General features: G+C 41.2%; 1 protein-coding gene across 2 annotated transcripts; it reads left to right on the forward strand.

Moving 5' to 3' along the window:
* The first annotated feature begins 6,795 nt into the window (after positions 1-6,795).
* Positions 6,796-42,445, forward strand: PGM (phosphoglucomutase). Of its 2 annotated transcripts, none has more exons than XM_087685130.1 (22): positions 6,796-7,164; positions 7,439-7,504; positions 7,601-7,645; positions 7,744-7,836; positions 7,943-7,995; positions 8,172-8,223; positions 8,309-8,377; positions 20,716-20,784; positions 20,882-21,004; positions 21,098-21,150; positions 39,727-39,805; positions 39,913-39,977; positions 40,061-40,128; positions 40,215-40,333; positions 40,577-40,651; positions 40,829-40,944; positions 41,045-41,186; positions 41,314-41,395; positions 41,489-41,535; positions 41,619-41,696; positions 41,837-41,942; positions 42,049-42,445. In XM_087685130.1, the coding sequence occupies exons 1-22, from the start codon at positions 6,919-6,921 to the stop codon at positions 42,114-42,116; spliced, it is 1,914 nt and encodes a 637-aa protein (XP_087541256.1). In that variant the 5' UTR covers positions 6,796-6,918; the 3' UTR covers positions 42,117-42,445. The 2 variants fall into 2 exon arrangements, with proteins under 2 accessions (XP_087541256.1, XP_087541257.1); XM_087685131.1 differs by having other exon boundaries at positions 7,025-7,164; positions 7,321-7,504.
* Positions 42,446-72,089: the final 29,644 nt, after the last annotated feature.

A 72,089-nucleotide genomic window follows, 5' to 3' on the forward strand; every position in this document is an offset into this window, starting at 1 on the left:
ACCTAGGCCTTACACATGAGAGAGAGGGGGGAGGGGGAAGGAATTTAACTAAAAAGGGAATGGGGTTTTAATTAAAAAAAGGGAGGTGAGGAGGAGAGGCTTTAATGAAAAAAGGGAAGGAGAAGAGAAAATGAGTTATTGCACGTGAGAAAGAGAGGAGGGGAGGGGGTTTTGATTAAAGAAAGGAGATTTGGAAAAGGGAGTAGGTTCGAGAAGCCCTCTAGAGGTTCGGGCTTTCCGAACCTATAGCTAAAATAATATAGTAGTAAGATAATGGATGCATTAGTTTTATTGTAGGGATTCAATTATATGGATACTGTTGAGATATCGAGCTCCACTCGTGATATGCCAGGGTGACCGTTGTGCATTTATGTCACCGACTTGTCAGTTGCAGATGCGGTTGGTACACCGCCCATGAATAATAGCTAAATGACAGCTATCCTTATCTACTCTAATTCGTGGCTCAGTTAGTATGTCACCTTAGTTAGTTGAATTTGGTTTGAGACCCATATATAGGGTTCTTCTATTTCTATGTACTTGAGTTCATTTGGCTTACACAACTAAGAAGAGGAAAACTGTTTTCAACCTCCACTTGTATGTGTATTCCCCCATTGTGCAAGCAAGAAAGCTACAAGTGAGACTCCTTCCTTCTCTCCCACAATCTTGACATGGTATCAGAGCCTTGTTCATGGTAAGGAGCTCAAGAAAGCAAGCCTTCGCGGTGTTCTGGTAAGAGGACCAGTGTTGCTTTCATTCTTCTGTTTTGGGAGCAAGTCTCTACAGGTAGCACATCCGAAAAGTGCAAGAGTACATTATCTCAGGTTGAGACGCCCTTCGCGGTGAAGCAAGAGGGCAGTATATGCTGCGGGTAAGGGCTTTAGCCCTTGGTGACCCTGTTTTTTTTATTTGAGGCCATTTCGGGGCCTGTTTTGGAGGCGGAAGTTTTCTGTACGCACTCAGGTAAAGGCCCAGTTTTATGCTGTGCGACCACTGTTCTACAGGTCGGTGAAAAGTTATTGTAGAAATTATATCGTATGCCTGTGCGTAGAGACATTGGGAGTTACAGAATCATCCTTGTTGCTTGTTGATGCAAAATCGTCACTAGGAAGTGACTGTGTGGTCAAATACCACTTTCGTCAGTTTTGTAGATTTGCCCTTGTGAGGCTGAAGCTGTGTTCTTTGCAGTGACAGAATTTTTTGCAGTGTTCTGTAATGGCGTCTGATTCTCTTTCACAGATTGTCACTAAAAAGCTTGACAAGAACAATTTCCAAGCATGGAAGTTTAGAATGACAAATTTCCTTATGGGAAAAGGATATTGGGAATTTGTTGCAAGAAATGAAGAAGAACCAGTTCTTCCTGATGTTCCCAATCAACCAGTAAATGCAAGCATTTAAAGCATGGCATGAGAGAGCCAGGAAAGTTATGTACTGGCTGTCTATCAGCATTTCAGACGCTATGATTGTGCATATTCAAGATGCAAGTACGCCAAAGGAGGCATGGGATACTTTGTCAAAAATGTATAGCACAAATACACAAGCCAGGAAAATGCGGCTCAAGCAAGTGTTGCATAATGTGCAAAGAGAAAATATGAGCATCCATGACTACCACGTGAAGGTGAAGAAGATTACAGATGCACTTGCTTTCATTGGGTCGCCAATGGAAGATGATGATTTAGTTTCTGTGACCTTGAATGGTCTAGAAAAGGATTATGCACAGTTCCGAACATCCATTTCCGTCCATGAAAGATTTCCTGATTTTGAGAAGTTGATTGCTCTTCTAATTTCTGAGGAGCAGAGAAATGGTGGTGCATCTTCTTCAGGAGGAACCTCAAAAGAAGCTATCTTCTACTCAAATGCTGGAAGAGGTAAAGGCAGAGGTAGAGGAGGCCGATCTGGAGGCCGTGGTAGAAATCAGAATATGCAGCAAACTCAAGAAAACCAGTCCTATGGAGGAGGACGTGGTAACTCTAAAGGCAAGGGGAGCCAAAGAGGTCGTGGTGGATGGCAAAGAGGCCAAAATGCAAACAGCAATATTGAATGCTACTACTGTGGTAAAATGGGTCAGATGGCTAAGGACTGCTATAAAAAGCAGAATGACATCATGAATGGAAAATTGCAACAAGAGAATTATGCATCTTCTAGTAGACAGGGTGATTGACAGAAATGAGCATTTGTTTATGGTGCAGCACATGACCAAGAACCTAGTTTCTGTTGGTCAAATGGTTGAGCAGGGCTTACAGGTCAGATCTAACTCTCATGGATGCTTTGTTGAGGATATGAAAAATAAAGGTCGCTTGATAGCAAAAGGAAAGAAGAAGGGCAGAATGTTTACGTTGGATGCAGACATGTCTGAGTTGAGTGCAGCAATGTTTGCACATGGAACCGGTGTAGTTGCAGATATTGATATCTGGCATAAACGCATTGGTCATGTTAATATACAACGACTTAAATCAATGCAGACCCAAAATATTGTTGCAGGATTGCCTAAATTCAAGGTTGCAGAAATGTATAAGGTATATGAAGCCTGCCAATTTGGAAAACAGGCAAGGAAACCATTTCCTAGACATGTTCAAGAGAGTAAGAAGCCATTGGAATTAATCCACTCTGATGTATGGACTACTAAAGCTGCATCTCTTGGAGACTGTCATTATTTTGTCACTTTTATTGATGACTATAGCAAAAAAATTTGGGAGTATTTTATGAAAAAGAAAAGTGAAGTTTTTGGGCATTTCGAAATTCTTAAAGCTATGGTTGAAAAAGAAACAGGCCTGCAAATAAAATGCCTAAGGTCAGATGGAGAGGGAGAGTACCTCTCAAATGAGTTTGTAAGGTTCTTGCAGGAGCATGGCATAAAGCAGCAATATTCATGTAGTCATACCCCACAAAAAAATGGAATTGCAGAAAGAAAAAAGAGGCATATTGGAGAGGTATCTCGTGCCATGCTCAATGAAAAAGACCTATCAAAATTTTTTTGGGCTGAGGCAGTTGCTACAGCAGTCTACATAATGAATAGGACTCCCACTACAGCAATATATGGGATGACTCCAAAGGAGAGGTATACTGGTAGAAAACCAGATATTTCTCATTTGAATTTTTTTGGTTGCATTGCCTATGTTCATGTGCCAGATGAGTTGAGATCCAAGTTGGATCCAAAAGCTGAGAAGTGCATCTTTATTAGTTACTCTCTACAGCAGAAAGGGTATAGATGCTATAACCCTTCTACTCGTAAGTTTACAGTGAGCAGAGATGTTATTTTTTATGAGATGAGTAGCTGGTATAAACTAGTAAATGTGATTGATGATGTAGATGTACAGAATGGTAATGTTGCACAGAATTCACAGCAGCAGTCACAAAATATTAGTGAACCTGGAGTGTCCTCTAGCAGTGGTTCACATTCTTTGCCATGGACATGCAGATTGAGATCAGGAGAATCTTCTCAAAGCAATGCAGATAGTGATATTCAGGTATCACGAAAAGGAAAAGAGAAGGTAGATTAGCCTATGTTTGATGTGAATGCAGGTCACTCTTATGTGGATGGTGAATCCAGTGGCTCAGAACAGAGCATTGATGATGAGTTGGGTATTCCTTCTATTGTTATACCTGGAGTAAGGAAGACCAGGGATGTTTTGAGAGCATCTGGGAGTGAACCTACTTTGCGCAGGTCTACCAGAGCTAGGTATCCTGTGGATAGGCTGAAATATGATGGATTTACAGCCATTCACTATGCCTATATGGTCAAAGTGATACAGGAACCAGAACCCACTTCTTTTGAGCAAGCCATGGGAAAAGAAAAATGGGAGAAAGCCATGGATGAAGAAATGGATGCCTTGGAAGTAAATGCTACATGGGAATTGGTACCTTTGCCTAAAGGTAAGAATGCAATTGGCTGTAAGTGGGTTTATAAGGTGAAGCACAATGCAGATGGTTCTGTGAACAGATACAATGCAAGATTAGTAGTCAAGGGGTATGCACAAAGATATGGCATTGATTATGAAGAAACATTCAGTCCGGTTGCAAGGATGGCAACCGTAAGAGCAGTCATTGCTATGGTTGCATCAAAGGAATGGTCTTTACATCAGATGGATGTAAAGAATGCCTTCTTGCATGGTGATTTGCAAGAAGAGGTATATATGGAGCAACCACCAGGTTATGTGCATGCTGTTCATCCTGAGTTTGTTTGTAGGTTGAAGAAAGCCTTGTATGGCTTGAAGCAAGCACCTAGAGCATGGTCTGACAAGATATGACAATATCTTGTCACTATTGGCTTTCAGATTTCCAAGGCAGATTTCTCACTTTATGTGAGAAAAATAGAGAAATGTATTATGCTACTTGTCATTTATGTTGATGATTTGATTATGACAGGTGACAGTGATGAAGATATCCTTCATGTGAAAATGCTATTGAAGCACAAGTTTGAGATGAAGGATTTGGGAGAGCTGCGTTATTTCTTGGGCATTGAGGTGATTAGATCACCAAGTGGGATACGGCTCTTGCAGAGGCAATATGGATTGGACATGCTGTCCAATATATGGGATGACAGGCTGTAAGCCTATTTCAGTTCCTTTGGAGCATAATGTGAAGCTGAGCGCAGATGCATGTGAGCTTCTGGAAGACCCTACTATGTACAGACACATAGTAGGAAGTTTGATTTATATGACTATTACCAGGCCAGATTTGAGCTATGCTGTTGGATTGGTAAGTCAGTTTATGCAGGCTCCAAGGAAACTGCATTTAGATGCGGCTAGACGCATTCTTAGGTATGTGAAGTCCACATTGCAGTATGGACTACTTTATGAGACTGGGGTTCAGATACAGTTGTATGGATACACTGATGCTGATTGGGCTGGTAGTATTTCTGATAGACGATCTACCAGTGGATATGTGTTCTCTTTTGGGAGTGCTGCAGTCACTTGGAGCAGCAAGAAACAGCCTACAGTTGCCTTGTCAAGCACAGAGGCTGAGTACAGGGGCGCAGCAATGGCTGCATGTGAGGTAGCTTGGTTGCATAAGCTACTTTATGATATGCATTAGCCTACAGATGGGCCAGTTGTCATTTATTGTGACAACATGAGCAGTATACACTTGGCAAATAACCCAGTCTATCATGCTAGAACAAAGCACATTGAGGTGCATTATCACTATGTGCGAGAGAGGGTTTTACTAGGTCTTATTGATCTAGTTTATGTCAGCACAGAGGATCAGGTAGCTGACATATTTACGAAGGCATTGGGCGCAGAGAAGTTGCGCAAGTTCAGAGACTTGCTTGGTGTGCAGGAATTGGGATTGAGCTCGAGGGGGAGTGTTGAGATATCGAGCTCCACTCGTGATATGCCAGGGTGACCGTTGTGCATTTATATCACCGACTTGTCAGTTGCAGATGCGGTTGGTACACCGCCCATGAATAATAGCTAGATGACAGCTATTCTTATCTACTCTAGTTCGTGCTCAGTTAGTATGCCGCCTTGGTTAGTTGAATTTGGTTTTAGACCCATACATAGGGTTCTTCTATTTCTATGTACTTGAGTTCTTTTGGCTTACACAACTAAGAAGAGGAAAACTATTTTCAGCCTCCACCTGTGTGTGTATCCCCCCATTGTGCAAGCAAGAAAGCTACAAGTGAGACTCCTTCATTCTCTCCCACAATCTTGACAGATACATGCAATGTTTAGCCAATATACTTGAAGAAAATCTCCCCAAGTTAGGTTACAAAATTTAACAAGGAAATGATGTTGGGTTTATAAGTGATGAAGCGGTCTTAATGAAAAATCTTAATTGTGGATGCATTTTTGGATTGGTTTTTGATAGAAATTAATGCAAGTACATATTGAACCATCATTGCACATATTGTTTTGTTCTTTGAGAGAGAGAGAGAGAGAGAGAGAGAGAGAGAGAGAGAGAGAGAGAGAGAGAGAGAGTTTTGTGTAGTACGAATAATCTAAAGATGCCTTAAGGCATATCCCACATTCCAAGTTTTGAATTTGGCATATACCTTATCTCACATCCAAGCTTGGAAGTTAGAAACATTTGTATTAACCATTCCACCACCATATGACATAAAGGAGTCAAAATAGTTGGTGCATGGTGTTCTTATAATGATATCATATCTTCTATTTTTTTTGTTTTGTCATGGAGGTGGTTCCACATACACACATATGCAATCCATTTTTTTCGTAAATAGCTAATCACAAGATGCCTTAAGGCATTACCATATTTCAAGTTCTTAACCTTTGTAGATGAGAGAGAGAGAGAGAGAGAGAGAGAGAGAGAGAGAGAGTGTGTGTGTGTGTGTGTGTAGTATAGTTGGTTAAGTTGAAAGCGTGGTAACTAGAAGGTCTCGGGTTCAACTCCTACATTTGGCACAATCAAAGGGTTAATAAAATAAGTGGCTTACCACTAGAGTGGAGAGAGAGAGAGGGTGTGTGTGTGAGAACAAACTGCAAAGGCAGGGAACACATGCTTTTGGGTGAAGATCAGCAAAGGTCACGTGAATAGCCTCTAAGGAGATCTTGATAAGAGGGTATCTGTATAATGTGATTCCCAAAAAGCAGCCCCCAGTGACGTGTCTACACGTGATTGGAAAGCACTTTATCCACGTGGAAGCGTTCAAACCGCAAACCCAGGGATGTCACGTGAAACAAGGAAATGTGACGTGGATGTGGACGCAGGCGAAAAAAAAGAAATGAAAAATCCACGTGGCAACGGAACACGAAGGGGGACGTCCTGTTGCATATACAAAATAATAAAATATTGCTAATATCTCCCTCCTGTTTCTTCTGCTTCCTCGTGGCCCCCCCCTCTCTCTCTCTCTCTCTCCACACACACACACACTCTCTCTCTCTCTCTCTCTCTCTGTGGTTTTGAACTGCAGACATACGCACTTGCCTATCTTATCCAGTATTGCAAGTGCTGCAAGCTTCCATGGCGCTTCTGTCTCGAGCTTCGTTGTTTTCTCCTCTCTCGTCTTCTTCTTCTTCTTCTTCTTCTTCTTCTTCTTCTCGATCGATTGCCCGCCCCATCCCCTCCCTGTCCTGGCAAAATGCCGCTCACCTCGGCCTCCAATTGGTCCTATCTTCCTCGCCAGATGCCTCCGCTCCTCGACGATCGCAGTTGTCCATCACACGGGCCAGCTCCCCGGCTGCCATTGCCGAATCAGAAGGCTTTCAGGTAAGCAACCTGCCTCCCTGTGGCATTGCACAGTTTTCGCCGTCCTAAGAAAGCTGATCGTATTGGGGGAATTCAATGTTCTTCATTGAATTTTCATGTAAAGTTTGTTTGATGTGGTTTTTCGTTCTTATTATCTCCATTTTAACTTAATGCCAGTGCGAAAATCGAGAGAGATGCATAAGAATGGAAGGATCACATCTCTTCTCATTTCGTTTCTACAAAGTGGTATTTGGAATCACAAGGAGAGTATATATACATGCCTTTCCTTTGGCAGGTTACAGCATTACCTACAAAGCCGATTGAAGGCCAGAAGACTGGTACAAGTGGACTCCGTAAGAAGGTAAACCTTTGTGTCAGTATAAATTGGTAGGCTATCACAAATCAGGCGCTTGATTTAAATTAAAGGTCTGAAGATTAAGAACTTGGTACAATGCAGGTCAAAGTATTTATGGAGCCCAATTATCTTGCAAACTGGATACAGGTTTGCAGGCTCTCCCTGGAGTCAATATGTGACACGTGGATATACTCCAAAATGGAGATTTCACAATTTATGTAAAACAACATTTTTCTTTTGAACAGGCACTGTTTGATTCTTTGCCTCTGGAAGATTACAAAGGAGGTACATTGGTTCTCGGAGGTGATGGCAGATATTTCAACAAAGAGGCTTCACAGGTCCATTTCTGAGCTTGTAACAAGCAGTTTCATAGGTCGTTTGATGCTACTGGCTCTATGGCTTTGATTTGCAATCTCAAACTGTTCTTGATATGTCCTGTACCAGATCATTATAAAGATTGCTGCTGGAAATGGTGTTGGAAAAATACTTGTGGGCAGGTGTGGTCCTATCTGTAATTAGATTGACATGGGTGACTATAAGAATCCTTCAAACTAAGACTGAATACTGTGGTGTGATGACAGATTTATATGTCATCACAGTCAATATGTGGGAAACAGCATATTTTTCGAGGGTTAAAGCGTCAAGCATGTGACTCTTTTTGACATGTTTGCAGGGATGGAATGATTTCAACACCAGCAGTTTCAGCAATAATACGGAAGAGAATGGTCCCTCTATTACTACTTTCTTGCAAAGCATCAATCACATCATTATGGAGCAAGGGCTTATTCATACCAATTTATCTCTATGCAGGCAAATGGAGGGTTTATCATGAGTGCAAGTCACAATCCTGGGGGTCCAAAATATGACTGGGGTATCAAGGTACATGTCAAATACACATTCTTTTTTAACTGGTCAACTAGTTTAAATCAATTTCCTAACAGTCAAGTTGTACTGGATTTGCTATAAGTATTTTTAATCCCATGATATTAGGGGTAACATTACATGTTTAGGGGTCATTAGGGAGAAATTAAGCACTAGTTGTGGAAGTGATAACCATAGAGGACAGACCATAGATTCAGCAATATAGTCTATTTCTATGCTGCCGAAAGCATATATGGGGTAAATCAGACCTTTTGCCGTGTGTTTTGACATATGTCGAGTGAAATTTAAATAGTGGCTTCATCAACAGAATTTCTAGACAACAGAGATAGAGAAGCAAGGCACTAAGGTGAGAAGGGCCCATGCCCATCAAAAGAAACAGACAACCATCTTCTCCTTGGATCTCTCAATTTTAATGTTGGAGCTGCTCTACCAAAATTCTCAATAATGCAAATGATCTCAGAGAGACAAGCCTAATGAAAAAGATCCTCCATGGATTAGCTCTGCCTTTCACAATAGAGGTCTTCTGTAGAAGCCTTGAATCCCTGACAGGCTGAAAACTCTTCAAAGACAGAATATAAAATACACCTTACAGCTGATTAGCATCTTTAAACAGCCCCAAAACACGCTTAATTAATGTAAAACACAAAATTGGTGTGCGGTTTGAGAAACTTTTAGTGGTCCCCCAAAACCTAATTTTTTGGGGCACCCTTCAACCTCTATAAATAGACAAGCTGCCTACCATTCAGCCTCATCCTTTTGTGCAGGTTTCTCACTCTACCGTGCAAATTTTAGGCATTAGCCACCTACCATCTGCTGTTCGGCCATCAGTGACTGCAGTCCATCACTACCTAGCCCTAGGTGGCGGCCTGTTTTCAGCCATCATCTTGTTGTTTGGAGGTCTCCATCTGCTGTGTCATCATAGCACATGATCAGCCTGCGTTTTAAGCTTCTGGTGCTAGTGGACAGGTTACTACCATCTATCCCATTGGGCGATTGTTGTAGTATTTGTGTTTTTACTATCAAGCAGGCTGCCTACATCAACACACACCTCTCTTGTTGTCACCTAACAGTTCTTTGCCCCGGATGATCAGTTTTCAGCCTTCTTTGGTGGTTCACTACTGCGTTTATATGAGATTTTAGCCTCTGACTGCTGTGTTTTGGTGACCATCCTATTGCCCTTCATTATTCAGCACTCTCTCATCTTTGATTGGTAGTTACAACACTTGGGATTTGTCTTCGGTGGACGTCACACTCCGACACTCCATTGCTCTACCCTTGGGCATTCTATACACTCTTACATTCATTCACTTTAGAGCTTTTTCACTTTGTGTTTGTCTCTGTGCTTGAGTTTTGAGTTTTGCATTTGTGTTTTGTGTTTTGCGTTTAGGGTTTGAGTTTTACTTGTCACTGTTTGAGTCTGTGTGTTTCAGTCTTGGTTGTATATGCTCTGTTTTTTGAGTGCAAACCCTGGCATATCTTCATATGGCATGAGAGCCGGTGCTCTTCTAAAGAGTATCTTGCGGTGATGATAGAGGCTAGTTTTTGCGCTAGACTCACACGTGACTCAATTTTGACTCGTAATGTCTTAGGTATCTGTTTCTACGGATCCTATGATGCCCTACTAGGCTTCTCTACTTGAGAGTGACCTCCAAGCTATTTATATAGTCTCACTGTGGGCTAGGGTTAGGGTTTCCCTTTCCCTTTAGTTAATTCACACCTCACATTTCCTTATGCACCCTTGTTTACTTAGGGTTCCCATGCTATACTTTCAACACCCCCCCTCAAAGCCAAGGTGGCATTGGATTACATAGTATGTAAATGGTTTCCTCTCTCAATGAATCAGTTTTTATAAAATAGGCTATAAGGATGTTTATAAAAAGATGATACAATAGATACTAGAAAAGTCGGTCCATTAAGTGCTTTGAAAACATAATTGACCTCCGATTCTTTGGGTACTTCAGGAGAGATTGGACATTTACTAGTGATATGCCCGGTTTGTTTACATTTTGTGAGAGAGGACAGGATCGAAGCTCAACATAGAAAAACAGTAGACAGTAGAGAGTGAAGCACGACACCTAATGCAATTGACTGAAAGAGTGTAAACTCAAAGTACAAGGTACAACCCTTAAGCCTTAGGGTTGTAGAGGGGTGTTCACACTTGAAACATGGTAAGTGCCCGTAAGTGTGTGTCATAAGCACATACGAAATAATACCATAAGTCGGGGGGAAAAAACCTCTCCTATCGAGAGTAAAAAGTGCCCCAGTGTCCTATTGATCACCGACACTTCTATGTGAGCGCAGGTGTAAGTGAGGCGTGAGTGAAATATCTAACAAACCCCCCCTGGAGTGAAGAGTGATCAAGAGTACAAGGATCATCCATCACCAAAGGAGATAAAATTTAAAGCATGGCGAAACGCTTCAAATTTTTCATGAGGAAGAGCTTTGGTGAAGATGTTTGCCACATTACTGGTGGTAGGACAATAGACAAGGCTGATATCACCTGCATGTAGCCTCTCTCTGACAAAGTGGATAATGTATCTCAATGTGTTTCGTGTGTGCATGAAACACTGGGTTCCATGCCACTACAATGGCACTCTGAGTGTCAGTGAACAAAGGAGTAGACTTAATTGATACATCCAGATCAGCTAGCAAGTGTCTAATCCATACGCATTCAACTGTGGTAGTGAAAGCTGCCTTGTATTCAGCTTCACATGACGATGTGGCAACAATGGACTGCTTCTTGCTAAGCCAAGATATGCAAGACGAGCCAAGATAGAAACAATTGCCACTAGTGGAGTGACGTGAATCATAATCACCAGCCCAATCAGAATCACTGTAAGAATGTAACTGCAATGGTCCCCCCTTGGCATAAAGCAATTCAAGAGATCTAGTATCCTGCAAGTAACGGAAGACACGCTTAACAGCTTGCCAATGTGACATGCATGGCTGATGCTTATATCTGCTCAGGGCTGAAACTGCAAACTATATGTCTGGCCTAGTGTTGCATAAGTAAATAAGACATCCAACTGTTGGAGCATGTGTGTATATCAAACAAATCATTGTCATCATGTAATGATAATTTAAGTCCAGGTTTCATTGGTATACAAATTGGCTTGCAATCTTGTAAGCCAAACTTCTCAAGAAGTTTACCAATGTATTTTGACTGTGATAACCCAATACCTCTAGCATCATGTATAAACTGAATGCCCAAGTAATAATGCAAAGACCCCAAGTCTGACATGTCAAAAGTTTGCTGCAAATTTTGTTTAAATGTTGAAATTTGTAAGCAAGAGATCATAAATATAAAGACAAATGATCAGCATGGATTCCCCCCTCTTTACATATGTAAAGGGTAGACTCAGATGAGTTGTTTAAGAACCCTTGGCTAAGCAAGAAAGTATCTATCTTTGCATACCAAGCTCTAGGAGCTTATTTCAAACCATGCAAAGCTTTTTTTAGCTTGCAGACCAAGTGTTCCAAGCCCTCAGCTGCAAAACCAATGGGCTGCTGTACATATACTTTCTCATGAAGTTCCCCATGTAAAAATGCAGTTTTAATATCCGATTGATGCACAATCCATCAATAATGAGCAGCCAAAGCAACCATAGACCTGATGGTCATCTTACGGGAAGTAGGAGCAAATGTCTCCTCATAGTTAATGCCTTTTTTCTGTGCATAGCCTTTAGCTACAAGCCTTGCCTTGTATTTGTCAATGGATCCATTTGCATTCCGTTTCAGCTTGTAGATCCATTTTGTTCCAATGGCTTTCTTCCCAAATGGCAAAGACACCAAATCCCATGTTTGATTCTTAGTGATAGAATCCAATTCAGCTTTCATTGTTGCCATCCAATGCACACTTGGTTGTGCATCCTCAAAACATTCAGGCTCTTCTTCATCAAGGGTGCTTACTGCTATAACAAACTCCATGGTATGTGTAGTATCATGCATACGAGCTTGCCTTCTAGTACGACCAGCCATGGGTGCATCCAGATGACTATCTTTCATAGTCTGTAAATACCATCTAGGCATTTGTCTTGCCTCCTGGCTGTGCATAAGCTCTTGCTGAATTTCAGTTTCAGCACTTTGCTGAATATTCAGATCAGCCAATGGCTGATTTTTTGCATTTTCCAAAGGAGTAGCTGGCTGAACATTGAGTTCACTTGCTGAAACTCCAGTTGAATCACCAAATGTAATGGGCTGCAGCCCTTCAAATACATCACGGGCAGCCTGATGTGTGTCTAAACTAGCCAGGGACAATTCTGATTTTTCATCAAATAGTACATCCCTACTGTCAAACACCTTTTTCGAAATAGGATCATAGAGTTTGTAGCCTTTGCTCTCACTCCTATATCCCATAAAAATGCATTTAACAGCCTTGTTATCCAACTTTTTCCTGAGTACCTTTGGAATATGTGCGTATGCAAGGCACCCAAAGGTACGAAAGTGTCCAACAAAAGGTTTCCGAGTATTCCAAGCCCCAAAAGGTGTAATTTTCTTCAAAGCTTTGGTGGGAAACTCAACAAAAGCTTGTATGGGTTGAAATAGGTACCACATGAATGGTATTATAAGTTTGATACATTCATGCAATCTCAAGGATTTAAGAGAAGTCAAGTGGATCACTGCTTCTTGTATACCAAGAAGGCAGTAAATTGCAACCTTATTGTATTGATTGTGTATGTGGATGACATGTTGATTGGTGGTAGGAATGTTCATGTGTTAAATACCTTGAAACAAAACCTACATAGTAGCTTTGATATATAGGATCTTGGTGAAGCAAATCATACTCTTGGCATGTGTATACTCAAGGACAGATCAAAAGGTCTTCTTTATTTGTCACAACAGGAGTATGTATCCAAGATCCTGCAGTGTTTCAATATGGAGGGAGGGAAAACAATTGGTGTATCATTGCCTCCATATGTGAAACTCAGTGCAGAGGGCAGCCCTACATTTGATGATAAAAAGGCTAAAATGGCCAAGATCCCATATGCTTCAACGGTGGGCAGCTTGATGTATGCTATGGTTGTTACACATCCTGACATAGCATTTGTGGTGGGAGTGGTTAGCAGGTACATGGCACATCCTAGTAGAAAGCATTGGGAAGCAGTGGAAGGTATCATGAGATATCTTAAGGATTTGTGCATCTACTTTGGAAAGCAAAAGGCATTTGTCATCCACTTTATAGATGCATACTATATTGGTCATAGTGATTGCAGGAGGTCTGCTTTAGGGTATATCTATTCAAAACATGACAAGCACATATGATGGCTTCCATCCAGAAACTGCGAGGCAAGCTCTTTGCCTTCAGCATACATTTGGCCATCTCTACGAGTGACTGATTCTTTCTCTCTGCAACCCCATTCTGCTGTGGAGTATAAGTAGTAGTGTGCTGATGGACAGTGCCCTTTTGCTTCAAAAAGGAATTCAGCATAAAGGACCTGTATTCCCCTCCTCGGTCCGAACGGAGAGTCTTAATTTTACAACCAGACTGGTTTTCAACAAGTGCAATAAAAGCCAAGAATGCATCATACGCTTCTGACTTTTCAATCAAAAGAGTAGACCCAGCAAAATCGAGTAAAGTCATCAATAAAAGTCACAAAATAGTAACATCCTCCCAATGACTTTGTCTGCATAGGTCCACATGCATTTAAATGCACTAACTGCAACATGGTTGTTACTCGAAAAGCAACATCACGGGGAAACGAAAAACGATGCATTTTTCCCAAAATACATCCTTCACACAAGTGCTCAGGAGGTCTCTCCAGTAGAGGTAATCTATCTAGCATCTGCGTACGTTGTAAGAGCATCAAGCTGCCAAAGTTTACATGCCCCATCCTAGCATGCCATAACTCTGCCTGTATCATTGCAAGAGTAAGAGTGGATGTCAAATACGTTGACTGATCAACATCAAACTCGTATAACCCATGACATAAAGTGCCTGTCAAGACCAAAGTCATGTTTTCTTTTTCTCTCACCATGCATTGGTCATCATCAAATGTGACCTGCAATCCACAACGTGCCAAAGAAGAGATAGAGAATAATTTTTTTTAATGCATGGTACAAATAAAGTATATTGTAGGCGGAGAATAGAGCCATTAATGTCTGTGAGCACAATCTCCCCAATACCTCTAACAGGGTATGATGCATTGTTTGCACACTGTATAGACTCGCCAACTGGAGCTGCATGAGCAGATACAAATAAATCTCTGTGAGATGTAATATGCCTAGAAGCACCATTGTAAAAAAACCAAGTGCCTGCATCCTTAGTTAGAGCTGAATGCTCGATCTGCCCAAGAGGTGTCATAACTGCATGTGTAAAAACAATAGTCCCTATCTGCAACAAAGGACGTGGACTCAGTAGCAGTGGAAGGAGCATTAGAAACATACATTCTTGACTCCTTTTTCTTCTCTTTGGCAATGCGTTTTTTTCACTCAGTGATGTAGTGGCCTGGCTTCTTGCAATAATGGCATTTGTCCTTTTTGGCTTGCGTGCCCCCTTGTTTTTTGTTTACCTGTGATGTGCCAAAAGTCCCAGAACTCTGCGGAGCATTCTTCACTTGGCTACCTTTGCCCTTTTGTCTAGCCATAAAAGCCTGCTTAGAGGCTATAGCATCCATACCGCTATTCCTCCGTGTTTGCTCCTCCTCTAGAAGCAAATTGACTAACTGAAGAAAAGTGATTGGCTGCACGGAAATCCTCATGGTGAGGTTTAAGGCCGTATGAAAAGCCAAATACGAAGGAGGTAATGAGTCCAAAGTGGTAGATATCATTTGTGCATCCGAATAGTACTTATCAACATTCATGAGTTGCTCTCGCAAGTCCTGAATTTTGTTCAAGTGATCCTGAATAGAATGACCTTCATCCATTTTCAATATCTCTAGCTCTTTCCTTAAGAAAGAGATGCGAGTCTCATTCTTGCTTGCAAACATCTGCTCCAAAGTTAGCCAAGCTTCTCGTGAAGAAGCTATTGAACGAATGTGGGGGATGATTGATGGCTGAACTGCCAATGCAATTAGCGACGAAGCTTGTGCATCCCATGTATCCCATGTATCCCATGCTTTTTGAGGTGCTGTTCTTTGGGGAAGTGGTTGAAGTGGAGTAGGCTGAGGTGTCCATGGTATACGTCCTCCTGGAGGAGTAGTTGGAGCCACAACTCCAGGTCGAGCTTCTTCTCCACTGACATAATCCCAAAGATTTTTGGCCACAAGCACATTCTTCATCATGAAGGACCAAAGTGAATAGTTATTTCCATCCAATCTGTCCTCCTTGGATACATAGGTGAAAACATCTCCTTGATTTGCCATGATTTTCAATTACCAAAAAATGCAAAAGAGCAATGTCGAAGCAGGACTACACTGGAAATTTGAAAATTTTCAGAAATTGCAGGAAATAACTTTCTGCAATTAGTGTACAGAGGTACAATCTTTCAAAACTGTCTGTTATGCAGGCAGTCCAATGTGCAATCAGTGTTCAGCAACATTGTACCAGCGAAATCCCCAAAATTTCTTGCCTTGGGTTTGTCAAAACAGTCTGTCTGTGACTGTGACTGCAGTGCGTATGCCAATGTTCCCAAAAAACATAAAAGCCCCAAAATTTGTGATGAATGTGCCTAGAAATTTGCATCAACCGTGTCCTTGACATATATCCTGAATTTTGTGCTTGTGGCATTGGAACCCCTGCTTCCAGGAATTGCAAGAAATTAAAAAAAAAAACCAAAAAATTACGGGTTTGAGCTGGTGGTGATTGGGCGAGCTAGAGCTGGCGACACTTTTCACATGTTGTGGGCGGCAGATATCAGACAGGCGGTTCTCAGGCGTGGAGTTGTAGAGTCAATGCTGCACATAGATGGGTGGCGTTGGCCACAGGCAGGCGGCGCAGTAGGCAGAAGTGGCGCAACACCATAGGGGCATTTGGAGACTGGTGAGCAGGTGCACAAGGCTGGAGCGGCGTGGTCAAACAGGAATGGCTGAGCAGGCAAGGGCCTAGGCAAAGTCTTGGCGAGAGGGAGAAGACTGGCGCTATTCTAGGCGGGCGTAGGTCACATGGTAGGAAGCTGTAGGGGCGAGGTTAGACAGCTCCAGGAAGTAGGTCGAGCTGCTGCGGGTTGTGGTGAATCTGACGGGGGGGGCAAAGTTGGATTGAGCCAGAAGCTCCCAAAGGCTGAGCAGAGCTGAGCTGAATGGAACCTCAGCTGAACAGAGCTGATGCTTTGATACCAAATGTGAGGGAGGACAGGATCGAAGCTCATCACAGAAAAATAGTAGACAGTAGAGAGTGAAGCACGACACCCAATGCAATTGATTGAAAGAGTGTAAACTCAAAGTACAAGGTACAACCCTTAAACCTTAGGGTTGTAGGGGGGTATTCACACCCGAACACGGTAAGTGCCCGTAAGTGTGTGTCATAAGCACATACAAAATAACACCATTAGTTTAGGGGAAAAAACCTCTCCTACCGAGAGTTAAAAGTGCCCCAGTTTCCTACTGATCTGACACTCCTATGTGAGCGTAGGCATAAGTGATGCGTGAGTGAAATACCCAACACATTTGTTGCACTTCATCTTATTGGTTTATTTTTTCTAGCAGCTGCTTACAATGTCATTTTTTATTGCAAAAGGAACATTATTAGTCACAGTATGAACTAAGAGTTGGTTTGTTGAGGTATATGCTGAGCCAGTGCTGCCTTCCTTTTGATTTCTTTTCTCCTCATCCAAACAAGATTGAATGATACCTTTAAGTGTAGGGTTTGGTACATTTGTTAGGGTAGTGATAAGAGTTGAAAAGACTTTTCTTACGGCTTTCAAAAGTATTGCAACGGCATCTTCATCAGCCATCGAAGCTTGGACTGAAGCTAATTGAGCCATCAGATCCTTCATCTGGGAAATGAAATTTCGTAGGCCTTCTCCTTGCTTGTATTCCAAGCTGAAGAACTCGATTTTGAGGAAGATTTTGGTTTCCTCTTGAACCATACAATTTCTCGAGTTCACTCCACTTCTCCTTTGCAGTTGCAAGCTGGTCAATGTGGTGAATCAAGGATTCATCTAGGTACAACATTATTATGGCTTGGGCTCTTTCATCATCTTCTACATCCATAGGGTCGGATGGATCGATGGCTTTGGTCCCTTTGATGAAGGGCTAGTAACCCCTCTCCATCATTTTATATTTCACTAACACTTGCCATAGATGGAAGTCTCTCCCATCAAACTTGCAGATTTGAAGCTTTATATCAACATAGGCCATGATAGGAAGGTCTTACCGATTGCACAAGGCAATGGCAATGCCTAATTCTTTGTAATGTGGGCAATTAGAGTGGAATCAATTGAAATGATATTTTAATCCAAGTGAGTAGTAGTCTTAAAGTAATTGATGTGTACACACAGACAAATAAGATTAGATGAAGAGAAGGAAATGGTCTATTATATTTGACACATAGCCTTACAATGATCAAGAGTGAAATAATGAGAGTTAAGTATTTAGGGAATATGCTTAAGATGAAAAAACCTAATCTCTTGAAGACATAAAATATCTTCCAAAGCTGATTTAAAGTAAGATTATGACTGAGGAATGGAGCATTAGTGCTTACAAGCACTCATCTCGAATCTATGCCTCACTTGAAATGTGAAATTTCAGTCTTTTGATGGACTTCTTGATGTCCATTAGGTGTGTCTAACCTGAAGAGAGAGCCTTCCAGGTTTGCAATAAAATCTAGAGAAGATTAATTAGTGATTAGAATCACTATTAGTGACTTCCAGGATGATTAAGGTTGGGATGAGAAAGCTTGAAGCTTGTTGGCTATGGCTGCCAACTTGGGGGGCTAAAATGCGCTATGAAACCCCCTTCAATGGGGTTTACCAAAGAGAGTATTTACAGGTTGCCTCTGTAACTGCAAAAACTACGCTAGATTTGGGTATTTCTTCAATGCCGGTTTGCCTAGCCATCTACATTTACTTATATACAAACCCACACACGTGGACACTACAAATGGCAGGTACCTATCACTTCCTGCGTGTTCAATGTCGGGCTTTGTTGTGCCAAGCTACTGTGGCATGTGGGGAGAAAGTTCCTAGAAGAAACCTTGTTGAGATATTGCCTCATTTCCCCTCCCCAAGTCCTCCACTGGTTGGTGGTTAGAACTGGCTATGGTGGAGAAGAATATAAAAAGAGTAGAATGAGGTCTTCTTGTGCACTTAGGTTAGGATGGAGTTAGGAGAAGTGTGTTTGATCAGAGATGGCTCTGATAGCATTTTGGAAGATCAGAGTGAGAGCATAAAGCTGTGTGCACAAGAGGGAGAAGAGAGCTCAAGTATAAGAAGGAAATCTTGCTTAGTAAGTTGCTCAAGTACAACTAAGGTGCTCTACACTTGAGAGTGACCTCGAGGCTGCTTATATAGCCTCACTGTGGGCTAGGGTTAGGGTTTTCCTTGCCCTTTAGTTCATTCACACCTTACCTTCCCTCATGCACCATTACTTACTCAGGGCTCCCATGCTATATTTCTAATAGAGGTTGATTAGTACTTGTGCATCACGTACAGTCAAGTTTACATCCCTCCAACGAGTGCTACTACTTTGTTAGGATCGATTGTTGAGATTTGCCATCTCCTTGGTCTTGGAGGGACCATGACATTCGGCACACTTGGCGATCCATCTCCTTCATCATAGCCAGGTCTTATGTCAAACACATTACATTTGCTCTTCTTAGCAAAGAGTCGATGCTCTCTCAATATGTCAAATACCCTCCGAACGTGTGTCAAGTGCTCCATAGATGACTTGCTGTAAATGAGGATGTCATCAAAGAAAACAAGCACGAACTTGAACAAAAAGGGCTGTAGGATTTTGTTCATGAGGCTTTGAAAGGTGGCAGGGGCGTTAGTCAACCCAAAAGGCATCACAAGAAAATGGTAAAGTCCACGATCAGTCCTGAAGGCCGTTTTGACCTCATCTCCTGCCCACATATGAATCTGATGGTAGCCAGAGCGCAAGTCAATCTTAGTGAAAAAGCATGCCCCTTTTAACTCATCCAATAAATCATCAATCAGTGGGATGGGCATTAGGAGAGTTTTGAGGTCTCGAAAATGCCCTGTAAGAGATCCTAGAGAGAGAAAATAATTTAAGAAATAAAATTATTTTATAGAATTTTTAAAAGGTTTATATTTTGGTAAGTTAAAATATCAAAATTCGTTAATAAGTCATTGTCGTGATATTCTCCTGGTCACATCAAACCTTTCTCGACACCACATGAAGACATCCTCAGGCCCCTCTTCTTTCTTTGGTATTGACATCCAGATTGAGAGGGGTTTCGTACCCTTCTTAGAATTCTATAGGTTTTGGCACTTGTCTTCAACATTGGCCTTCCTCCCGCTGTTGTACCTTTCCCTATGCATTACATGATTTCTACAACCTTTCCCTATGCATTGCATGATTTCATAGTCTTTGTCCTAGGGTGCTTGGGAAAGCGAACTATTTTCCCATGAGAGACATTGTCCAAGTGGCTCTTGCTACATCAAAATTCTTCATTATGTAGCATACTATGCATTTCATTGTGTAGAGCACCACTGGACAGATCCTTAGCTGTTTCCACTGGTGAATTACACCACTATCCTTCTTCACACGATACTTCATCACCTTTCCCTCATCATCGAAATCACGAGTGGATGGGCAAGCTTGTATTGTTTTGTGATGTGTTGGGTATACCATCCCTACTCTCATCTTTTGGGTCATTGTTACTTAATCGACTGCCATCCATAACACTCAAAAAAGAAGAAGAAAACAAAACAACAACAACAGCAACAACAACAAAAAACAAAGTCACTAGACTAGGCCCCCTAAAATACTAACAAAGTGTTTAGTACAATTATTTTGGTTTCTACATGTGCAAATATAGCTACAGCAAGTGTAGGTGACCTTTATAGGCTGGCCCAACTGCATTTAACAGCTGACTGATAATTATAGCAGGATGATGGTAATTGTTCACTGCAGTTAGGACTTCCTTTGGTTCTCTTCTGTTGTTTTATGGCAATTCGTTCTTTTGAGGCATTGGAGTGTGGAGGTGCTGTCTTCAGCACAGATGCTTGTGGGCACCTTTTCACTTTTGTAATTCCACATAGTTTTTCTTCTTGCCTTCGGGAACATTTCATGCAGGATCCAGAATCAGAAAGTAAGAAGTCTAGTAGCCATTGTGACACATTCTTTGCATATTGTGCAATAATGACAAGTATACTGTTTGCCATAATTCAATGTGGAGTGTAGAGTATCTCTAGACTGGATCAACAGTACTAAAAGCTTTGTAGTTGGTCTGCAATTTCCTACTTATTCAATGACTTTTGGTTTCACTTAATGCAGTTCAATTATAGCAGTGGCCAACCTGCACCTGAATCCATCACTGACAAAATTTATGGTAACACTCTTTCTGTAAGTAAAGTGGTTCATTCATGTCAATGAATATGCCATTGGGCTTTGTGGTGATATTTATAGTTTTCTGTTACAGTAACAAATTCTTCTTGTGCAGATCTCAGATATTAAAATGGCTCAAATTTCTGACGTTGATCTTGCAAAGCTTGGTGTAACAAAGTTTGGAAACTTCAGTGTGGAGGTCATAGATCCTGTCTCTGACTACCTGGAGCTGCTAGAGGTAATCAAATTGAAAATTTAAGCTGTTCAACTTTATGCAACTGGTAATTATTATTATAGCTGATAAAAAACTTTTACTTGTTGGTGGATATAGAATGTGTTTGATTTCGGCTTGCTCAGTGAATTTCTCAAACGTCCAGATTTCAGGTATAACTGAAAGTTTGGTCCAGTGCAGCACCACAGACAGATGATCGTTTGAATCACTTTTATTTGTGTGTTTAGGCTCATTAATTATGTACTCTTAAGTGTCCCTCTGATTCAAAATGTCTGTTTTCATGTGGACACTTCATGCAATGCTGCTTTGGTGTAATCTCAAAAGACAGAATTTTTGTTATATAAAGTGTCTTCACCTTGTCAATTGTTCTGAAAATTTGTCATAATTTGAATAAGTTTGTATGAAGCCGGAAGTGTAGACTAGAAGGAGCCACAAACATCCATCAGAGCTTTTTCTAAAAGAAAGTGTAGTTTGTGTATGGTATGGGAAATAGCTGCAATTTCTGCCAGCTTGATAATTGTACTTTGTTGAACCCTACTTGGCTGTGTTATAGAATCTTTCCAGGCTGTCCTGATTGGTTTTGTGCGAGTTTGATGGAGCTCTAGCCATGGTGTTAGCTCTCCCATCTAGCCATATCATTGAACCCATGTGTACCTACTCTCCTTTTTGAGTAAATCGTATTAGCCACTCTTTCATTGCAAAAAACAGGAGTATCAGGAAGTGCCACCAGGAAGAGACTCACCTTGGCTTTGTTGAGCCACTAATATTAGGGTTTGTACTTAGACATACTTATGGTGCATCAATCACTAATTTACTCTCCTTAAAACTGCCCCAGAAAGCAATTTATGCAAAATCACAAAAAATAAATGGCTTTATTTTTGGCCATAAAACAGACGCTTCCCCAATCCTCTATAAATAGGAGTCTCGGATTTGTGAATCTCTCATCCCTCATTCAGCAATCATTACCCTCAGCTCTCTCTCCTCACACTGCTGCCATCACCCCATCCTGGAGTCGTTTCTGCCTATGTCAGCTGCTGCCCCTCAGCTGGAGGACGTTGCCATCAGTAGAGGGAGCTGCTCCTGCTGTCACCCAGCTTGCCACATCATTAGAGTAGTCCTACTGTTGTATTTCAGGCTGAAACAGGCTGCCCAGCTGCCACATCATCACACAACCTGTTTTGGAGCTGATTGTGTGAGAGTGTGCAACGGAAAGAGGAAGGTGAACATGGAGAGAAGGAGACAAAGAGAATGCAGGAGAGAGAAGGAACAATGTAGACTGCAATGGTTGAAGGTACAAAGCTGCAACAGCCAGCTCCGATACGTAGCTCTACGCGTTAGTGTGGGCGCAGACAGTTGTAGGGGGATGAGAGAATGAGGAAGGCTGGTTGATTATGAAGGATCAATGATGGATAATGGATAGTAAAAGTGGGAGGGCAAGCGGCCTAGATATAGGCGAAAAAGAGGGAAAACCCTAAACGTCTTCAAACCCCTAAAAAATAGCTAAAAAGTGCACAAAAAGAAATGCACTAATGTGTTCTCCATCTAAAGTGTCTAAAACACATAAAGTGATAGAAAAATACAATGTCAAAGCTTCTAATGTCCTCATCTCACTCAGAATGAGGCTCACATGCAGGAGATGGCCACACAAGACACATGACTGCTAACACCCCCTCTCAAATCCTTGATGTGGCGGAAGGCCAAAGGAGATATGGATCCGAGGGTTGTAGGAAGGGTGTCAATGTTGATGTAGTCCATTGATGAAGAATGCTAGCCAAGGAGCAAGACCCGGGCTCCATAGAAAAATCCGATCAAACAAAAGGCCACCGAAGGGCAATGGAAATGGAGAGGTGTCGAACAGATCACTCCAGAAAACTTTAGTTAGGAATGGATGAGCTAAGTTTCTAATCCAACTATGAGACGATAGTAAGGAACTATTGAAGGCGCCATAAGTTGCATAGAAACACTAGGGACCAAGGACCAAGCACTAGGGAATGGTGGCTCAATGATGAAGAAAAGAGGTAACTGCATAAAAGAAATATCCAAAGTAGATTGGAAACCGTGAAGAAACTCCTCATGATCTTGGGAAGCCCCTTCTGAAACACAAAGGGCCAGAAAATCCATAGCCGCATCACTAATATCGCCCCCCCACACCCCCCCCGGAAAGGGATGGAAGGTACGAGAGAGTCACCAATGGAGATGGAATGGAACTTGTGGAATAGATTGTGGGCAATCTGGAATGGGTGCAGTAATAGAAAATTGCCTCAGATGGCCTTGCACAATGGAAGGAGAATGAAGCATCGATAGCCTTCTCTTCGGCCAATTGTCACCAAAGTGGCTCTTGTAGAAGAATCCCCAACAAAGACGGCCTGCATGGTCGTTGCTCCATGCTGACCAAGGGATGAAGAAGATCCACTGTGTAAACTGAGAATACCACTTGAAAGGAGACCTTTGAAGATAGTCAGGAGACTGGATGAGATGTAGAAACTCAACCTCGGGAGAGAAGCCACTAGCTTCGTGACTCCATGTTGGAAGGAATACGAAGGCTTAGTCACCAAGTTGCTGTTGAAGACCCAAGGGCCTCGATCTAGGTAGATCCTCTAGATCCTGGGTATCAATAGGTGAGATGACTGCTGGAAGGAAGCCACCCCATTTGAGGGTAGAAGAAGAAGGTAAAAGGCCTTTGTAAGGGTGTGCGAAGGATTGAGCGGGGGGTGGGGACCCCATTTGAAACTGGAGGAATAGGAGTCCCCTTTGAAGTCGCAGTAGATGTAGATGCCCCCCTCGGAGGGCAAAGAAAGATCATCCCCCTCTGAGGTAGATAGGGAATCCAAAAACTCATGGATCACGGATGACGAAATGTCTGAGGATGAAGGAAGTGCCATTGGTCGTGCCGAAGAAGGTATCTGAGGTGGTGAAGACGCTTACAGGTAGCCTCTCGAACCTGAGTAGGCGAGGGTGAAGGGTGGGGCTTAGATTGAGCAATGAGGGCAACAAATTGCTTCTTCTCAATGGAGCAGACCGGGTAGCCAAAAAAGAGGAAAGAGTCGAAAAGCCACTGTCTCTCAAAGGAGCAGACTGATGAGGAGACAATATCAAACAATCACTGTCTCTTGATGGAGCGGATTGCAGAACAGTGGGCCATGGTAGCCACTGTATCCAAAAATAGGTGGAAGAAGACTACCATTGGCATTGCAACGATCTCTAGGAGGTCGTAGCGCCAATCGATCCTCCATGTGCTCGAAAGGACTTAGTGCGCATCGGATGCGTCTTATTGCCTTGAGCATAGTACTCTGATAGCTGATGCAGAACGATCTCTGTGGCCCAGAAAGGAGAGGTGGCACAAGGAGTGCTTGGTGGAAGACGCATATACACCGGGGGGATGGGAAGCAAAGGTTGAAGTCGGCAAGCATCGGTGGTGTGTCCGGTGATGCCACAATAGGAGCACCTAGTAGTCTGGTCATCTATGGGTAAAGAAGCCATGAGTACCAATGTGCCTTGCTAAAGAAGGAAGAGGTCAGCCATGAACCATGAACTGCAATGTCCACCTCAAGGGCTGGGAGGGCAATGGAAGGGCGGGGAGCGAGTTTCTAGTGGGAGGAGGATGCGACCAGCAGGAAGAGGTTGCAACTAATAGAAAAATGCAGGTGAGGAGAGAGAAAGACTAAAAACGCAGGCTGCAGGAGAGAGAAAACAACAAACACAGGCTGCAGGAGAGAGAAAGACTAAAAACTCAGGAAAAACCAGTAGTAGCAGTCAGCGTGCTAAAATCAGCTCCGAAGAGTGTGTGATAGGCTGGAAACAGGTGCCAGACTGTTGTAGACAGCAATGGCCAGCTTGGACCGCAATGTCCTCCGCATTCGGGGTGTGGGCAGCAAGCTGAAATACCTGAAATCTGCAAAAACGAGATTATTTTTTGAATGGAGAGTGATCAGCAACAGTTGCTCTGCTGTAAACAGCTGCAAATTGCGGGTGGAAGACTGGAAACAGGCGCCATACTGTAGATGACAGCAAGGACAGCTAAGACTGTGATGCCCTCCATAAAAGGGGTGTAGGCAGCAAGCTGAAAACACCTGAAACCTGCAAAAACTAAAAATTGATGCAGCGGAAGAAGAAGAGAAGGGGATGCCGAACCCGCCACTGGCCTTTGCCTTCACTAGAGTGGAGGATCTTTGCCACTATTTAAGCAGATCCAGCTCTGATACCATGTCAGAAGATGATGTACTAGCGAGACAGTAGGGTTTGCAGGGAGGAACTCGGAGTGAACTTGGCAAACATGGAGAAGAGAAGAGAAGAGAGAAGAAACTCTGACGAATAAAATGATGAAGTTTTGAATCATGGAGTGAATGTGATACAAGGGAACAAGGGTGCCGTAGCACAAGGAAGATGATGAAGATTGCCACGAACCACGAACCACAATGTCCTCCTGAAGGGGCGTAAGGGTAGTGGAGAGGCTAGAGAGAAGAGGTGATGGACTTAATGAATTAGCCGTAAAGAATGAATGAGAGAGTGGCCTATAAATAGGCATAGTTAGTCTAGGGGCTACAAACCCTAAACGCAAACCTAAATGCAAAACGCAGAAACGCAAAAATGCAAACTGCGGGTGAAGGGTTTCTCAACAGAGGAGACAAAGAGAATGTAAGAGAGAGAAGGAACAATGTGACTGCAATGGTTGAATGTATAAGGTTGCAACAATCAGCCCCAACATGCAGCTCTACATGTTAGTGTAGGCCCCAGATGGTAGCAAGGGGATGAGAGAATGAGGAGGGCTAGTTGATGATGAAGGATCAATGATGGATAATGGATAATGAAAGTGGGAGGGCAGGCTGCCTATATACAGGTGAAAAAGAGGGAGAACCCTAAATGTGGTCAAACCCCTAAAAAATAGCTAAAAGTGCATGAAAAGAAATGCACTAATGTGCCCTCCATCTAAAGTGTCTAAAACACATAAAATGATAGACAAATTTAAAGTCAGAGCTCCTAATGTCCTTGTTTGACTCAGATTGAGGCTTACTGGCAGGAGATGGCCATACAAGATATACATGATCGCTAATAGATTGGAGCGTGGGTGGACTTCATTGCTGCTGCTTCTTTATCAGATATATATTAGATTGCTGCCACATTTTTGGGATCCGTTTGAGTATGAAACACTTCGATAGTCACTCCTTAAGCCACCTTTGCCCTAGTCCTACAGACATGGAGGGTCAAGGCCCCATTGATTATACCTTCTACTTAAAACCCTTGGCTACTAGTCTTGCCTTGAACTTCAGTAATGCAGATGGACTGTGGAGACATTTTAAACTTACATGCCCATTTATATGGTAAGGCATGCTTGCCTGTAGGCAAAGGAATTGACTCCCTGGTAGAATTTTTCACCAAATAGTTTATCTTTGATTGCATAGTCTTATCCCCCTTATGACTATTATCTCTAGTCATATGATCACTTAATGCGAAGGCTCTCTACAATCTGTCACCATGACATAATCTAGAGACGATACATTTTTTTGGTCAACTCCCTAGTAGCATTTTTGGCCAAAGAGTCTATCTTTGATTGTATAACCTTCTTTCAGTTATGACCATTATCTCTAGTCAACATAACATGAAGGCTTTTATTAATCTATCACCATGACATAATCTAGAGACAAAGTGTATCTCTTCGGTGGTCTAGAAACTCTTGTAGAATGTCTCAACACTTGCTTGACCTGAGCATATGGCTGTCCCAATTGTCTAGCTCGCTGTATGTGAGGCTGCCCACCTAGCTATGGCATTCCCATCTCAACATTTCATGTTGTCCAAGCCTTGCATCATGTGGGATAGGTCATACATATTGCCCATATGGTGGCTGTCCATCCTCCAGGAATACTCTCGACGTATCTTAATTGTCTTGATGGGCTGTTTATGTATCTTATCCTCATTGAAGATAACATCATGGCTGCGTATTATCTTTCTAGCTTTAGAATCTCAAAAGAGGTATCTCATCTTATTTGAATCTCCATATCCAATAAAAATGTACCTTTTGGATCTAGGATGAAGCTTGTGCTACTTGTCCTAAGAGATATGCACGTAAGCCTTATGACCAAACACCTACAAGTAATCATAAGAGGGTTTCTTGCCAGACCACACGTCTTCTGGAATCTTGTCATTCAATGGCTTGCTAGGTGATTGATTAATTAAATTAATAACTATATTAATAGCTTCAATCTAGAAACTAGAAGTGAGGTGAGCATTCGATAGCATACTACGAATCCTTTCTTAGATGGTCCTATTTATTTTTTGACTCACCCCATTTTGAACCCGGGTTTTTAGAGCAGTCAACTCTCTTTTGATGTCACTCATATCACAAAAGTTATGAAATGCATGAGAGGTATGCTCTCCAACATTATTAGTCTCGAGAATTTTAGTCCCACTTCAACAGTACTGCAAACAAAGGTATTTTCTAAATAGGCACATCCTTTTTTTTCTAGGATTATATGTAGCAAACTACCTCGTATGGGGAGTAATATGAAATGACACCCTTGAATCAAGAATTTAATCCTAATATATGTCATCATTGTTAGCAACTAAGAATGCATCCCCAAGTGTAGAGACATATAGCACATCACCATTATCACTGCTTATGGTGTTGACCTCTTCAATCTTTGCCTTGTTGTTTCTCCTCTTTCTTACCATTGCCATTACACTTTTTCTTTCCTTTATTCTTGTTTTTTCAGTTGAAACAATCCTTCATGTGACTCTTTTTGTTGTAGTAATAGCATTCTACTTGTGTGAGACTCATTCCTTGAGCTCCCTCTATCACGTGATTTCCCCCTTCCCTCTATCACGTGATTTCCCCCTTGCATTTGACCTTTCTCTAATTGTAACTACATTGGAGCTCTTGGAACTTGCATTATTCTTCATGTTCACCTCTTCTGTAAGCAAGCTACTTTCCACATTAACAACACTCAATCTAGTAGTAGGTGCCGAGTTATTGATTATAGTTTTGAAAGTGTCCAACTTGTAGGCAAGGTGGCAAGCAAAAATATAGCCTTCATTGAGTCTTGAAATGCAATCTTTTGTGCTGATAATCGACTAAAGCTAGTATTAAACTCCTTTAAATGATTGCACATAGAAGTCACCTCCTCCATGTGAAGATCGCCGAAGAGTTTCTTTAGCCAATACACTTGTGATGCAGTACTTTTCTTCTCATAGAGGTTATGTAACTTCTTCCAGATTCCATATCCATCATCATCTTTATCCTTTACATTGAAATGCACTGACTTAGATAGAGTAAAGATAATGGTAGAGCATGCAAACTTGTCTATCATCCCATATATCTTTATCCATGTCCTCAGGATTTGTACTAGTCAATTTAATTGGCTTAATTTGCTTCTTTTGTATCAACACATTTTAAAATGCTCTTTCCAATATGAGAAATTTGTCCCATCCATTTTCTTAATATTAAACAATGCTCTTTTAGAAGAAAAAGAAGAAACCATAATCATTACAATCTATACCAAGATACTGTGGATTGAGTGTCTAAGAAGACAAATAGGGTTGTAACTGGAATGTCACCACAATGACCAAACAATGGCAAATGCAACACCAAAAACAGCTCAAATCTGATGCCAAATTGACATCCAAGAACTTTCCAATGCATATGAAATCTCTTCAAAATTTTTGGAAAATTTGGGCTATTTTTCATGCCTAAAACTATCTCTAAAAGAATTGCATACAAACAGCCTTTATGTCTCCAATACAATGAGTTTAAAGACTGCAGTATGAACAAAATACAATTAAACCAATTTTGCAAAATGACCAGGTCAAGTCTCCAAACAGTGTGGAAATAGTTTCAGCAACTACTGCTTTATTTCCAGCCACTATTGGTTGTCCAAGCACTTTTGGATAGGGCTCCGGCAGCCCCCATATTGAGCTTCAATGGTTCCCTTAATCAAAATACTTGCTTGACTTAAAAAGAGAGCTTGGTGGTGAGATTTGTACATGTTTCAAATCTTGATAGCTAGCATGAACATCACAATGAAGTGCGAATCTTTGACCTCGCAACTAAACTGGACTCCTCACGCTTCTTGCTCTAGCCATGAGCTCCCTTAGATGCCGCTTTGATACCACTTGAGAGGAAGCGTTGGTGGCATGTGGAGTCAATGCACATGTGCATGCGCGCACACACACACACACACACAGAGTAGAGCAGATTTGAGCAGATTTGAGCAGATCTTAGATCAAATCAGATCACGGATCAGTCAGATGATTTGGCGAACAAAGCCCGTGTACTTTGTTGCTACAATAGTCGTGTTGGAATTGAACACCACTGTTATTGATTAGGTGGTTGAGGCTTTGGGGCCTGATTCAGATGCTGAAGAGGGGGAAGAAATGGTTCCATGTATTGAGATGGTGGTCCCTTGTTGCGAAGTTCAACCTGGTCGTGATGTGCAGCTACCAGTCAAATGCAGCAAACATGCTTCTGATACTTTGATGGAAGACACAGGGAAACCTTTGCGAGATGATCACAGCCACACTCCTATGCAAAGGTCGCGGCTACCATTGAGGAATCTCAAGATTTAGACTAGGAACACTTGTTGGAGTTTGCTAATACGTTATTGGGAGACTATGTCCAGCACAATTGTGAGACCTTCCTTGTCCAGGATTAGGATGATGCTTTGGAAGCTATTGTGGATACAAAGACAATGTTGTGTTTATTTTTGGCATTTTATGAAAGAGGGCTTATCCTTTTCTTTATAGGCTGGAATCCTAGTGATTTCTTGGATTCGCCACCGTTGGTTGAATTCCCTTCTATTGGGTGACTGTGTGGAAGAGATTTTTGTGGGATCACAGGGTTTTTATGAAGTAACGTTAATAGCCACACTCGGTGATAATCTCCTAGCCAAAGTGCCTTTGTTTTTTTATCACTGTTTTGTTCATGCCATGCCTTGGCAACAGTTGGCCGATTTCTAGCGCTTGCTTCAATAGGAGTGCCCAGTGTTGGTAGAAGTGGAAGCTTGTCTTGTTGTGTACTGGCCTTTGCTAAAGGAAGCTATGGCAGCTATTGGTACAATCTTGGTGCCTCCTAGTTTAAGGGCCACAAATCATAGCCACGTGTTTGTAATGAGATACCTCTTGCAAGAGGCCTAATTGGCTGTGGCTAAATTGCCTTGGCATGCCATCATTGCATTTTCGTTTGAAATGGGGCACTTTTGCTGGTCACTGTTTCTCTTGTGGGCAGTTGGGGCATTTTATGGCTGAATGCCCTACCCAGAAAAACATATAGCTCCAAAGGCTAGGAGTGCCTCGGCTATTAATGAGGATCTTATGGTTGACAGTCTTTCGGATGATGAGGCCCTTGCTGTAATCAATGCAAACAAGGGGAGAAAGCCTATGCAGTCTTTGAATCACTAGGATTAGGGTGTATGCCCTAAAAGAAGCAAGAAGAGTATTGTTGACTTTTCAGTTGCTATGCTTAGCTTGTCTGGGACACTCTACATACCTATGTTCAACAAAAAGACAAGGCCCTTGTGGCATGTCCAAATAATGCCATGGTCTCGTCTGCCCCTTGGATACCTTCTATAGCAAAAGGTTCTGCGAACCGTTTTAAAGATTTGACAACGAGACTTACCTTGACACATGGGGTAAGGTGCTTACGCCATGGGATCGCCGTTATCCAAGGTTCGCCCCAAAAAAGGGAGAGGATCCCTTTATCTCAAAATCGGCAAGCTAGAGGATGAGAACTCATTTGCAATTCTGGCAGATTTTCTTCATGAGGGAACTCTTGAATTGCTAGCACAAAAAGTTAAATCGAGGCAAAAGCAGCCTTGGGTTTGATTTTCTTTCTCTGAATAAATATGAAAGTTGCCACTTGGAATGTGTATGGCATTTGCTCGCATAGTAAGTAGTATGACATGTGCTGCATTTTGCATGATAATCAATGGGATGTTTTATGTGTTGTTGAGTATAAGAGTCACGACCATGCATGCAAGATTGTGGACTACCACGGGTTTTGTTTTTTTAATGCTGGGGGCTTTGTACAACATTACTTTGGTGTGCTCATGGTTATTTATGAGAGATTTCAGCTAGTCCTAATCAAGAATGATGTGTATAGTCGTTTTCTAGTGGTTAAAATCATGTTCGAAGGGGAGGTCCTATGGCTGTTGAACTTGTATGCCCCAAATGATCCCTTGTCTAGATGTGGTTTGTGGGACAGACTGGCAACTTGTTTGGCACTTGGTAGACGAGGTTTGTTGATGGGAGATTTCAATATGTGTATTGATGCGTCACAATCTACCTCTGAGCATTTGTAATGGATGCTCCCGAGAGTCGTATTTAGTAGGAGCTTGCTTTCAATTTTCTTAAACAAGATCTTTGGTTGTGGCTTTGCCTATTGGATCCGACATTCACTTTTCACTCGGCACAACATATCACTACATGGTCTAGATTGGATCGTATCTACATCGTGCATTATGATGCCTTCATGCTAGAGATCTTGGACATGCAAGTCTTGCAAAGCTACACCTTGTTGGACCATTTTCCTGTGTAGTCTGAGATGCTTGCACAGTCGAGGGTTCCTTTTGCACAGTTTTTCGGCAATCTATTATTGTGCTTCAATTTGTCTTATTTGAAGCACCTTGTTTTGAATGGTTGTATGGGGCAAGTGCTTGACCGATTCATGTTTGATTTCCTGTTAGGAGGAGCTCACTTCTTTGAGCAATTGATTGGTAATGTACTATGGGTTGCTTGACAATATAGTATCCATCATGCATCCCTTTGCAAACATCGTCGATAGGCGGAAGAGGAACTATAGCCTTAGTGTGTTTATTGCTTCTCCAATCCCCGAATGATACATTCTTGTCCTCATTGGAAATGCGCTTGGTTGATCTTATCTAGCAGTTTCAATTGAAATCTTATCAATAGGCTAAATTGAAATCAAAATCTTTCAGAGTTTGCATCCTTCCCCTGCCTGTGAGAATATGGTTAGACTATAACATCCGGATGGGCACATGGTTACAAATCAACAATCCATTGTTTGCATGTGTTGCGACTATTTTATGGAGCTTCTTGGAACGGCCCAACACCCCTGTGAGCATATTTCTACAGCTTGTCTGGCTTTTTATGATTTGGTTCGGGACCACATTTCATCTAACATACAGGTTGCATTGGAAAGTGGCATTCATGAGGATAAGGTCATGGATGTCTTATTGCACTTACCCATGGATAAAAGTCTTGGTTGGGATGGCCTCACTAATGAGTTTTTTGAGACCTATGCCACTTACGTGGCGAAACCTTTGACTGTGATGTGTCAATAGGTTTGGGAAACCGGAGCTTTGCTAGTATCATGGAAGGGGGGAGTTATTAAATTGGCCCTGAGAGTGCCATCTCCGTCAATGTTGAAACATTGGAGACTCATCTCCTTTATAGGCTCGATGTAGAAAATTTTCTCTAAAGATGTGGCTAACCGCCTTCATAGACGTCTCCCTACCATCATGCACCCCAATGAGTATAGCTTCGTTAAGCATAGAAACATTTTGCATAATGTGCTGAATGTGCAGATGGAAATTGACTATGCCAAGCACTCTAACTAGGAGGTGGTATTAGTGCAATCCAATTTGGAGAACACTTTTGATTATTTGGATTGGTCCTTTCTTGCAAAACTGGTGCATACTATGGGTTTTGGGCCGCGTTTGTCCTAGTTGATCTATACTATCAGTGCTGATACTTCTTCCAGGGTTATGTTAAATGGTGGTGTTATTGACCCCTTCCCCCTTGCATGCTCGGTCCGACAGGGTTGTCCATTGAGTGAGGCCTTTGTTTTTTGCCTTGGCAAGGCATCCAATGCTCATCATGTTGTCCCGTATGGTGAGCACTGGTAGTTGGTAGGTTTATCTCTTTCTTTTGGACAACATTTTGTTGCTTAGTTGCTAGAGTAGATGACACCTTCATGATCTTGCGTGCAGAGAAGGACAATCTTCATAAGGCATTGGATGTTTGGACACTGTTTGGGTGTGCTTTTGGTCTGCATTTTAATATTGCAAAATCATCCCTCATTAGTTGCACTAAATCTGACATCCAGTCCTTAGGATGGTAGGGGGTGCTGGTGGCCCGTGGCAATGTGATTAGACACTTGGGATATCCTTTGGGTGTTGGTGTTAAGTCAAAATACTTGTTGGAATGGATCTCCTGAAAGATGAAGGCAAGATTTATCTATTGGAAAATAGAGGTGTTGCTCTTTCATGTATGCCTCAAAGTAGCATCGACCATCATGCTACCCATGCTTACCTACTTTTTACCACGTCTACCTTGGAACACCGCTTCTTTGAATGCACTCATCAAACACATCCATTTTATGTTGAGGAAAAAGGACTCCTTGCATGTAGGTATCTCTTGGATTTCCATACAGTGAGGAGACTTATCAGATTCCTCGTGGATACTGCGACTTGTGGGGCCGGATTGAAAGGTTGATGCAGCCTATGCAGCCTTTTCCAGCACTTGACTAGGATTGCCCTCGGCAAGATTGGGATCTTGCTAGTTGTCTTTGTCTTCAAAAGGCTTCGGCTAACCAAGTGTATCATCTCTTGATTAAGGACAAGCATTGGCTGGTTACTAAAGCCAATGCGATTTGGGGCATGCATAAATCCGAGGCTTGGTGGAAAATCAAAGTGATGGAAGGATGATTGAACAACACTCCATTCAAATGCAAGGTCTTTCTTTGGAGAGATCATTGGTGGGCTTCCCCTTGCTTCGGTCCTTTCTAAGCGCCGAATCTCAAATGGCACCTGCTTTTTTGTACAACTAGTGTGGAATCTTCGCATCATAGAATTATTTCTTGCCCTTTAGCTAGGTAAATTTGGGCTCTTTGACAAATATGTGGCAAGCTATTGTTGGTCTAGCACTACACCCTTTTGATTGGGTTTTTGTTAGGGCCAAATATCCCCACCTCGGTGGAGCCACATATGAAGGTCTTGTTCCATTTTTTCACATTGTGGGGCTGTTGGCATAATTGGATCACTTGAAATGCTTTTGTCTTTGACTCTGGCGCGGGCATCCAAGGACACATAGCCAAATTAAAGGGTCTTCTATAGTAGTAGTTAGACTTGTGCAACATGCTGATCTTCTTTCTAGAAAGGATTAGCTCCTTGGCATATGGTAGTCTTTGTTGCTTCTTTGTCATGACTTTTGTACTCTTTTAGTTATTTGATATTTTGTAAAGCAAGTTTATGCATGATGGCCTAGAGCCATCCTACATCTTGTAATCATGTAATCTTGTACTTTTTTCATAATTAATACAATTACCTATTACGAGAGAGAGAGAGAGAGAGAGAGAGAGAGAGAGAGAGAGAGAGAGAGAATTTTCGTAAGGAGGAAAATTCTGTGCTAGGAGGAGTGCTAGCTACAAGTTCAACCGGATGGCTTGTTTGGGGTTGTAGATAGTCCTAGATGGTGTCATTCCTGGGCAGGCCCGTCTTTATTCTTTTCGGCATATTCGTCACCACTTTCGGGTACTATCCTTTGCCTATGCTTCGACTATTGCCTCCCTGGCATGATTGTAAGTTTGTCATTCTTGATGATTTCAAGAAAAGGTCAGCTAACCATATATATCATTAGATGGTGGAGGCCAAAAGATGGGTCACGGATAAGGCTAATAAAGTATGGCATCTTCAGGATAGCAAAAAGAAGTGGCAAGATAGATTCATGTAGCTTTGGAAATCTAAGATTCCGTATTAGGGGAAAGTTTTTATATGGAGGCTACTTATTGGGGCTCTTCCTACTGGGGATGTGTTGCGTGCTCATAAGATCTCTAATGGTAGATGTGTATTTTGTACTACATGTGATGAGACAGTGCTTCATCTTTTTGTCTCTTGCCCTGTTGCGAGACATATTTGGAGTTTTGTTTCTCGTGTATGGTTCTCCTTGACTCAGCACTGGATATCAGCTCTCGTTCGTGGATTATGGAAAAGATGGCCTCCATGACCTCTTTGAGTTTAGATTATTCTTGCCTTTTACATTTCCTTAGATGGACAGCCTTGTGACATACTTGGTGTATTCGGAATGCCTTCATTTTTTATTCATTTTTTGGCAATCATGGTCATGTGACCCGAATTCGTGGTTTAGTGTTGTGGCAAATCTCCTCTATGGTGTCTGCTGATCTAGTTCTTCTTGACATTGTTGCTCCCTGGTTGGATACTGTTCGCTCCACACTAGCTGTTCTTTCGGAGTGACATTCCTGTGTTAAGAGTCTGTGTAGACTTTCCTTTACATTTGTCATTTTCAATGTTGACCTGATGGTCTGATGTAAATATTTACTTTTTAATTCAATTATCTTCACGAAAAGAAAAGAGAGAGAGAGAGAGAGAGAGAGAGAGAGAGAGAGAGAGAGAGAGAGAGAGGGAGAATCTTCTTGCTAGGGAGGATTTAGCTCCTTGGCATACAACAACCTATGTTGCTTCTTTGCTGTGACTTTGTACTCTTTTAGTTATTTGATCTTTCGTAAAGCAAGTTTACACACAATGGCCTAGCGCTATCCTTCATCTTGTAATCATGTAATCATGTAATCTTGTACTTTTTTCGTAATTAATACAATTACGTATTACGAGAAAAAAAAAGAGAGACCACAAGAAGCTTTTGGCTCAATTATCCTTATTTTTCATTATCTTTACTTATATATGATTGTATAGTGTGTACTAGTGCAAGGAATGCTTGCCCAACCTTTAGTCATTGGCCTTTAGTACAAGGAGAATTGTGATAACCTAATCACCAATTGTGAGGAGAGTGATAAAAGATTTTAAAAAGTTTGGGGTAACTTTCAACAAAATTTGAGCAAGATTGCCTATTCTTGACTAGGAGCTTATGGCTATCAACTTGTCCTTAAGATCCTTTCTAAAATTACCATATATTAATATTATTAGTAGGAAGAAATACTCCCATTAAATGAAAATCTTCATTCCATTTGGATCTTAAGAGTCCAAAATCTAAAGCCTAAAACAAAAATGCATTTCACCTACTCATTTAGAAATTAGCATTCATGAGTTACAAATCACAATGTATAGGCTACAACAAATGGATAATACCTAATGCAAAATAAAAGTGAAAATTGATGTTCATGAGTGGGCATTCACGAGTTACAAATCACAATGTATAGGCTACAACAAATGGATAATACCCAATGCAAAATGAACGTGAAAATTGATGTTCATGAGTGGAATCCCATGGGGATTTGCATGAGGGTATTTATGTGCAATCAGAGATAGCTTTATTGTTCATCCGAGATACATGGACACCCATCTTTTCCATGGGATTAGATGTGCTATTGGCAAGTTGCGCAACTCTTGACATTAGTTAGAGATTGAGATTGGTAAATATAGATCCATAACCCCAAAGGAGCACATATGAATACTACATTTGACTTTGCCCAACATACTATGAGATTCGAAGCTACTTTCATTGTCTTTTCAAAGACGGATTTGGGTGACTATTGAGAGTCATGGATTACAATGATCACCGATGTCTTGGCCTTTTTCTCATTAAGACACGATGCTTAGAGAGATGCTCCTTGGGAGTAGAGCCCAAGGACATGGAGGACCTATTCAGAGGCAGCGTATAGATTTCTTTATGAGGGAGCCCCAGTCTCAGTCTATATCTACAAGAAGCATTGAGGAGACTCCGTTTGCGCCTAGACAAGGGACAGTGTTTGATCATTCCGTCTGGCTTGGCTGATCCAAATGTCCTAGACCACATCACAAGCATTGGCAATGCATGCATGAGGATACAAGAGATCATTGCAAAAGCTAGGCTCCATGTACCTCCATGATATTACTAATCTTGGTGCATGTACATCAGGCTTTATCACTCCTGATTGTATCAGCTAGAGTTGCTCAAAAGGGAAATGGAAATGGTTCGAAATGTTTCTTGTCCAAAACACATTTCGAGATAGGCATTTCAGAATAGGTAGGGGAAAATAGCAATTTCGGGTCATTTTGGTCATTTTGCCTCCTTGCATGCAGTTTGCACTTGTTTTTCTCTACTCTCCATCCACTTTTATTGCTGCTCACTTTCCTTAGACCCTAAATCCCTCATCCTTCAATTGCCTAATCCTTTTCCTTTCCTGTTCACACTATTTGCAGCTGTTTTCCCTTAGATTTGCAGGGTTTTCCCTCCAATTTGGATGATGCAGAGTGACTGTTTAGATCATAGATGATAGTAGATACATCATGATTCATACTATATAGATCTAAGAATCAAGTTCATGATCATTTTGGCAGCACATTCTACACTATACTTTGTAGACTTATTGATCATGCTCATGGATCATTGGCATTTGGATAATGTTGCATGCATTTATTTTTTGTGTCATAATTTAATAAGTACTCTCCTTTTTGAGTCTATATGACATAAATGGTAATATGACTCTATGATTGGTCATTGTGGACATCATCACAAATGGCACATTGTAGTCCTCTATATCGAGTTTTGAATCCTAATCTTGAAAGTTTTTGAAACTCATGGATTGTGAGTTTACAAACTTTGGTAGGATCATGTATACCTCTTGTCAAATCTCTTCTAATGTTACATGTATACTCTGTATTGTCGAGGAATTCAAGTAGTTGGTGTAAAGGTTCAAGTTGCAAATGGTATTACCCTTTTATATATGTCTAAGAGTAAAATCTTCCTAGAAATATACATAAAATCCATTTCCCTGTTTTGCCGTTTCGGCCTTGGGCCAAAACTTTGTTTCGCAACTCCAAAATGTGTTTCCATTTTCCTGTTTCCGAAACTCTAGGAAACTATGGTATCAGCTTGGGCTTTCTGTTAGCTGTTAGCTCTATAGTTTTTAAGCTTTCTTTTATTGTTCATTTACATTTGTGCGGAGTCTCCTTGTGGGGAAGCATTTGTCGCTCGAGTAGGCGGAGGTAGCCCAAGATAGTCTTCGTATTATGTTTAGGAATTTAATTGGTTTTTGTGGAAAGGCTAACGTTACAAATGATATTACCCCTCAACATACGTGCAACATGAAAATACTCCTAAACATTGCCATGCATTTTGGATCCGTGTTTCGACATTTTGGCTACGGGCCAATTCGCAACTTCAAAACACGTTTCCGTTTCCCCGTTTTTGAGAGTCCTAGCAATTATGATCCGATGCAGTGCTTGCAGGATTTTGTGTATATCCAGCTACACTCCTGCAACCCACGCCTAGAGGCCTAGGAATCTTGTGCCAAGCAAGGATTCCTTTAAAGAAGTTAATGCAGAGTAGAGTTGTTGAACAGTTCAGCAAGCTGTGACCAAGCTGAGGGACGCATGTTTACATTGCTGTCCACAAGCCCAATCAGTAGCCACACCAGGACAGCCACATGTGATAAACTGAAGAACCCATGTAGCTGCTAGAAGCAGTCCTGAATCAAATTTAACAGCAGTAGCATCTGCTGGTGTTTACGACAGTAGGAACAGGCACCAGTCAAAATGGACAGCAGTTACAGCCACCAGTACAACTGCAGGAGTTGCTATTCCAAATACAGGCATCAGAGACAGTTATTGGCGAAAGTGCTGCAGGTACACGAGATAGCCATCCTGTGTAAACGCTCTACTTGGCAACCTGTCAGATTGCAACCTGTAATCGGATGGCTGATCCTGTTTGCACAGCTCAAGAAGCCCTCCTTTCAAAAATAGTGGAAGTGTGGAACAACAACCTCCTAACAGAAAAATTCATATCCTAACAGCACTTACAAGCTCCCTGCAGCGGTGGATAAACTCACCATTGATGATAGTTGCAGAGCAAAGGTGGTGACTGCTCCAAGCAGCCAGAGATCAGCTAAACCTAGCAGCCACACCCCTGACGGTGTAAAATACAGAAATGCTTCGCTTGCCTTATACAAAACACAGTATACACCAGCAAAACAGAGCATGCAACTGTCTTATGGCCACACAACAACGAAATTAGCATAGAGCTGTGCAGTCTTGGTCTTTGCAATGGACATAGGATTGCATCAAAGAAGCTCAAAAAGCTCTCTCTGGTACCATGAAGACAAAATCAATGGAATCACTAAATGAGGGCACAATGAGAGATGCACATACACACTTGCTCTCAAGGCAAGTAAATGTGAGAAACATAATGACATGCACTGGCTGAAGTTAGAAGAGTGTAGAAGGTGGACACGTCCACATGGAAGCCAATACAAGCAACATAAGAACATGCACACATGCAGTGGCTGAGGTGAGAAGGGCCCTCTTCATCGGCAACTTTCTTTGAAACTCTTGAGAACCCTTCAGGTGCTAGAACATTGGGCTAGATGCCCCAACACAAGGGGCATGGAAGCCGAAAGGTCCTATGGCCAAAGGGGTCCAATGTATGCCTCTGGGTCACTTTCAAATGGAGATCCCCTAGAATTCATTTTGTGATCAAACCATTTTTTTTAATAAGAAACAATAAAAAGGTTTCTTCGAACACTCATGCCATAAACTAGTTTCTACGTTTTCTTAGTCTGTTTAGAAATCACATTTACCGGGCTTTCCCCAATGGAACCCTGAACAAGTTTTCCAAAATGTTTTTGCTGTCTATCACACTTCAAGTCATAAATATGCTAGCACCAAAAGGTAGGGTAATGTAAATGCCCTGTTTGATGTGAAGGTCAAAACACGACAATATTTGGCACTTTATTGGATGTCAAGTTTGAACGTTGCTACTAGCTAGAAAAGAACCTGGTAGCTTGTTGGAAGGGAAAAGCTCAAGTGAGACTAAATGATCTAACTATTCAGGTTTAAGTTCGATGCAATGCATGCTATTACTGGGGCCTATGCGAAACCCATTTTTGTGGACAGATTGGGGGCAAAGGAGGTAGCTATTGTGCTTGGAATCCTTCTGTCCCGTTTGCAATATTATTACAAGTGTAGTAGTTGCATTTTTGAAACAGTGCTGAATGATCATGCAACTGAAACTTGCAGGATTCAATCATGAATGGAATTCCTTTAGAGGATTTTGGAGGCGGTCATCCTGACCCAAACCTTACGTGAAGTCCACACTGACTTTGGGTATGAATTTTATTGTATAATAGCTGAAACAATCAATCAAGATTGTGTGTTCTACATGTAGATATGCTGAGGAGCTGGTGAAGATAATGTACGGGTTGGATGCACCAGATTTTGGAGCAGCTAGTGACGGTGGGATTTTTGAGCTGCATTTAAATGTAGAAATTGCAGATTATAGGTCTTTGCATGTGCATGTCTCATTGCCAATTTTCCTGCAGGAGATGGTGATCGAAACATGATACTAGGAAATCATTTTTTCATCACACCATCAGATTCGGTGGCTATGATTGCAGCAAATGCTCAAGCAGCGATTCCTTATTTCAAGGATGGCCCAAAGGTAAAGCAACAACCAGAGGCAAACACAGCATTTCTTGAGCCTTTGACATTGTCTTTATGAAGCGTGTAATTTATTCAAAGCTTTGTTCATTCTTCTTGTATCTGCCTGGTGAGCACATAGTTTCACTCTTAATAACTTGAAGAAAAATTTCTGCCTTTTTACTAATTGTGGAAAGTATTCAAATCTGCATGCTGATAATATTATCTTAGGGTATCATGACTCTGAGGAATCTAAGTGTTCCAGGGTCTTGCAAGATCAATGCCTACAAGTGCTGCCCTTGATCGAGTGGCTGAGAAATTGTCGCTTCCATTTTTTGAGGTATACAGCTAGATGGCATTGTATACATCTACTTGTTATTAATTGAGCCTGGTTCAGAGCTTCTAGGATATGCTATGCATTATCTCATAAGGCAATGCACATCATCTACACATCATCTATTTACCTTTCGAAAAAGATCAATTGTTGATACAAGTGTCTAATACAAGAATGACGCAGGTTCCTACAGGTTGGAAGTTTTTTGGTAACCTAATGGATGCAGGGAAGCTTTCAATATGTGGAGAAGAAAGCTTTGGTACTGGATCAGACCACATTCGTGAAAAGGATGGTATCTGGTATTATTTTATCAACAGAAACGAGGTGGCTTGTTATTATTATTACTAGTGTTGTCTTGGGCATGGGTTGCTAAAAGGCCAAAGAAAATGCATGTTATAGGGCTGTTCTTGCTTGGCTCTCAATATTGGCCCACCGAAATAAGGAGAATAAAATTGGGGAAAAGCTAGTTTCTGTTGCAGACATTGCCAAGGAGCATTGGGCGACATATGGCAGGAACTTTTTTTCAAGATATGACTATGAGGTAGGTAGCTCAAACTTTCCCATGGAGAGCTACCTTTCCAAGGATATTGTACATGAACTCTTGCCTCACTGAGGAAACTAGTTTGTTGGAACTCTTTACACTTCACAGCTGAGAGGTGTGTGTACAGGAATGTGATGCAGCTTCAGCTAACAAGATGATCGAGCATTTGCGATCACTGATCTCTAAAAGCAAGCAGGGCGATAAATATGGTAAGTTGATGTGTTTTGCCACTGAACCTGTTGAGGACCAGGATTCAATGTTGAATAGTGTACAAGAGGTTTTGATCCATTGCTATCTTTCAGGGAACTACACATTGAAGCTTGCAGATGATTTCACTTACACAGATCCAGTAAGCCAGTCATATTGATTTGAGGGAAACAACAATTAAGGCTGAATAGGCTAGTGGATAGTAATATTTGACAGTGCTTTTAGGTTGATGGGAGTGTAGCAGCCAAGCAAGGCATTCGCTTTGTTTTCACAGATGGGTCACGAATCATTTACCGCCTTTCGGTAAGTTTTGGCTTTTGTAAGGGGCATAGGGGAAGTGGATCAATCAAAACAGCTGTCAAACAGTGGAGCTGAGGGCTCAAACTCATGAGCATATGTTCTTATATTATCTTACTTAATGGTTGTTATTATGACTTCAACAGGGGACAGGATCTGCTGGTGCAACAATCAGGCTTTATGTGGAGCAGTATGAGCCAGATGTGTCGAGGCATGATTTGGATGCCCAAGTTGGTTTGAAACCTCTCATTGGTAGGTCCTCTTAACTCATGTAATCTTGAAGTCTTGAACTGTCAATTGACTATGCATAAGGACTTTGTACTTGTCTCAACTGTGTCCTGGATTATTTCGTGCTCAGATGTTGCTTTGTCACTGTCAAAGCTTCAGGAGTTCACTGGTCGTGAGAAGCCTACTGTTATCACATAGACGAGCCCCATAGTCTCATCAAGTGGCCCTTTGTAAAGCCTTGATACTTGGGTTCAGAGGTAACTGAGCTTTGTCATCACATCCTGGACATGTATTTCACATCGAAGATGTCAATTTTGTTGTCTTGGGTCGGCCTTTTTCTGTAGACAGTACAAACTGGTATTTCTCGAGTCCTACAGTTGGCTAGCTGTGATAGCTCTTAGTCATAACCTTTGTAACTTCCACAGAGTTGCAGTTATAAGTGGCATCTTGCAGTTCTATGGAACAGAGAGACCACACATGTAAAGGAAAACATATGAATGGACCAATGTTGCATTGATGCCAAGAAACTAGTGCAAATAAGTGGACCAAGGTTGCATTGATGCCAAGAAAGGGTGCAATATTGCAGTAACTTGATCGTACATTTTATTGTTTTGAAATGTGGAACCCTACTATGCATGATCACCATAACTTGCCTATCTTCTCGTATTGCTGCACGAAATCCTTTCAAAAGAGGAGGTGCCTTAGCTAAACTTGAGGATCACTAGGGAGTGTCTATCCTTATTTGGAGGAAGATTTTTATTTTTCAAGAGATAAAAGTAGGAAGAAGAGAAAGAGATGCAATCACCCAACTTCTCTTTCTCTTGTCCACTCAAACCTCCTCATGTCATGGAGACCACAAACAAGTAGGATGAAATGGACTTTGAAGGTGGTGACGAAAATGTGAAGTCTAAAAGGTGCCTTGGGAAAGATGAAGTAGCATGAAAAAGAGGATGGGTGATGAACATGAGTAGTATGAAGACAAGGTCTCATGCTTATTCTAGTGGAGAGGGGGGTGATGATCATGAGTGGTAACGAGACAAGGCCTTGGGATTGAGTCTCTATCTTCCATATATCCTTTTCAACAAGTTCTTTTTTGGGTGTACCCATATAATTCATATAGACGGAGGAGTCGATTGTCTGTGTAATTTCCTTACATCCTTTCTAACAAGTTTTTCATGTGTACTCACACAATGGCTAAACATTGAAGAGTCAATTTGTTTTGTTGAGATTAGCCTTCATACATGCTTAATGGGTTGATTCATACTTCTACTTTGGAAAAGAATATGCTAGCATGGTTTGATTGAAAGAGACTAAAATTTTAAGTGCATTTGTCAAGAGGTTAGATGAATAAGTATGCTTACAAGTATCTTGATCATTCATGAATTTTAAGTGCTATTGTCAAGAGGTTACATGAATAAACACGCTTATAGATATCTTGCTTATTCATTGAACAATAATGGTATGTCGGTTTCCTAAAATATTCAACAATGCCACGTGGCCTTAAGAGAAACCTTAAGTGCTTTTTGGGGTTCTCTATGAGAGTATCCTTTGGTTTAACACAGTAGCGTCTAAAGGTGCTTATATGCTATAAGTGTCCTTCATTAGCTTGTTGTAGAAATAGCTTTGCTATGAGTCTTACGTATGACTAATATTTGTTAAGGGAAAATTTACAATCATTCCAGCTAGTTCTCAAAATGTTGTTCTTGGTAGATCCATATATGTGCTTGTGAAAGTACATACAATCAAGGCTGCTTCTTTTCGACATCTAATCCTATTATCTCATCTTGATTGTTACCGTTTCCAACTCGAAAATTTCCTTTGATTCTACAACTTGTTGCATTGTCATCAAGTAAAATAGTTAAGTGAAATGATCTTGCATTACACACATAAATAACAAGTTATAGCTTTAACTATTTTGTCCAAATGCCATTTGTTTAAGTTTATCAAACATACAAGACATGCTCCAAAACCACTTTTGTAGGTTACCACCACCTATTTAACTTCGGGGTCATCGCCTTCACAAATGCTCTTCATGCTAACCTCCCAGATATTTGGAAGGGCCATAATACAACTAGATTGCATACCAAGATCTTTAAACTTGCTTTTTATTATTTGTGCAATGATATAGAAGGTCATGCTGTCCTTGTGTGTGAAAGATAAACTTATTATTAGTACGTGGTCACAAAAAATCATCCTTTATTGTATGTTTTTAAGTTAGGTTTTTGAAAAAATGGTTGAAATTCAAGTTTATCCTCATAAAAGTTGGCTATTTTTTAGACCTTTTGGTTATTAAACTAATTAATGTTGTAATCCACCCACACCACACCCCCCAACACACACACACACACACACACACACAAAAGAAAAACCACTCATATGCCAACTTCTTCCTTTCTCCATTGGACGGAAAAGAAGTTTTTTGAGAACATTGCTATCGTGATTTTGATTTCGAAAGCCGAAGTGAGGCAAGCTCTCATTCCAAACATATGCAACTATAAAACCATCCTAGAAGAGGTGTCTAGAACACATATCTCTACCACAATTGCATCTTCTAGTAGGAATTCCCTTACCTTCCAATTTTTCTCCAGTTATAAATGCTCCTAGAACCACTTCCAGGTAAAATCTTTCAGTTGTAGCCTCAATGCCCATATACTTAGAACACCACCATCTAATTTGATCAAGCCTCCACATTTGAGGTCTTACTAGAACCCGTTCACTTTAAGCTTTCTGCTTAAGAGCAGGGGCATAACAATTTCAATGTTGAGATATTTGTCAATAGTTTTACCAAATGTGGCCACTTGTTCTTGGAATGTAGATACCCGAAGCTTGCAAACATATTGTTTGCTAGTAATAATCTCCTTGTTTGCTAATAATAATCTCCCAAACTAATTTACATGACTTCGAAAGCTACCATTTAACCTTTTATTCTTGAAAATCATCATATAGTTTCCTCTTTCTTAGATACACTATATCCAGTAACATTTGAGGCCAATGTACTTTTTATTTCCAACACCTTTTCACAAGTTTGGCTCTTAAGACCTCTTCCTCAAAATCTATTCTTAGGAGTGATAGCTGCCCATGAATTCCACTACTTCTTTTGCTAGATATCTTGTCTTCTCTTATCTAGCCCATAGGAGCTTCCCTAACATGGAGTCCCAACAATTTTGCAACCTTGCATTCCAAATGATTAGAGAGAGATAAAGTATCAAGGTAGGATAGATGAAAAATTTCAAAACTTTAAGCTAACATGTAGTCTAAGAGGCTAAGATGTACACTCTAGGAATGATTTTTTTCTAGTTTTCTCCAAAACCCAGTTTGCATAGTAATTTAGAGATTTCAACTCCTAATGGAATTCCCAAATTTGTGAAGATGTGCCCCCCTATTTTCCAACTAAGGTTAATGAGATTATCTTCAGAGCCATTGGTTAGAGACGACTTCTCATGATTAAAATCCTATTTTTCATCATACACATCTAGTACCTCAATTGGCTTCTCCAAATTACACTAATTGGTTTTTAGAATCATTAATAAAACATTTGCAAAACCCTATCCTATTTTCTTGTCTTAATTGTCATTTCTTACGCAAAAATTTCATTCGGCTCTATAACTTCTTGCACTGTCATAAAGTAAAATGGCCAAGTCTAAATTAGATATCAAATGATCTCGTATTACATGCATAAATAGTAGGATATAGCTTTAGCTATTTGGATAATGCCTTTTGTTTAAGTTTACCAAACATACAAGACATGCTCCAAAACCACTTGACTTTATATGGTACCACATACCATTTAACTTTTGGCTGCCTTTGCAAACCCTCTTCACCCTAGCCTCCCAGGTAGCTTGAAGGGCCATAATATAGGTAGATCACATGCCAAGTTCTTTAAACTTGTCATTATTATTATGATACATAAGGTCATGTTATCATTGAGTGTAAAATATAAACTTGTTATTTTTATTATCAATTCATAAAAAATCATCCTTTATTGTATGTTTTCAAGCTAGACTACCAAAAAACTAGTTTAAATTTAAGTTTACCATTATAACATTTGGACTTTTAAAAAACATTTTGGTTATAGAATTGATTTATGTGCGCCCCCCCCCCCCCCCCCCCCCCCCCGAAAAAAAAAAAAATCATATGTCAAATTGTCCTTCTCTACGTTGGTTGAAAAAGAACTTTTTTGTGAATGTTGATGCTATCTTGATTTTGGTTTCGAAAGCTCAAGTGAGGCAACATCTCATTCTAGACATATGCAAATATACACCCATCTCAAAAGAGGTGTCTAGAAGGCTCATCTCTACTATAGTTGTATCTTCCAACGGAAATCCCTCTATCTTTTAGAGGTAGCCTCAATGCCCATATACTCTAAAAAGATTACCACCATCTAATTCTGGCTCGAGAGAAGGGCCCTAACGATTTCAATGTTGAGATCTTTGTCAATAGTTTTGTCGAATGTGGTCACTTATTCTTGGAATGTAGATACTTGAAGCCTACAAATATATTTGATTTTGTTGTAATAAGCTCCCAAGATAACTTACATGACATCGAAGGTCGCCACTTAATCTTTCCTTCGTCAAAAGATTGAACGTGATTATGCATATCAAACTATTCACTAATTTTGCACATACAATGCTTTGCTAAAAATCTACCTCTTCTTTCTTATAATACAATAGATGGAGCTGTGAAAGCCTAAGACTAGAAAGCATTTTCATCTTCTTCAATGATCTTAATGCTTATATATGAGGATGAAAAAGCATTCAATAAACTTGAAACATCATATTGGGGAATATGGGAATTTCCCATAAGTTTGGAACACATGGTCAAATCTTTGGATTTGTTATAACTTGAACACTATAACTCCAAATTGAGCGCTCTATAGCTCAATAGATTCAAATTTTTGAGTGCTTTCCAATGATAGTCACATCATATGGTTTTGAGAATCTTATGGACACGTTATCTGGGTGCCACCTTTTCAGTATTAAAATGAGCTCCATATATACATTGCCAACCTTGCCACTTTGTGCCCTAGCATCATGCCAACATTGTTATACATGGGGTTATACATATTATCATCCATATCCAAATACATTAGGCCTTGTACACTACACATTGGTTGCTGCATACCATAAGGAGTGATGTCATACATCTCCTTATGGGGTCCTTGACCCTCTATAGCATGGAAACTAGTGCTATTACCAAAGTATCATGGCTGCCCCATCATTGCATGCATGTCCTACTATCCAAAAAGCATTGGATTGGCACTTCAAAGTTGACCTTGCACATGTATCAATTACCCAACTCACATCATTTAGTTATGCTCACTACCCACATTTGGAACATCAAGCATTTGTATTGGTTCTTCCTTCCATGCATCTTGATGTCTCGGAGCTCTCAAAGATGATTTCCTCTTCTTGCCTTTGCTGCCCTATTTTAAGGGTTAAAAAGCACACAAATTGAAGACCATTTACCGATTGCATAAACATTTCAGCATCCCTGAAGCATCAAACATGCATTATGAAATTTACTAGTTGCTGCCCAAACCAAAACTATTTTGTTCTGTGTAAAATAGACAATCAATTTTGTGAGCACTTAGGTCCATAGCTCTCATTGTGATCTTTGTTTCTAAATATAGAACACTTGAATCCGATGTTGATACAAAAGTGCTATCAATTTGCCCCATAACTATTCGCAACTTTTGCATCATACTCTGTATCCACCCAAAATGGATAGATTGGTTATTGCTTAGCTTAATTAGCACTCAATAAGGCTCATCTAAGCCCTGGGAAGCTCCTCGACAAGCCAAGAGCAAGCTGGAATAAGCTTGGAGAAGGAAAGACGCAATACATACCTCATGAGGAAGAAACAATGTTTGCCATGAAACCTTGATTTAAAGCTTTGAATCCAGGGTGAAACAAAGGATGAAGAAGCTCCTCAAATGCTTGCTCTAATACCATTTGAAAGTTAGAGTTAGAGTGGAAGCATACAAGTGAAAGCAAGAGCTACGGTGGATAGACCAAGAGAGCAAGAGAGAGAGACATTGTATATGGAAAATCCAATAATCACAATGTGTGACCATCCTTCCCTTATTCAATAGCCACTAAAAGAACAAAGTAGGCTGAAATGTGGACTCTCTTCTATACTTCCTTCTATAATGTTATGTAAGCTCAATGGCTTTGAAAAGAGTGGTGGGGTTTTGCACCATAACATTAGTTTTGATAAAGAAGGTTCTAAACCATACATGTACATGTGGAGTTTAGCTTCATCGCTTATATTCTCTATATACATGGTGAGGTTGAGGAATTGGTTTGTATAATCCCATACGTTTAGGCCTCTTTGCTCTTGTCCATACCATATTTGTGCCAATTTCTCTTTTTCAAGAGGAAAAACAAAGACCTTACCATAAGAGTCTTGAATGCATCCCAATTCTCTACTAGTATATTCTCCCACGACCTTAGCCATAAGTGTCTTGAATGCATCCCAATTCTCTACTAGTATATGCTCCTTCTTGATGTATCTCCACCAAGTATGCTCAAACCCTTACAAATGTAATGAGGCAAAATGAAGCTTCATATCATTAGTTCTAGGGAATATATCAAAATAGGACTCTAATTTTGAAATCCATTCATCTAGGTTGGATGGTGAAGATGATTGTCCATTGTGCTTTTCTAAAATTATTTTATTTTCAATTCCCTCTTATGAAAAGGCTGATGTCCCAAAATAGATTGATTATGATTAGTAGACATTGGACCCCCAAAATGAGATGGTACTCTTCCAAAAGATGGCTGAGAATTAGCGTGTAGCCTTCCCGACGGTAGAGGACCTCTAGAAACTTGAGGATTCAATCCATCAACATGGGAATTAGCACCATTCATATTGCCCAAATAGTCTTCATGCCTTTGTGAAGTCTCTTCTACTTCATATTGACTATTTGGAATGTCCCTTCATCCAATAATTCCTTGACTTTGACCATTTTGATTAGGTGGCTGAAGTGGTATTGATGGGTCACTCTTTGATTGAGATTTCTCCCTAGAATCCTTGGTTTTCATTTGCATTTTCATCCATTGAGAGAACTGAGCCATGATTTGTGTATTGGATTCTACCAATTTGTTAATTGAAGCCTTCATTTGGGTAGTGAAATCCAACAACTATTTAATAGAAGACTTTGTTTGATGATTGGACAAAACCATTTGCTCAACTCTGGATAATACCTCTATATGCTTTTGAGCATATCTATTCTCATGTTCACACATGGTATGACTAAGAGCACTAACTTCTCCTTGGATTTGAGGCTCTTCAATGCTCTCTTGAGGTGTATTTTCAAATAAAGTATCTTTGATTTATTGGGCATATTCATCCTAGGCCTTACTCTTCCCTTTATGACCTGCCATAGTAGTGTAGTCCTACAAGACCCCCTATTAGTAAATTGGCTATAACTTGAGTTAGAAAACTCAGATTTCCAAACTTTTTGATTCAAAATGGAGCCAATAATTCTTAGTTCAAGGTTAGCTTTTGCATGTTATAACTATTCTAGAACAAAAAATTATGTAACCTAATCTTTGAGACTAAATTGTACGTGCCTATACCCTATCTTAACCTATAAGTATCCTATTTCCACGTGTGAGAGAAAAATGGTTGTACCTAAGGGCTTCTAAAACCTATGGGGAACTGGATAGGATCTATGGGCAATATGTAGTACCTGCATCTGTATCCCAATGAGGAAGATGGTACTTGTAATGACCTCTTTATATCCTATAGTGTCCTATAACAACCTTGTTTCACCCTATCTTAATCTTCAAGAGTCTTGAATATTTGGGAGTGCTTGAATCTTCAATTCTCCACTCGAAATACCTATGTGAAGAATAAAATGGTAGGAAAGGATCCCTACACAAGCTTTGAATCACTAAGAGAGAGGTGGGCAAAGTTCCCCCTAGGTTGATTGGTTACAACCCTTCGAGATCTTAAATAGTAGGGGAGAGTCATCTCTCTATTGTCCCACTATCTGCCCTAGTATCTTCCTTTTTCCTCCATGGGAATCTCAACATGGCAGCGATATATTACTCTAATCAATCAGCATGATATGCATTACTGAAATTTCCATTCAACTCTTTCCATGAGATGCAATAGGATTGAAATTGGCCAAATAAATAGGAAGAGGGTTTTACTATATAGTAACTCACTGCTGACTTATATGATATATTTTTCCATGAATCAACTAATCATCAGCAAATTATTGGATTAGAGTGAGTAATTTAACCAATTAGTTGGCTCTTTAACAAATAGGATTGAATGCAATGTTAAGAACTCAAGCAAAATCTTCTAATTCACTACTTGAATCGAGCAAGCAATACATTCCATGAATGGGCTGATTTTGGCCCGAATTTTGATTGAAAATTTTCAATTCTTTAATCTCTCAATCAAATGGATGAAGCTTAACAATTGGATAGATAAGAGAGATCAAGAATTGAAGACAAATACCTCTTGCATAGTTTGAATGCTTGAACAATCCCAAATGCTTAAAAAAGCCTTGGGTTGCTCAATATTGATGAAATAACCTTCAATCCTTGTTTCATGGATGCTTGGAAGCAATCTTGAGGCCTCGGAAGCTTGAGATTGAAGCCTTGAACCCATTTCCCGCAAATCTTGACTCCATGGAAGCTCTTGAGGTTGAAAATCTTGCTCGATCTTTGCAATTTCTTCAAGGAATCTTCATAAGAATGAATCTGAAGGCTAAAATGATGAAGAATCTTCAAGAAACTTGAAAGAAGCTGAAGCTTGCTTTCAAGCTTTCATGGTTTCCCCTAAACTGCATATTAGGGTTTCAAGAACATAAAAGAATGAGAAATAGAGCTTCATTTGGTAGTCTAGACATCGGAGACTTGAAGTATATTGTGCCAATGATGATTTAGAAGCATCAATGCTATCCAAGAGATGAAGAAATGAAGAAGAACATGGTTGAAAAATTAGCACAAATTTCAGGCTACTTGATGATCCACATGGCATCATCCATAGAGGTCAAGATGGTATGCAACTTGTAGAGTTTCATCCCTAGAAGCTTCCTATATCATCAATTTCTTGAATAGAAGCAAGGTTCATGGAGAAAGATAAAGTAGAAGGGCTAAAGGTTCCATGGAGATCTCAAACATGAAGAAGAAGAAGCTATTTTCCAAAAAGTAACCATTGTTTGTTTTTCTCCCAAGTCCAATTAACTTCTATTTTACCAAGTTACTTTCAAAATAGCCTATAATGGATGAATGACCTACCATTTTAGCCATAGTTTGGCTAAATCTCTCCAAGATCTTTGTTAGAGATCCAAGATTAGTCTGTGCTTCAAGTAGAATGCAAGCAAGTACCTGCCATGTGGCTCCTCTACCTACTTGTCCAAGATTAACGGTGGAAAATTGGAGAAATTATGTTTGAAAATTAGAAAATCAAATGGATCAAAATCCTAAGCTTTGATACCACTTGTCAAGGAGAGAACTGAGAGTTGAGAGAAAGAAGAGCAGAGAAGAGAGAGAAAAGAGTGATGAGGAAAGAGAAACTTAGGAAAGAAGAGAGAGAAGCCATAGAAGCTATGAGCAAGGAGGTGAGGTAAGTGACAATAAATGTATTATTATTAAAAGATGTGAATATTTACATGTCTCACCCCTTTTATACCTATGTCAGCATGACAAGGTCCTATTAATAATTCCACACTAAAATATATATTCTTTCCATCTTCTTGCAATAGTCCTTTTCACTACTATGCTAGCTTGTATTAAAAAGAGGTTATAATCAAGTTGCATTACTTTATGTGTTTTGCATACTTCACAATCCTTTCACTAGTGGGGTAAACATTTACAATAGTCAAATTTAACATCCTATGTCTGATTCTTAAATGTGCACACTCTTTCTTCATGTCATAATGCATACAAAGATTTTAAACTTTATAATTTTTGGTAAGAACTATTGAATTTTCCAACTTGTTACATTTAGTATCGAATCATTTAGTAAATGAGTCATATTCCTTCTCTTCCTTGTACAACAAGTTATTTCTAGTGTTTCACACTTGTATTGTTAGAAGAACTCTCAATACTCTTTAAATATTCCATGTTTTTTCATATCTACCATTTATTCCATGTAAGACATGTTTTGACCCTTAAGGTTTTGTAATTTCATTTTCTCTATAGCATGCACGAGCTTATGCAATATTAATTGGTTTTTTTCCAATCTTAGAGAAGGTCTTTTATAGTCTCATTCTATAAAGTACATAAAGGAGGAACTTGACCAATAATTGTGTGTGTTTTACAAACCCTTTCCTTGGTAGAGAGTTTGTTAGGTTCCACCTTCTATAGTAGCAAACTCAACTTGTTGGAGCGAGTGCTTTACCATGTTATTTGGAATCTTTTTTTCCATGTTTTCAAACTAATATATTTAAATTGGGAATAGGCCCTCCAAACATTTTTTATTTCATATCTTTATGAAAACACTTGGCTCAATAATATTTCAAACTTAACTATCTCAAGGCCAATCAAGTGAGTGGATTCAGGAAAAAGAGTGGTGGTCTTAACTTTGCACAAATAGTGAAATTACTTCATTCAAAGTAATATAATGGCATATACCCATAGTGCAATGCCTCATGCAACTCATTCGAGCTAACCAACACCGTCTTCATGCCCATACAAAAACAAGGGAAGCAAACACATGCTTTGTATTTTAATTGTTTGTGAAGTTGATTAAGAGAAATATGGAGGAAGAGATAGAAGGCTCCTCAAGTGTGTGCTTTTGGATATGTACAAGACCTTCTCAAATGTCATATTTAACATGAAGGCCAAAAGCTATGGATGTTGCAACTTGATTCAATGTCATTCTTACAAGTGAAATCTACCATGGTGGGAAGTGGTTCTTTGAAGTTGTTTTTGACAAAAAGAGAGCAATATAGAAAGTCCTTGGGCAAGTAATTATTTTTAGGGCCCTCATCTTGTCTATTTTATGCCCCATGCAATGTGTAGAAATTAAGAAAAATGGCATCAACAAAGAATACCTAGTTTGGGTGAAAGTACCAAATTAATTATGGAATTCACTTTCAAATATTGCCAAGAAATTCAATAAGTCACTATATGCCCCCTTATTGGCTAGACCCTTCAGAAATTGATTATGTCTTATATGGGACATCAACAATAGCAAACCAAATTTGGAAAACCAAAGTTTCTCGATATCAATGTGCCTTATGTTGGTGAACTTAGATTCAAGCTTTTGTAGAGAAAATCAAAGGAGCCTACTATAGTTTCAGTCTATGGGGATATTCCTTTAGGGAATGTCCTAATGCATCCAATAAAAATGAGTCATCGATGCCATTTGCAAATTAATATTCATGGATCAAGGTTGTTAGGAATAACATAAAATTTGGGGATATAATTAATGTCTCTGATCAAGAGAATTCTAACAAAGAGGATGGTTGGAAAATGATTCAAGAGTCAGAAAGAAAGAGCTGCATCTGTTGCTAAGGAAAAAGCCACTATACTAGAGAGTACCTAAACCAAAACCCCCCCTTTCCCTAGGTCAAATATTTTTGGAATAGGATGATGATTCACAAAAGGTAGTAGGGAAATGGCAAATACTTTCATACAACTCAATAAGATCCCTTTAAATCAAATGGATCACTAGCATCGATGTCAACATATGAATGGTTTCTAGTCATGATGAAGCCAACTTAATGAACAAGATGCTTGAAAAATGGGGACAAGAGATTTCAAAGACTAGATAGCAATAAGAATCAAAGAGATAATGGCATTATAATCAATTAGACTGGTACAACTTTTTTCCATTAGATTCACACACCCGAATGCCTAGAAGGGGGGCATCTCAATGTTAAGGCACTCAATTTTGATATTAAGGAACTCAATTATGAAGTCAAAAAGATCCTCCTTTAGACATGGGTTTGTTTCCATGGACTAAATGTGGTTCTTACTAATGAATATGAGCTCCATAGCAAGAGTGGCTCGACATTCTCATATAGAGATTACACTTGCTTTATGGAAGGTCACAAGAAGAGATCAGAATGTAGATGTATGAATATAATAAAAAGTTTCACGAAACTAAATCTCAAGTTTAATTGTAATGATGGTAGGCTTTTCATGGTCTCCATTATTGGAAAGTTGACTCTATGGTGCTACTACTACTTGTAGTTACAATGATGGAAGAATGAGAAAAAATGTATGGCTTACTCTAAAAATTTAACTTTTGCACAACGAGTTCGCTAGATGTGGATTTTAGTATAGTTCAAGAGGGCTCAAATGCCCTAAGTGTAGTGTCAATATTGCAAGGTAAGGAACTTATAGCATGGAAATGAGCTTATTTGAAATTGGGACTATTATATATTAAGGATCATGTTCAATTAAATGAAGTTCCTCTCACCTTCAATTCACTTAGCCATCCAAGGTATAATGCAAGACTTGATAAATTGTATTGCATTTAAAATGGAAAACTAGTATAGTACATAAAAAACCAACTTTGATTGTTTAATTTGTGATGATACACTAATTTTATTGTCTTGGAGCTTCGTTAAAATATAGTGACCTAAATAAAATCCTAAGTGGTTGGTAGCCAATACAAGGAACTTCAAGCAAACTAAGTCTAATTACAATGATTAGGTTGTTGGTGATAAAGGTGCATGTGCCAATGCCACCCTATATTTACTTCACACACTGTGACTGCACACATGTGTCAAGATTGTGGGAGAGAAGGAAGGAGTCTCACTTGTAGCTTTCTTGCTTGCACAATGGGGGAATACACACACAGGTGGAGACTGAAAACAATTTTCCTCTTCTTTGTTGTGTAAGCCAAAAAGAACTCTAGTACAAAGAAATAGAAGAACCCTATATATGGGTCTCAAACCAAACTCAACTAACTAAGGTGGCATACTAACTGAGCCACGAACTAGAGTAGATAAGGATAGCTGTCATCTAGCTATTATTCATGGGCGGTGTACCAACTGCATCTGTAGCTAACAAGTCAGTGACATAAATGCACAACGGTCACCTTGGCATATTGCGAGTGGAGTTCCATATCTCAACACTCCCCCTCGAGCTCAATCCCAATTCCTGCACATCAAGTAGGTCTCTGAACTTGTGCAGCTTCTTTGCGCCCAATGCCTTCGTAAATATGTCAGCTACCGGATCCTCTGTGCTGACATAAACTAGATCAATAAGACCTAGTAAAACTCTCTCCTGCACATAGTGATAATGCACCTCAATGTGCTTTGTTCTAGCATGATAGACTGGGTTATTGGCCAAGTGTATACTGCTCATGTTGTCACAATAAATGACAACTGGCCCATCTGTAGGCTGATGCATATCATAAAGTAGCTTATGCAACCAAGCTACCTCACATGCAGCCATTGTTGCACCCCTGTACTTAGCCTCTGTGCTCGACAAGGCAACTGTAGGCTGTTTCTTGCTGCTCCAAGTGGCTGCAGCACTCCCAAAAGAGAACACATATCCACTAGTAGATCGTCTATCAGAAATACTACCAGCCCAATCAGCATCAGTGTATCCATGCAACTGTATCTGAACCCCAGTCTCATAAAGTAGTCCATACTGCAATGTGGACTTCACATACCTGAGTATGCGTCTAGCCACATCCAAATGCGGTTTCCTTGGAGCCTGCATAAATTGACTTACCAATCCAACAGCATAGCTCAAATCTGGCCTGGTAATAGTCATATAAATCAAACTTCCTACTATGCGTCTGTACATAGTAGGATCTTCCAGAAGCTCACCTGCATCTGCGCTCAGCTTCACATTCTGCTCCAAAGGAACTGAAATAGGCTTACAGCTTGTCATCCCATATTTGGACAGCATGTCCAATCCATACTGCCTCTGCAAGAGCCGTATCCCACTTGGTGATCTAATCACCTCAATGCCAAAGAAATAACGCAGCTCTCCCAAATCTTTCATCTCAAACTTCTGCTTCAATAGCATTTTCACATGAAGGATATCTTCATCACTGTCACCTGTCATAATCAAATCATCAACATAAATGACAAGTAGCATAATACCTTTCTCTCTTTTTCTCACATAAAGTGAGAAATCTGCCTTGGAAATCTGAAAGCCAATAGTGACAAGATACTGTCCTATCTTGTCAGACCATGCTCTAGGTGCTTGCTTCAAGCCATACAAGGCTTTCTTCAACCTGCAAGCAAACTCAGGATGAACAACATGCACATAACCTGGTGGCTGCTCCATATAGACCTCTTCTTGCAAATCACCATGCAAGAAGGCATTCTTTACATCCATCCGATGTAAAGACCATCCCTTTGATGCAGCCATAGCAATGACTGCTCTTACGATTGCCATCCTTGCAACCGAATTGAATAATCTTCATAATCAATGCCATATGTTTGTGCATACCCCTTGACTACTAATCTTGCCTTATATCTATTCACAGAACCATCTGCATTGTGTTTCACCTTATAAACCACTTACAACCAATTGCATTATTATCTTTAGGCAAAGGTACCAATTCCCATGTAGTATTTGCTTCCAAGGCATCCATTTCTTCATCCATGGCTTTCTCCCATTTTTCTTTTCCCATGGCTTTCTCAAAAGACGTGGGTTCTGGTTCCTGTATCACTTTGACCATATATGCATAGTGAATGGTTGTAAATCCATCATATTTCAGCCTATCCACAGGATACCTAGCTTTGGTAGACCTGTGCAAAGTAGGTTCACTCCCAGGTGCTCTCAAAACATCCCTGGTCTTCCTTACTCCAGGTGTAACAATAGAAGGAATACCAAACTCATCATCAATGCTCTGTTCTGAGCCACTGGATTCACCATCCACATAAGAGTGACCTGCATTCACATCAAACATGGGCTGATCTACCTTCTCTTTTCCTTTTCGGGATACCTGTATACCACTATCTGCATTGCTTTGAGAAGATTCTCTTGATCTCAATCTGCCTGTCCATGGCGAAGAATGTGAACCACTGCTAGAAGACACTCCAGGTCCACTAATATCTTGTGATTGCTACTGTGAATTTTGTGCAGCATTACCATTTTGTGCATCTATATTATCAATCACATTTACTGGTTTATACCAGCTACTCATCTCATCAAAAACATATCTGCTCACTGTAAACTTACGAGTAGAAGGGTTATAGCATCTATACCCTTTCTGCTCTGCAGAGAGTAACCAATAAAGATGCACTTCTGAGCTTTTGGATCCAACTTGGACCTCAGCTCATCTGGCACATGAACATAGGCAATGCAACCAAAAATCTTCAAATGAGAAATATGTGGTTTCCTACGAGTATACCTCTCCTCTGGAGTCATCCCATGTATTGCTACAGTGGGAGTCCTGTTCATTATGTAGACTGTTGTAGCAACTGCTTCAGCCCAGTAAAAATCTGGCAAGTCTTTTTTGTTGAGCATGGCATGAGATACCTCTCCAATATGCATGTTTTTCCTTTCTGCAATTCCATTTTGTTGTGGGGTATGACTGCATGAATATTGTTGCTTTATGCCATGCTCCTGCAGGAACCTTGCAAACTCATTTGAGAGGTGCTCTCCCCCTCCATCTGACCTTAGGCATTTTATTTGCAGGCCTGTTTCTTTTTTAACCATAGCTTTAAGAGTTTTGAAATGCCCAAAAACTTCACTTTTCTTTTTCATAAAATACACCTAAACTTTTCTCCTATAGTCATCAATAAAAGTGACAAAATAATGACAGCCTCCAAGAGATGCAGCTTTAGTAGTCCACACATCAGAGTGGATTAATTCCAATGGCTTCTTACTCTCTTGAACATGTCTAGGAAATGGTTTCCTTGCCTGTTTTCCAAATTGACAGGCTTCACATACCTTATGCATTTCTGCAACCTTGAATTTAGGCAATCCTGCAACAATATTTTGGGCCTGCATTGATTTAAGTCGTTGTACATTAACATGACCAATGCCGTTATGCCAGATATCAATATCTGCAACTACACCGGTCCCATGTGCAAACATTCCTGCACTCAATTCAGGCATGTCTGCATCCAACGTAAACATTCTGCCCTTCTTCTTTCCTTTTGCTATCAAGCGACCTTTATTTTTCATATCCTCAACAAAGCATCCATGAGAATTAAATCTGATCTGCAAGCCCTGCTCAACCATTTGACCAACAGAAACCAGGTTCTTGGTGATATTCGGGACATGAAATACATCCGACAGGTATTTCTTTTTCCCATTATGCATAGACAAAGGAAATTTTCCAATCTGCACAATAGGATGTGCAGTATCATCACCAATCTCTACAAATCCTGGTTTTTCCATTTTCCTTGCATCCTGCATCCATTCTGCATGACCTGTCATGTGGTTTGATGCACCTGAGTCAACATACCACACATCGTTGCTTTCTTCTGCACTTGTCACAGAGTTGGTCATGCGCTGCACCATAAACAAATGCTCATTTCTGTCATCACCCTGTCTACTAGAAGATGCATAATTCCCTTGTTGCAATTTTCCATTCATGATGTCATTCCGCTTTTTATAACAGTCTTTAGCCATATGATCCATTTTACCACAGTAGTAGCATTCAACATTGCTGTTTGCATTTTGGCCTCTTTGCCATCCACCGCGACCTCTTTGGCTCCCCCTGCCTCTAGAGTTACTACGTCCTCCTCCATAGGACTGGTTTTCTTGAGTTTGCTGCATATTCTGATTTCTACCACGGCCTCCAAATCGGCCTCCTCTACCTCTGCCTCTACCTCTTCCAGCATTTGAGTAGAAGACAACTTCTTTTGAAGTTCCTCCTGAAGAAGATGCACCACCATTTCTCTGTTCCTCAGAAATTAGAAGAGCAATCAACTCCTCAAAATCAGGAAATCTTTCACGGACAGAAATCAATGTTTGGAACTATGCATAATCATTTTCTAGACCATTCAAGGTCACAGAAACTAAATCATCATCTTCCACTGGCAACCCAATGGAAGCAAGTGAATCTGCAATCTTCTTCACCTTCATGTGGTAGTCATTGATGCTCATACTTTATCTTTACACATTGTGCAACTCTTGCTTGAGCTGCATTTTCCTGGCTTGTGTATTTGTGCTATACATTTTTGACAAAGTATCCCATGACTCCTTTGGCGTACTTGCATCCTGAATATGCACAATCATAGAGTCTGAAATGCTGATAGACAACCAGTACATAACTTTCCTGGCTCTCTCATGCCATCCTTTAAATACTTGCATTTGCTGTTGATTGGGAACATTAGGAAGAACTGGTTCTTCTTCATTTCCTGCAACAAATTCCCAATATCATTTTTCCATAAGGAAATTCGTCATTCTAAACTTCCATGCTTGGAAGTTGTTCTTGTCAAGCTTTTCAGTGACAATCTGTGAAAAAGAATCAGATGCCATTACAGAACACTGCAAAGAATTCTGTCTCACTATAGAATAGTGGTCGCACAGTAAAAAATAGGGCCTTTTCCTGAGTGCGTGCGGAAAACTTCTGCCTCCAAAATAGGCACCGAAATGGCCTCGAATAAAAAAAACAGGGCAACTAAGGGCTAAAGCCCTGCCCGCAGCATATACTGCCCTCTTGCTACACCGCGAAGGGCGTCTCAATCTGAGACAATGCACTCTTGCACTTTCCGGCTGTGCTACCTGCAGAGACTTGCTCCCAAACTCGAAAAATGAAAGCAACACTGGTCCTCTTACCAGAACACCGCGAACTTGGTTTGCTTTCTTGAGTTCCTTACCACGAACCAGGCTTTGATACCATGTCAAGATTGTGGGAGAGAAGGAAGGAGTCTCACTTGCAGCTTTCTTACTTGCACAATAGGGGAATACACACACAGGTGGAGGCTGAAAACAGTTTTCCTCTTCTTTGTTGTGTAAGCCAAAAAGAACTCTAGTACAAAGAAATAGAAGAACCCTATATATGGGTATCAAACCAAACTCAACTAACTAAGGTGGCATACTAACTGAGCCACGAACTAGAGTAGATAAGGATAGCTATCATCTAGCTATTATTCATGGGCGGTGTACCAACCGCATCTGCAGCTAACAAGTCGGTGACATAAATGCACAACGGTCACCCTGGCATATCACGAGTGGAGCTCGATATCTTAACAATATGTACATTGCAAGTGGTGGGTGGCCATCACTATTTTAAAATAGGGATAAGTTGGCAATGTTTATGGCAACAATTATGCACTAAATGGGAGATTTGGAGTGCCAATTATCCATCATTCAAGACAAATCGCCATCATGCCACAATACCCATCCTTTCAGATGTTGTCATCTTTGCCTCTCCATGATTGAATACCATGTTGAAATCTTAAGTGTTGAAGCATCATGTGTAAATACTTCGAGACCTTGGGAATAGAGTGAAGGGAGTGGAATCATTCAATAGAACACCTCAAGCTCACCAAAACAAATGGGGAGTCAACACCTTATGAGCATAGTGGGAATCAGATACCCTCGCTAGGTATAAGACACTTTCTCGAGTTGCTTTTGGACTCTCTAGAACCCAAGTTTAGGAAATACTTTGTTTTCTTTCCCTGTCTAGATTGAATAGTTGTGAGTCAAGTTCTCTATCATGTAGATGAAAGTATCAACTTGCCAATTTGGAATTAAATAGATGGTTGGAGTATTCTATCTCTTGAAGAGTCTTGAAATGAATACAAGCATTATCTTTTCCTTATTGAGGAGCCAAACATTGGAATTGAATGCCTTGAATCAAATGCAAATTTTAGTCAAGCCATAGAACCAATCATGATAGTACCAAGAAAATGGATAGGAGGTTGTCTTTGTGAGAGTGAATTGAAGTCTAATGCTTATTCCCAACTCTCAATCGTGGGCGATCCCTAGTAGACATTTTTGTAAGGACATGAGTCTTGAACCTTACTTTGCACTCTAGAATCGAATAGAATAGAATTGAATGAGGCCCTCTTGAATGGTGCATGAGAATTATCTCTTGACCACCATGAATTTACAAACCTTGCTCTTAAACTAGTCGATCAATCACCAATGTGCTCAAGATACAAGCTAAGTGTTTTCACCAAGTACTAGCTAACAAAGGTCACAAAGTTGTATTAGATCATGAGATGGCATTTGTGATGGTCAAGAGACAATTCTCATGCATGACCCATATAGCTTTGTTGATTAGTTTGAGTAGATTTTCGAGACCAAAAACCTCTAGGATGCTAGTCAACAAACATAAGATTTTGGATTGCGCCTAGGGAAATAAGGATGCACTTGGTTTACTAGCCTTGACTATGTGGATGTAATGACTTTGACATGCTCAACAACCTCAAAGACTTAATTGTCAAACTAATGAATGTCAGACACAACAAGACATAGAGAAGAGATCTGTGATAACATCGCCCCAATGTCTAGAGCCTCTTCAAGAGGATTTCAAGACCCAAAAAACCCACTTAGAAAGGAGTCTCCACTATATTCATTAATGGGATCGAGGATGAGGAACTCTATAAGATGCTAGCAAGCAATTCGAGTCGGCAAAGAGACACACTAGCCAATGTGTTCAATGAAGTGATCAGTGTGGATGAGCTACTAAAGGAAAGGAATGCCAATGTAATTCAGTAGCTAGCAAGTTTCATCACCATTCACAATGAAAGATCCATGAACTACAGTGAGCAACCTACCACAACCACACAAGACAAAGGGAAGAGCATGGACCTTGCATAGGAAATGACAAGTCTCAATGTAGATCTCACAAAGCTTCAAGACACGTTAAGGTGACCTACGAGGCCACACATTCAATGCATCCATTGCAAGGAAAACCACCTTCCGTCTAGGTGCTATGAGAGTGGCATTCATTCACTTACACAAACTATGGAAGATCTGGATATGAGGCCATGCATTGTAAGTTCCCTAAGAGACTACCTTACTCACAACCCTATCTCCAATTGGAAGGGGAGCCCTACTAGCACTACCTATACCCAACAAAAAATGGCCTATAGCTCCTAGGGCATGAATACCTAGACCACCTAGAACCATAATCATTCACCTACCTAATGATGCTCATGTTCACTTAGTGGAAGAACTATAGAAGAGCCAAACATGAATCCTTATAACTTATGATGATGAAGAGGGATACCCAATTTTGATGGATTTTAGACCAGTTTCAATTATTGCTTTGGGTAGGAGATGAGATCAAGGAATGGGGGGAAGCCAACCATGGGAACTTCTTGCATGTTGGGGACCTATGGCCACCCATGCCACATCACATCTCATCAAGATATCCTAAAAAGGAACATGCTAACAAGAACAAAGCTGACTTGAGTTGTCCGGAGTGTGGAGTCACATATCTATATGTCAATTGCCCTAGATGGAAACATACCACTAGTATGACAATTGTTCCATCAAACTTTTCAACATTGACACATCTAATGAGGATGATGCTACTCCAATTCCCCTAAACATGATGACTAGATCCCAAGCAAGGCATGTGGGAATCTTAGTACCTAGCCCAAGAAATCTTGATGCATCATCCATAGGTAAAAAGATTTGAAAGAAGAAGAAGAAGAAGAAGAAGAAGAAAGCACAAGTGAAACTTTCACTCAAGACAGATAACGCTACAACCCTAGAACTTGGGAAACAAGTCTATGATGTGAAAGAAAAAACGTCGGCTTGAAGAATAAAGGAGAAAGAAAGTGCTAAGATTTGGGAATACACTAATCTCAAGCAACAATTAGACATAGTGAACAAGGTCTGATGCTAGGTATAAGTGGCGCAAGTGCATCTTCAAGCTACAAAGCCGATTCTAGATAATAAGTTGCGTGAATCTTCAAGCTTGAACCCATCGACTCCACCCATATATGTAGCAAAACAAAAGGACATTGAACACCACAAATGCCATCTCATGATCTAAACAATCCATGGCCAATCAACCAACTCAAGAGCATGGGAGATGGAACTACAAACAGTTTGCAAAAGATAAACCAAATGATAGTCTATTAATTACATTGACCTTGACCTTGGTCATTCTACCATTGGGACAATCACTCAAGAAAAATCCAATGCTTTGGAAAGTTTTGAAAATAGTGGATAGAAGAATTGGTGCAACTAGGAGAAGCAATTATGCGCACTGACCTTGGTAATTCAAAAACTTTATTTTGCCAATATTTGACATCTTCAGTGGCCCATACTATGGGGTTCTGCACTCTCTCCTCTAGCCATTTCTGCCAAAGCCTGCTTTCGATGTTAATTACCTCCTCCACCACCTTGATGGGCAAGATCCTACACAAGGTGGTGGGGAACTAGAAATTAAAATCAAAGGAGCTTCTGGATGTTTCTCGCCTCTCCAAGATTACAAGGTTTGCGTGGAAGCTTGTTGGGGCATTGTCCTCACATGGTGGGATAGGTGCCTGGGGTGCCCTCACTCCCTTGGCGTTTCATTTTCTCCTTATCTCCTCCATCATTTGTTTTCTTATTTCCCTCAATGCTGCCTTTCTTTCTGTGGAGGTGTCTACATGTTGCTGCTATTCAGGCCACAGGGAAGGAGGTGGTGGGACAAATTCCTCTTCATGTGGTCCCATTTCCAAGTTCACATCCACCTCTCTAGCTTTGGCTCTTGCTGCTCTCCTTCGATGAACCTGAGGGCATCTACTTCTTCCAAGGTTAGGCCTGCCAATAGGAGATAATGACATTGTTCTTCCAGGCTTGGGCAAACCCCTCTAGGTTGTAGCAGCATCTATAGTCCTGCTTTCAATGCTCTATGAGCCATTTCCAACTTCCTTTTCATTGTCTCTATGGACCCTCCCTCTTATAGTTGGGTGGCGTCCAATAGGGTGTCCAAGAAGGCGCGTTGCTAGGTCTGGTATTTTTTCTTTTTCTACTTGAACAAGATAGCATGCCAAGGCTTTAATTCTTTTTTCATTCTAATTAGCCCATTTTTATACCCTCCTCTTATGTCTTCAAGGCTTTCCCCCTACCTCTGAGCCAGCACTGTCAATCTTTGTTATTGGTATTCCATCTCTGTCTTTAACTTTTGCTACTCTTCTTATGTCTTCGAGGCCACAATCTCTTCATACCGTGCCACAATCTCTTCATTGTGTTGCCGTAGGCATCCTATGGCCTCAGTTTCTTTGTTCAAGCACACCTGCCATTCAGCTTTTGTCTCTTCTTTAGCTTGTAGTTGCTCTTTTAGCTCATTGACTTCCCTTTGGGCCATGGTCATTTGGCATGTTCTGTCCAACTAGGATGCAATCATGGCCTCCTTTTCTGCTTCAAGCTTTGCCACTCCTTGGCTCTCTCTAATTGAGAGAGGAGCTCCTTGGCATACTCGTCGTATTCTCCGGGTGGCCTCTCTATTGTGGGGACGGAGGTTGTAGAGCTTGCCACCTTTTGCCTCTTAGGGTCTTGCCTCGGCTTGGTGTCTGCCACCATAGTCGGCAGCCTTTTGGTTCCTACAAGGGGGTTCCTTCTCCTGATCCTTGGCCCATTTCTTTATTCGCAAAGTATTGGACCCAATCCATTAGGTTGCTGATGTCCACCTAGGTCGTAGAGCTGGGAGTGGAGATGGTAGTGGTGATGACGGGTGTTAGGAGAGTGGGAATGCGGGTGATTGGGGCTTTGCCCTTTCCTTCTTGCACCGCAGGTGGCACAAATTCTAGCACCTGGGAGCTTGAGATTGGCCCTTCGTTTCTGATTGGGCTTGTAGGTTCCAGCTCGTCATGCTTGGACTATTGCTCAATGGACCTGTGCATGGCAAATGCTATGTCTTCCTCCTCCTTTTTTCTCAACTACTCCTCTTCCTATTTTCAATTTCTTTCCTCCTCAGCCTTTTTGGACTCTCTATGAGCCTTTTGCGAATTTTCCTTTTCTTATTTTCTCCTCTCCTCTTCTCGTTGTCCTTGTGCAATTTTCTTCTTCGTCTTCCTAGTCTTTTCTTGGCTAGTTTGCTCTTGTTGTTTCCTGTCTTCTTCTTCCTCACTCAGTGTCCTTTCGTTGGATTGCGCCTCCTCTTCTTAGTGAGGTGGCGACATGCTCTCTTCTCTTCTCTTCTCTTCTCTTCTCTTGCTCGCGGCTATGGAGCTTGGAGCGTGGAGCTTGAGGATGGAGCTTGCTTGAAGCTTGCACTTGGATCGTGGAGCTACTGGAGTGCGCAGGAGTGGAGGTAACTCTATCGGCATGGAGGTAAGCTCACTACACCCGTAGATATGGATGGCGCGTTGGCTATGTGAGAGGTAGCCATTAATGCTCGGCTTGGAATGCTTGAAACAATAAGCGGTCTGTGGGTCTTGGCGGTTGAGCGAAAGCTCCCACATTTTGCCAAGACCAATGGATTCAAGCCTTGAGCGCTTGCGCACTTCAATCGAGCATTGAAGTAGGGTTTTTCTCGAACCGGTGCTTTAGGTAGATAGGTAGGAAGCGAGGGAGTTTAAAGAGGTATTTGATCTCCTTAGCAAGTAGATTTTTGTTGTTTTGGACTTGGGAAAGCATGATGGAGTAGTGTAGGAAGCGAGGGAGTTTAAAGAGGTATTTGATCTCCTTAGCAAGTAGATTTTTGTTGTTTTGGACTTGGGAAAGCATGATGGAGTAGTGTAGGTATTTTCCTTATAATTTTTTCTTGCATTTAGAAAGGATAGGAGAAAAACGTTGGAGCAAATAGTAGGGTTTTCTGTTGCTGTATAACAGACTGAAACAGGGAAAAGAAGGGCAAGAAATGAAATTTTGGGTTAAATGTTAGTAAGGGAAGCAAGATTAAGGTGAGTGCAATCCTGGACAGAGTGATAAGGGGCCAAGAGTGGCAAGAAAAGCCACATTGTACATTGTAGGGTTTTAGGAGAGCAGGAGAGAAGAAGAAAGCTTCGTTGAGTGGATCCGCTTCAATCTAGCCATCTGGGAGTTATTTGCCTAGCCCAGGTAATTCCACACCTTCCACTGCACGAGTAGGTTGGATCTAGAGCTGCTCGACCAGCAAGACAGCCTCCATCGCTCGGCGCAACGAATTTTTTGAAGTCCGATGAAAAAATGCATCGTGCTCAGCCCGTCCGAGTGACTGCGATTCTGGGCCGAGTCACAGAATTGGCCCTAGGACAGCTCGACCATTCGATCCTTGGTGCCTGTCAACTCGGCCCAACCCCACTTGGACAAGTTGACATTCGGCTCGGTCGAATTCACCACTCAGCCCCCGGCCCACTTGACTCGGCTCACCTGACTCGGCCCACTCGGCCACTCGGCCCTCGGACAACCAGACTCAGACTGGCTGAATTTGACATTCAGACTAGTTATATTCAGCCCTTTCTACTCGGCTCTCGGACGGGCCGAATCAGGCATTCGGCCCTTGCAATTTGGACCTGTTAGGCCAAATTTGGATTTTTTTAAATTTTAACCTGTAGACCCTAAAACTGACTGAGAGACCATATAGAGCCGAAACCATATCATAGATCGATCACTGGGCTGAAACTTAGAGCAAGTAGTTCAAAATTTGGCTATAAACAATCCTCCAATTTGCGCATGGTATTTACCGTAACGGCCCTGCGGGCTGGGGGGACTGCATAGTTCTAGTGGGGGCCTAATATTTGGTTCACATTTTGTAGGTCCCCCTACGGTAGTAGCAGCCATGGACCACATAGTGCAGCTGGCATGCAAGGAAACTCTCCGCCATCGGAAAGAGCATAAGGCACTAGCATCCCCACCAGAATGCTACATGCCTACTCTAAAGAGGTACACGCCAAAAAGAGGCCCTAAATGACACCGCCCAAGACACAGGCCGAAAACCCCCCAGGCCAGGGGAACACAAGCTCAAGGGAGCACACAAGGTGTGGTAGCACCAGCCGTACAGGCTCCCACCAGACGCTCGGGCACCAGGTGCTCAAAAGAGGAGAGGGTAGCTCGAGACAAGCACAAATTTGATGCATTGTTTAAAAGCATTCTGGAAATAGTTACAGCTAGGGACTACACCATCCGGGTCCCGGTCGACATCTTCCCTGCCGAGCCTTACAGAAGCCCCTCACCGGCACAACCTTAGTTGCCTGACCACCCAGACTCACCCTGCCTCATGCAAATAGAGTAGCCCCTATGATATATAAGCAACTTAACAAAGGCCATCCTGCCATAACTTTTTATCTTTAAATGGTTAAAGGGGCCTGCTCCCCACCTATATACACTCTCCTTACCTATTGCTAATATATGCCACGTCTTTAACAAGCAACAGAATATGCATCGCAACCAGTATCATAGGATTTTGATAAAGTAATATCTTGACATGATTGCATCTATTCATTGTACTTGAGACATGCGACTTGCATATACTCTCATGAAGTGATAAGTGGATGTAGGACAACACAGGTCTTTGTGCGAATGTGTTCAATGCCCAAGTCATCGCAAGACCACCAACCTCACAAAGAGCCACAACAAAGCCACGCTGCTGAAAGTGAAAATTACCATTGCGAGTGCCCACGTCGCATGGCCCAAAGCATGATCTTCACCACTTTCTCTTTCTGGGTTACACTCTATGCCAGGCACTCACGTCAGCTGTTACCCCAATTGTACCAATATCGCACATTCCAAAGAGGGTTGCAATATCTCAAGTGTATCTCCCCATCTCAACAACTGCTTCTCTAACAACGAGGCTAGGACACAATCATCAATATAATATCCATTTCCTAAGTCTTCGAAGCTTGACATTTCCCAACCCATTGAAAGGCTGATAACCTCAACATATTGCAATGGTTGTACTCAAGCAAGTCCAAAAAAAAAAGAGGAGAAAAGAGAAGAGAAAGAAAGAAAGAAAGAAAAAAGCACAAGAAAAAGAAATGAAAAAGAAAACGAAAAAGGAAAAAAGAAAAGAAAAGAATGAAAAGATACGAGGTACCCACAATCACAACACAACACCTAGGGGTCCTCAAATTAGGTACATCCAGTGATCTTGGTCGGCTGGCTCCATCCCTAGTCCCCTAGCCGTTTAGCATCACCCACAATTGTTCAGGGCACATCAAGGGCAGGACATACCTAGGGAGCTTGTCTCGCCTATGGTTAGACCTGTCACCTTGACCCATTCGCATGATTCCCTCTTGCACTCTGCCTTAATACCATTGCAATCAATTGTCGTAAGCATCGCACGAATGGCCATGAAAACTACACCGTCCTCATCAAGCAAGTCCAATAGCTCCCAGCTCTACCGAAAGTGCGGTGTCCCTGTGTTCAATTATGCTACGTCGTGCAGTCACAATGCAAAAGATGTCTCATACACCTTCACGTGTACTTCTTCTCAACATGGACAACTTTGCTTCATCCACACATTGTTACGAGAAAGCAGCCTGCAGTCTTCTAACTACGTAATATCTAAGTATGCATGAGTACTCATATAATATCTGTACCGAAATATATACACAGTTTGGATCCTCAAGTGTAGGAAAATACTCGCAGCTTGCTTGACCTGTCTCCCAAACTAATTGAACTATGTCTTATGCACGATAGAGAAGACTAGCACTACCCCTAGGGAGAGACCACCTATGAGAGGTTTTTAATTGCAGGTATTGAAGACTCCAATGAAAGTGCCATTTTCTCTTCATCAACACCCAACTCTGAATTCTTATCCTTTATCATCCTGCAAGCCCGCTGGGAATTGTCATGTGCAGAATCCCCAACAAACCAACACTTGTGCTGGCCATCAATGCAATCCCCAACAAAGAACAACCCTACCACCAACTCCAATAACCCTACCACCATCCACCTAGGCCACCAACGTGCCCCCAACGACCTTCCTCCACATACCACCAATACTCCTCCATGGCAACCATCGATGTCCCTTCCACCCACGTCTTCGGTGTAGGCCAAAGCCTGCTACCTATGACAGTGAGTGCCATGGGACGCACTCGTCTAGGAGGGGGTAATGTTAACCGTCAGACAAACAAGGTGGAAAATCTGAAAAAGCTAAAGCAGAAGACAAAGGGCAAGGCAAAGTGAAACGAAAGATGAAGGCACACCAAGAAAAATCTAGAAACACAAGAAGCGCAGAAAAGTCCTAAATAAGGAAAAAAGGCGTACAAGAAAAAGCGCAATTCAATACTTTTGTAAAAGAGCACAAGTGCATCATGATTTAATTTAAGGAGCACCGGGCTCTCACCCGTGTAATTTGTAAATGTAGATGGGCAGTGGAAAGGAAGCTAGGAAGATCGAAGGACAATGGGAAAAAGGGCCTAGTCCACGACCAGCCATATAAAAAAGGGGATAAGGGGATGACCGTCCAAAAGGGATTTAGGGTTTTTTATATAAAGTTGAAAAGTGAATGAGAAGCTCATTCTTGTGTGTGGCCAAAAGTGGGTCTCCTCTTCTTCTTCTTCTTCTTCTTCTTCTTCTTCTTCTTCTTCTTCTTCTTGCTTGCTTGAGCTTGTGCTTAAGAGAGGGAGTGTGAGAGTGTGAGGGAGTGAGTGTGTGAGGGTGAGGGACCGAGGAGAAGAAGCTCTCCATCTTCCCCTCTCTTCTTCTCTTCTCTTGTCTTGCTTGCGGCTATGGAGCTTGGAGCGTGGAGCTTAAGGATGGAGCTTGCTTGAAGCTTGCACTTGGATCGTGGAGCTACCGGAGTGCGCGGGAGAGGAGGTAACTCGATTGGCATGGAGGTAAACTCACTACACCCGTAGATATGGATGGCGTGTTGGCTATGTGAGAGGTAGCCATTAGTGCTCGGCTTGCAACGCTTGAAACAATAAGCGATCCATGGGTCTTGGCAGTTGAGCGAAAGCTCCCACATTTTCCACTCCCTCTCTCAAGCACAAGCTCAAGCAAGCAACGAGAATAAGAAGAAGAAGAAGAAGAAGAAGAGACCCACTTTTGGCCATACACAAGAATGAGCTTCTCATTCACTTTTCAACTTTATATACAAAACCCTAAATCCCTTTTGGGCGGTCATCCCCTTATCCCCTTTTTTACATGGCCGACCGTGGCCTAGGCCCTTTTTCCCATTGTCCTTCTATCTTCCTAGCTTCCTTTCCACTGCCCGTCTACATTTACAAATTGCACGGGTGAGAGCAAGGCGCTCCTTAAATTAAATCATGATCCGCTTGCGCTCTTTTACAAAAGTATTGACTTGCGCTTTTCCTTGTGCGCGTTCTTCCCTTATTTAGGACTTTTCTGTGCTTCTTGTGTTTCTAGATTTCTTGCCGCGCCTTCATCTTCCGTTTCACTTTGCCTTGGCCTTTGTCTTCTACTTTAGCTTTTCCAGATTTTTCACCTTGTTCGTCTGACAGTTAGCAGTAAGGACATTGAGCAAGAAGTCATCGGAGCCCATGTGACTAGCAATGTGGAGTTCTTCCTCGGTCAGGATGCGATCCAAGTAGGGGTGTCCTTGAATATGTTCTTCCATGGGTCGGTCACGACTGGTCATTAATACCCTATAAGACGTTGGAGTAACATAAGTTGGGTCAATACTCTGATGTTTTGATTATGCATCGTTGATGGACATTTGTCATGACCTAACATCCCTCAAGCTCCCATTGGAGACGAAGAGTGTACCATTTTTTCGAGAAAGGAGAGTTGTTGACTGCAAACTATTTCAAGTTGTCAATTTCTCAATCGTTGTCACGGGTTATGTGCTTGTCATATGTAGTGATGAGGCATTGTCACTACGCTTGCTCATGAGAGACCTCGATGGCGATCAACTCGATAGTTGCTTCAGAACCCTTGACAAACACAAATTTCAATTCTTTCCAAGAACAAGGGAGTGTCTGTATCTCTATCGCCAATGGTTCCTCGAAGAGCCCCAAGTCTAATTGGTCATAGCTTTTAGCAAGTGACATGAAAGTCATGTCTGAACATCAAAGGCAAGCAACCAAGTCATCCCCCATATGTTCAACTAAGTCTGCGGCCAAGGTTAGAATTGATTGCCGCTCATAAGAGGGTCTAAGGCCGGTGGGTGGTTGAAGCCTAACAGAACTAGAGAGTTCAACTGTTAATGGTCACGGCTTGGTTTTCTCTTTAGGTTGTGGCTTGGCCTCATAGTCGAGGGGTTGAGTTGTAGTGGCGGTTGTCGTGCAACTAGATGCCTCTGAGATTTGAGGGGTATCATCGAGGCTAGATTTGGATGGTTTGTCATTAGTAGGCTACAATTTTGGGTGATAGATTGGTTCAGGCCTTGTTGAGCTAGGTGTTGGATGTTCTATGGACTTAGCGGCCTGATTCTCTCATGGTTTGAGTGTCGGTGGTGTGAGGTTTTGTGTGGTCAAGCTTGAGGATGGCGATTGAGTAGGGCCTTTGGTTGTTTTGGCTTTAGGTAGCAAAATCGAGGCGTTATCCTTATAGTAACCTTGTGCTTGCAATAAGGCCCCAGGGACCCATCATGACTTGGCCATACGCCGATGTTTATGATTTAATCTTGGCTTTCAAGGTTTCGAGTGTGGATCATTAGCCTTGCGAGGCCGTGCATTTCTATTCCTAGGTGGCGCTCTCTATTTAGATACCCATTTGAACCGGGGTTCATGGGCTTCATCATTGGTTCTAGTGGCTTGTTGGCATCGAGGCTTGGTAGGTTGTGACAAGTCATGACCCCCCTCCTTACTCTTGATGGTGGGTTTCTCTACTGGTGGCTCTACAGACTTGGAAAGAGTCACATCGCCCTTCTGAAAGTTGTAACTATGCGAACATTACCTACAGCTAGAGGTGGATGCACTGCAACTCGTAGTCGACATTGCAACGAGCTTGCTTCTTAAAGGTTCGTCCTAAACAGTGACTTTGTGCCTACATCTTTAGTGTTGGACACCACATAGAAGATTATCAGCACGCTTTCAAACTCGATAAAAACTACAACCTTGCACTTTCCTAGAAGTGTGTATGGTTGGCCTCCATAAGGGGTGAGCTTAGCATTAGTGGGCTGCAACTGTGGTTTGCCAATTTGGGTCCAATGGTTATGGGTTAAGACATTAAAATTGGTTCCCTCATCAATTAATGCATTGATGGTGCATGTGTGCTTAGCAATGACCATCTTGCTTAGGTAAGCCGGTGGTATTGCTTCCTCATCCTCATTGTCCATCTCAAAGTTAGTGGCTACTCATATGTGGACAGGGGGTGCTAGCATTGGAGGCTCATGCAATGGGTGTATGGAAGGGATGTATGTTTTCATGCGACTGCCATTGAAGAAGCTTATGCCCTCACCTTCTAGGGTTTTGATTTCTACATTGCTAGTTTGATTGATGGTTCGAATCTTAAAAGGTCCTAGCCCCCTAAACTTTAATTTTTGCTTGTGTCCCTT

Source organism: Lygodium microphyllum, chromosome 9, assembly GCF_053477565.2.
Source record: "Lygodium microphyllum isolate KBCC chromosome 9, Lygodium_microphyllum_v1.1.10, whole genome shotgun sequence".
Lineage (NCBI taxonomy): Eukaryota > Viridiplantae > Streptophyta > Polypodiopsida > Schizaeales > Lygodiaceae > Lygodium > Lygodium microphyllum.

Coding starts and splice junctions, on each gene's coding strand:
- PGM (XM_087685130.1), top strand. CDS start 6,919: ATGGCGCTTCTGTCTCGAGCTTCGTTGTTTTCTCCTCTCTCGTCTTCT. Junction 20,785..20,881: donor TTTATGGTAACACTCTTTCT/GTAAGTAAAGTG, acceptor CTTCTTGTGCAG/ATCTCAGATATTAAAATGGC. Junction 41,943..42,048: donor TGGTTTGAAACCTCTCATTG/GTAGGTCCTCTT, acceptor TTTCGTGCTCAG/ATGTTGCTTTGTCACTGTCA.